The 72,089-nt window shown below is 45.4% G+C and overlaps 1 long non-coding RNA gene across 1 annotated transcript; it reads left to right on the top strand.

Annotated features, from left to right (window-relative positions):
- The first annotated feature begins 14,665 nt into the window (after nucleotides 1-14,665).
- Nucleotides 14,666-44,118, top strand: LOC139811067 (uncharacterized). Its single transcript, XR_011731539.1, has 4 exons — nucleotides 14,666-14,849; nucleotides 15,852-16,153; nucleotides 16,792-16,979; nucleotides 43,588-44,118. It is a non-coding gene; the product is annotated as an uncharacterized lncRNA (long non-coding RNA).
- The last annotated feature ends 27,971 nt before the right edge of the window (nucleotides 44,119-72,089 follow it).

Here is a 72,089-nt window from a genome sequence, read left to right as displayed (position 1 = left end):
CGATAAAAACAAGCGGCACGGAATACGTACGTCGATATAAAGAAAAAAGGAAAAAGGGCAGCGCGAGGGAATGGATCGGGGGACGGGAGACGGGAGACGGGCCGGGACGAGCGGGGGATGGAACGACGGCGGAACATCGGGCGAAGATCCAGCTACGATCGAACCGATCGTTCCGACGGTCCCGGCTTCCCACTAAATTCGCAATATATGATCCCGGGAAACCAAAACGAACCAGCTTTCACGACGTCGCGGGGAGGTACCTTCCTCCGACAACGATACGATCGAACCTCAGACGCGCGCGTCGTCCGAGGAAACGACGAAGGCATTGGTCGGGACGCTCGTTTTAACGAAGCTGAGAGATGCTGCCGCTATATATACGTATGTATATAGCGTACATACGTATATATGTGATGCGTGTACGTACGCACATTGTCAAAATGAGTTTGCGACGCGCTCGGTACCTGACGACGCGACTTTGAGAAATTCAACCGTTTCTCCTCGCGGCACTTCCGCAGTTTCCAACAAATCCATTTCCCCGTTCGCTGATCGATCTTCAGGATTGGATGAGCTCTACCGATAGCCGCGAGATTTCTATTCGCTATAAATCTTCGTCGGCCTAGCGCTTCGAATAATATTGCGATTTAAAACGAGTTTCTAAGATTTTTATCTTATTTATCTATGATATCCTCATAATGAAATCTAAATAAGCTATATAAGTCTATTTTATGATTTCAGAGTGAATCATTTCGCTTTGAAAAACAGATTCGAGGTTTTTAAAGATAAGGTATTGATTCGGACGTGTCGCATTGATTATCCAAATATGGACAATCGTGTATTTCCAGAGTGTGCACTGTGCACTTTTGCCTTTTTAGTATCCCGGCGTGTTCTGGCATCGTGACACCTTTGACAGGTTCACGCTGTGGGATACCCACAGTTAGTATGTTACTCGGCATCGGACAGTACCTTTCGGCCGTCCCGAACGTGCCGATCTCTTTGGGGCTGCGGTACACGTGGCCAATACCGCGAACGGCAGTGCGGTTTCGTCCGTCCGCGTGCAAACCGATGGCCATTCGGCGCGACAATTTATGTGACGATGGGCAAAACCGGAAATCATGGATTGGATGTCCTCCGTGGTCCGTCGTGCGGATCCCACGGCGGACTGCAATCTCTTTTCAGCGCGCTCGCTCGTGCGAAGGCTAACCGAGAGCCTCTCTATTCCCGCGAGGCGTGTATCGCGAGGCCTTCGAGAGGTTGCCGGTGACATTATTTACAGCTGGGAGCATGTTCACCGAAATCGGGAATAAATTATTTATCGCCCAGCTGCCCCGTCGTCGCGACTTTGTCATAAACGCCCGTGGAAACGAGCAGCCGGCACGGGCCGTATAACGTCAGCCGTATTTTAACACTAGAAACAGCCGAACCGGTTGTCTTGACGTATGCTGAAAAAAAAACTCCGTCCTTTAATGCACTAAAGAAACGGAGCCTTTAATATCTCCGTCTCTCACGGCCAAATAATAAATAAAAAAATAAATTACGCGAGGAGACGTAACTTCCTACGTCTCTGATCATCATTTTTTTTTCCTCCCTTTTTTTTAAACCTACCTGATACCTGAAATGCGTGCGTCAGAATAAATTAAAAATCGATTCTTATCTTATTACAACATCGGTATGCAAAAATACGGAGTCGAGTTCGCGTTCTCGAGGTTAAAAGCGTGCGGAGTAAGTTCGCAAAAGGCGCTCGAGTAATTGTAGAATCTGCCGGATGCAACTTGTCTGCGAGGGGACAAGTGACGGGCGCGTCGGTCTTGGCTCTCGATCGCGAGCGCGATCGTGGACCGATCTCGGCACACATCCACTGCTTCGTGCTCGAGAGACATCCGATCTCGTCCTTCGCTCAACTATGTCCTCTCATCATCGTCGTCGTCGTCGTCGTCGTCGTCGTCGTCTCCTTCGGATCTCTCGATCTCCGGGCGGATCTTCCCTCGCACACACATGCACATGATGCGCGGTTCTTCGTTTCGCGTCTTCGTTTCTTACCTTCCTCGGTAGCCCTACGGCGCTGTCAGCCGACGCAAGCGACAATGCCCGATGCGAGATAAAGGGCGAGACCTTAAGGGACTTCGCGGACGAAGTCCTCGGAAAGATACGTGCCCGGAGTTACGTTCCGTACGTATGTACGTAAGAGCGAATCGTGAGCGACCAGATCGAAGATCAAATTCATAGGATATACCACTGTCCTCGCCTCGTAAACACTTATTTCTGCGAGATATAATGCCTCGAGATATACCCTTTACGCAGCCCGAAAACGCAGAAGATGACCAAGAAGATCACCGCGCGCGAGAACGAGTACAATGCAAGTTGCTCGATCTCGTTATGGAAGCGGAATAATGCGATAGTGCGATGATACTTTTAGAGAACTCGATGCCAATCATACTTACTCCGATTGGACAATTTTTATATAATTTATATAACGTATAATATGTCGAGATGATAAAACTGATTATTAATTTGTAAACATTTATTAAGAAAGTTTCAGATAATAGAAGTGATTCATACAAATCTCACATGTATTGATTATTATTTATGCATAGAGAATAATTTTTTTTATGCAAATACTGTTATTGATTTATAGTATAAAAATTTTTACGCATTGATTATAATGTAGATATATGTCATTTCCTTTTCATTCAAAAATTTTATCTTTTTGAACGTTCAGAAATTAATGGCCAGATATATATTAATAGTATATGTATATTACTAGTATATAATATATATGTCTTGTCGTTCTACTTATAAATTTAATCAGTAACCGGCTATCGATCGGCGATAAAATACGACGTATATCTGGCAAGGTTCCGCACCGGGCCGTCTTTTACTTCGTTAACGTCAAAGTTACGAGGCGTTCTCCTTTCGAAAGTTGTCATCTACATCGCGCAACGTCCCGAGGTAGGGCAAGAGACATTTGGTCATTCGGAAAGCAGCAGGTACACATCGCGAACAAGGTAGCGCCATTCGAGGCGAAGGCCTCGTATTTTTTTTCTCGGTCGACGAGAAAAAAAGAAGAAGTAGGCGCTTAGAGACATCGAGGCGCGCGTGTAATGCCGCGCGTCGCGCACTTTCTCTAGGCTGTGTGCTTCTCACGAAAAGCCGATAGTTCGGAGGGCCGCCGAACTCAGAAAGCGGCAAGGTGGGCCTCTGTGACAAGACCCCGTCGATGTCACCAAACTCGTTCCGTCTAGACTGTAGCGGGCCCAGCCCACTTTACGACCTGCCTTCGTCGTCGTGTCACGACGACGCGCGGGTATCCTAATACAAGGCAACGATCTCTGATTTCTGGGACATTCTAAAACCACTTTATATAACGCCGGCCGATAGAATTTGAATTTTATTCGTCGTTATGCAATCGTTAAGCCACGCACGCCCGGTCTTCCGTGGGTCTCATTAAAATACGCGACGCGTTTACCATCCCTCCCCTCACCCCCTGTTCTTGATAGTATGCGATCAAATTATGTAAACCGGCTTGATAACATAGCAGTAATATCTGTATCATATTATATAAACCGAATGAACGGCTCGAAACGAACTTGCACCATTTACGCGCGAATCTGGAAATAATATTATAGGTACTACACATATTATGCTGTAAAATATTCACTATTCTGTACTTTTAAGTGACGTATCAATTTCTCTTTGCACCGGCCGCACACGCGATCGTACGAATGCGCGAATGCGCATTTCTCATGCCGCGTCATTGTCATGATTTTATTCGTATCAACGGGGCACAATTATTTCACTTAACTGTCAATTAATCGACATAGTAGATCATATATTAATTCTTACGTAAGACTAGTCGGTAGGTAAACAAGACTCGATGGAGATTCCGTATGTTAATGGTGTTTGCGAGATGCTTTTGCGATCTTACTTCGATCCCGCTTATATTTATGTGCGTGGTAACGCAATATGATTCTCGAGATAATTAGTGCGTCGAGGAATGCGCGATGCATAAACGCAACACCTACCTCTGCCTTTCTTCCTTTTCTCCGTCCGTTCGACTTCTTTATGGACACGAAAGCGCGCGAGCCTTCTTAATCGCGTATACATAATTAATTGCCGTGCTCTCGGTCTACGTCTCTCTTTCTGTTTCCCCGCTCTCCTTCCCACTGTCTTCATCGAGCGCGACGCTTCGGTTGATCTTTGCAATATCTTTTTTTTTCGAAGAAGAAGAAGAAACTACTACCTCGATTACAATTCGCCTCCGCTTTTTACCCCTCCCCCTTCATCATTGCCGTAATTAAAAATTCTCGCGTACAGCGAGACATCTTGTGAGATGAATTGATCACGATTGCGTAGTGAATTTGATTTCTTTGAATCAAACAACGATAAACAAACGTTTCATTTGCCATTTGACATATTGCTGTTAATTGCTTGTTTCTCGACCTTCCCAGCTAACAACTGCCGCCGGTTCGTGTGTTCTAGAAAGCCGAGAAAATCCGGAAAGATACTTGTCACTACGAATTCACGCGATCCTCCAGATGGCGGACGTCTCTCTGTGGAAACGAGCGAGACCGTCCGGATTTTAACGTTCTTTTTATGACCCTTTAAAATGCCATCGTCACGGTAGCTCTACCAGGCTCTCTTAATTATTTTACGAGAATTCCGACGACAATGCTCGGTGGCAAAAACAAGCGGTAACACCCTATCCACCGCTTGGCTTGCAAACCGTAGAAGATTACGAGTAAATGGCTTCGGATGATTCGGAGCCAGCTCCGACGATGTCTTCTCGAAAATTGTCGGCTATAAACGACGTCAAGTGACGCGTATCCCGTTGGAGAGAGAAGAGTGTATTTTGATAAAGTTATTTTTTACAGCGTTGAAAATGCGTGTAATGGCCGATGAAATATTGACGCGTTAATAATTACGTAAACGTTGATTATCGTAGTTTGCGCGAATGTCGTTATATTTTATTACTTACGTTGTGCCGTCGGACAGATAACGATCTGACTTAAATGGGAGGCAACCGCTAATACCGCTAATCCTAGACGCATATCGTAGACAACTTTGCCGAAAGTCGCCGACGATTTTACGACGAAACTTCCATATTCGTGTCACGCGAAAGAATGACGGGTGAATTCGCACATGAATAAAACATTGACCCGCACGATATCGAGATATAAACATCATCGGGCACGGCCGGGCCACGCCAGGTCATCGTACCTCAGGAAATTAATAATTTTCGACTTTCGTCTCGAAACGGTTAAAATACGCGTTCATTAATCACACCGACGTTCTAAAATAGGTTCTCCGACGAAATGCGAGACTTTTCGCTCGCTCAAAGAAAAATCGGGTCAAAAATTGTTTATTTTAATTTATGAACGCCCGAATTTTACGGCCGTTGATTATCTGTGGCGGTGGCTAATTTATCGGAGAAAGAAAAAATTGTCGCGTCTCAGCCGCGACCGACAATTTTTAATCGACCACGTCGTAACATTTCACGTCCGCGATGTGAAATTCCAAAATTTTTAGATTCTCTAAGGCGTGTCCATCATATTTATTATGTTCTGCCAAATCTACAACAAAAGTTATCTGTCAAAAGTTTGATCAGATTTCTTTTTCCTCCTGCATAACATTTATGCTATAATTCACTTTTTGATAATGCCGAAATTTTCACAATTACTATTTTTTATTTTATTTATGCATTTTAGGGATTTCTCGCGTTTATAATTTTTGATAATTTTTTGTTTATTTTTTTTTATCTTTTATAACATTTGTTACAATTTTAACTTCTGTTAATTGAATATTTCACGGTTTTGACCGAGAATTCCAACACCGTCGAGAATCAAAGAATCCGTAACGAAGCAGGCGAATTAGGAAACTCGCGCTAATTCCCAAAATTAGGTTCTTATCTTCGACGAACCGTGAACGGTGAAGGAGGAAGGGGACCGATGTGGCCGCGCGATGTAGAAGAGAAACAAATAGGACCTCGGTCCAATTAGGGATTTATTTATGTGCCGGCGGGCATATTAAACGAGTGAAAATATGAAGGCAAAAAAATGAGAGGAAAGCTGCGGGAACGTGTCCACTCAAGTCGCCCGATCTTAGATACACGTCGCGTTTATAAAGACCGTAGCAGGACCTCGTTAACGAACTGCCAGGGCAGTTAAACATAAATTGCAACTTTGAGTCGTCTCTCTCATGGCGTGTCCCGGGCATTCGCTGTCGTGCAGCCCCGCTTTCTCGCCTTAAATCCGCAACCATCCGACCGGCCGCCTCACAATTTCGACGCTGCGAAACGCAGCGAAACGATCTTCTTTCTCTCGTGTTTCGACGCCGCCACCGAAATGAAGCGGCTCAATTATTAACGCGCATGCCTCTCGATCGAAAACTGATCGGATCTGCTAAAGAGGCTAACTTCTGTTCGTTCGTAGAAGTGGAAAGTGTGGAAACGCGGTTGCTTTGATCAAACGAGTCGACCGAATACATATCTGATAAATTAATATCTCGAGGAACATCTCTGCAGTTTGATTGTCCGATCGGTTCAACCGAACATTCGATTGGCAAGAAAATTAGATGCCGTTTATGTAGCGTCAGATAAGTAAGTAGAAATATATTAAATCTTTTTCCAAGTACTTCTCTCCCTAATTTTTTGTGTTGATTATTGTTACATGGAAAATGGAAAGCAAGTGCCTCCGTTGCGCAAGATAATACCCTCCATTCACCGGGCAGCGGTTCTCCGATTCCTCGGCCTACTTACAGATCCAATTTTCGCTTTGTGAAAAAGCGGAGGAACCGTCGTAGCGTGACTGACGGGACCTCTCGTCCTCTCGCGCGTGAAGAATGGCAAGAGGAAGACTAGAAGGAGGAGAGAAAGAGAAAAAGAGAAAGAAAAAAGAAAAAGAGATGTACGGACGCGGACGGACAATGTCGCCTCGTTTATCAGAACGGCATTGTGGGGGCCATCGTTGCCCTTCTCGACACACCCTTTGTTGGTTACATCCAGGCTGCGCGAGCCCGAAGACTACTCAATCCTTTCTTTCATTCACTCTCCGAGACTCTTTTCATTTTTCTTCTCTCGCTCTTACACCGCCGCGTAACAAGAACCAGGCCGGAGGGGGCGACGCGGGCAGGGGGGTACAGAGGTGCCGCCGTGCCGTGTCCCCGTTTGCGCGCTCTCCACGGTTATCTCTTTAAAAAGCAATTGTACTCGAAAAAATGGTTTCCCGCTATCTGGAAAACGGATCGTTCGGCTCGTTCGGCTCGAAGGTGGCAGGTTGAGTCGTGCCCCCTCGTATACATACCAAGTTTCGGCAGCGATATACCTGCTTACCTCTCAGCTATGAAGCTTTTTATTTTTTTAGAAGCCAGCATTTTCATGAAACTCAACTACTTTATAAGCTTTATCGTACATGAAATATGCAGATATTTTAATTGCGGAATAAATATAACATATAAAACATATATTCGTTATCTATGTTATTTTATATATTATACCTTAGTTTCTTACGTGGAAAAAATTAGGCTATTAATCCATTACAAGATATAAAGCTCAGACACGAGTTACGTTGACGATATTGCCTTTATACAAGCGCTATTATGGTTAAATCATCGCATAAACGTTACGTTTTCTTCTCTTACGGTCCGTGTTGTTTGGACAACGAGATTCGCGAGCAAATTGCTCCGCTCGGAGGAGCGAGAGAGGTACGACCGCGCAAGTTTCAACGAGAAACCAAGAAGGATAAACATTGAAGCGCGGTTTAGCATCGGTGCGGCGGAACATACTGTACGAGCGGTGCGGTGCGATATTTACGCGGGGCGTTACATAATTTAACGGCCGATGCGTCGCATAAGTTAAAGGCCCGGTTAGCGCGGAGCGGCTATAATTTCATCGCGAGGCGGTTATATCTCAGGGACCTAACCGCGACGAAATGTTCAAAATAGTGGTACAGCCGATTGCTTTTAAGGGAGAACACCTCCTGGTACTAGTCTCGGTCGACTCCTTCCCCTCGTTCCTCCCCTCTTCCCCGTGCGAACAAGATTTATTTCCTCCTTTTTTCCGGAGAGAGAGGTTCTTATTCCTTCTCGCATTTCTCTCTCTCTTTCTCTCTTCGCGCCCGCTCTTCGTGTCGCCGTCGAGGAAGTAACGAAAGAGAGATTAGCCAGCGCGGCGAGTTATTCGTTGTAATTAGAGAAAATGTTAATTATAGCTACGAGTATGCTGTTTAATTCGTAGCTGGCGACGACTTAACAACAACTTATTCCACAATGTAATCCTTGCCGTAATATTGTAATAAAAACAGTCTAACTTTTTTATAAAAAAGTAAAGTAACAGTGCTCATAAATTTTTTCTCAATTATTTATTTAACTGTAAAATGATACTTAAAGTTCCAAATAAATCGTGAATCAAATACATTTTATTTTGCCGTTTCGTCGATAGGTGATTACTTTCGCAAAAAATAAATATTAAATAAAGCTCGCGTTCAGTTAAATGCAATCCGAAATCTTCGTGTTACAACGTAATATCTTAAACCTGTGAATATATACTCAACTCGTAAAGTAGTTCTTCGTGGTCGTTTAATGGTTTTGAGGCGTTCGATAGGCCCGATTTAGATTTTGAATGGTATGCCAACGAGAAAATTAGCAGTGTTGAATTAACATGAAATATTTTTCAATTCCCGTTATAAAACGAAAAATTATGTAGTACGAAATCGCGTCTGGTATCTCGTGAAAAAATTTACGCGACTACATCGATAATTATATTGCGCAAAAATGTAATTAAAGCAATATCATGAATTTATTTAAAATTAATCAACCTAATGATTAATAAGCTTATCTTTGATACTTGTAAATTTTAAAACGTTATAAATTTTAATGTGACATGGACATGAATTAATACGGGTTAATATTATTTTTCGTAAAAAATTTTCGAAATTAGACTCGTGCAAAGATAATTATTTGAAGCATACTGATTAAAAATAATCGTTCATGCAATATCGATGCAATACTTAATCAGAGACAGCTTGTGAGAAGAATAGGTTATTATTTAGAGGCATAAAAAAGAAACAGTAAGAAAAATAGTAATAAATTCCAGAATCCCGGACAATAAATACAAGCACTTCAATATTTGGTCGTCACATGTGATTGACACGTTGGCCCAAAAACGTTTCCAGTTTGATGCCCCTCTGGATATCCCTTTTATATTGTGGTAATTTGCAGATCTCATTTTTTCAACATGTAGGTTAGTACACAATCACCGTAACCCTAACACATTTTCGGAGAAAATGCGGAAGGAAAAACAAATACTGGAAGGAGAGTAGATTTTTATCTTATTGTTAAACTGTTTTGTATTGATAGGTTCCTGCAAATTAAAGGTGCAGGACTTTTTACATGTCACATCAGCAACCATCTTCTTTTTGTTCCTTCTTGACTGTGACACTTTTTTAATTACTTAGCTAGCGTACAATTTTTAAAATACGACATCTCAACATACTTTTACGTTGCTAAAATTGATTGAATTAGGACATAATTAAATCGATTAAAATTAGCAGGCTTACAATTTTAAGAAATACACGTGGAGAATATGTGTACACAGAATATATCAAATGACGAGAACTATATTTGTGATATATAATTTTATAAAATTATGAATTCTATAGCAATTAATAATGTAATATTAATAAACAGACTTTTGCACCGATTTGCGAATAACGAACCATTTCAATCACCAATAAAGATGGTATGATGACGATAGCGAAATTTAATTACAATAACAACTTATTAATTGCGATATTCTTGAAAGAATCGGTTTCGATCGACCATGTTGGTGCCTCATCGGCATGACTGTTTTTATTTAAAAAACAGGTGGAAGAAATTTAACTACGTGGATAAAAGTGACCACGTTAATAACGATAATAGTTTCGTAGCAGCATGTTGTCAGCAGCCTCATCAGCAACGGCATCAACGACGGAAGCGGATCTCGACGAACATGCGCGGGCGCGCGGGGTTCATTGTAACGGACGGGCGATGTAAACGGTTGGTCCCGGACCACGGACCACCCGCTGGTCCCGTGTAAATACAACCGCTAGTCAAAATAACCAACACGCAGGTCATCCAGCCGAGCGACCGGCTCGTAGACAATGGTGGTGTACGCGCCGTTTCGTTTACAATCCGCGCGGACGGGTAAACTTTTCCATGTACCTGCAACGTCGGATAATTCGCAGGAAGCAGCGGCGAATTTTCCCAATACCGGAACGCGAACGGCGGCAAACGGTTATAAACGGAAAACAAACTGCGAGCCGAAAGTCGCCGGAATTGTTGGCTGTTTTTGTCGTAACTCGAACGAGGGGGGGGGGGAATACTCTATATTTGCGCTCGCGCGACCGGCTGGCAAAATTTTGGCTACCAACATCGGAAGCGAAATTCAGTCATGGCTGTTTTATCAATCTGCATGGATCGCGTCGCGTCGGATTAAGCGATCCCGCTGTTTTCCTACGTTATTTTTCTGTCGCTTCTGTTTTTGCGGGCAAAAAACTGCATGTAGGTACAGGATGGTATGCCGATGTATTTTATTTCAAAGATCGAAAGAGAATGAAAGATCGAAAGATCGAAGCGCGACAATAAACCGTTAGGATAATAGTGGTTTTTATTATGTATTTATTAATAATAGTTATTTCATCATATTTTCTTCTTGCCTCGACCGAGTAACCTGAATTTATATCTAGGCAAAAGAAGCGACTCGTAAAACGGTAAAAGCTTAAACGATAATTGTTCGGACCGCTCGAGCAGTTAATGTCGCGCCGAAACTTGAAGACTACTCAGTCATTAGCCTTCTCTTCGTCTATTCTTCTACGACTTGGAGCAACAACCCTCCGATAGAGGCGAAGGAGAAGAAAACGGGGGAGAGCGGGTATAAACGCTGCGGGGGGGGGTGGATAATGCGGTTGTCCGCCGTTGAGACTCGCAGCTCTGATTGCGGATCTGCCGGGACGAGAGAAGTTCTGCCGGCTTTTATTAGTTTTAAACACGCGTTAAATAAAACTGGGCTAAGCTCCGAGGCCCGGAGATCAGCCGCGCGCGCGGTTTACGGACGTAAAGCGTTCGTAAAGAGGCGCAGCGAGAAACGGTACCGAAGGGGCGAGAGCGACCCTCGCGCGCCTCGCCCCCTTCTTGCCGTTCGTGCGTGCGGGGAGGGATTTGGTCCGAAGACGTAAGGTTCCTTGGGAGGCATTCGGAATCGGGGAAAGTCCGTGGTAAATTGCGGTAAATTGAGCCGCGCCGTTGATCCTAGCAATAATCTCTCTCGGCTGGGCGATGTTCCGTACTCCTGAGAGATCGGAAAAGACTCTCTCGCGCGCCGCTCTCTCGTCGTCGCTCTCGCTCCACTTTAACGAAGCGTATCGCTTTCCGGGCCGACCCAGAATTGCGAATTAGCGCGAGGTAGGAGCATTTTTACGAAGCGGGTTATATCGACCGGTCAATAAAGCGCCGCTGGGAATTTCCAACGGACGTTAATACCCCCATTCGAACGACTGCTGCGAGTCACGGGGGGAGGCGCGACGTTGTGTTTCTTTTTTTTCACCCTCGTCCCTCCCTTTTCTTTTCCTTTCTTTTGGCGAAGAGGAGGAATTCTTTTTCTGTCAGAAAGTGCCTCATTCGTGCCCATGGATCGACTCCCGTCTTTAATTAGACAACTTCCTCGCCGCCGTGTCGGTCCCCAAGAGAGCAGAAAGAATCACGAGGCGAGACCGTTCTCCATCTCGGAAGTCCTCCTCGCAATCAGCGCGCGGATTACACTTTTAATTCATTTTTTTTTAACTAACTCGACCGTGTCCTGTCTTACGGGATCGAGGAGCGGCGAGGAACAAAGCGCCCGCGAAGAAAGTGAAACGAGGGGTGAAAGAGCCTCGTAACTTCCGAACAGAGAAATTGTCCCGCATTATCCCTCGAGCGTTTTCGTCAAAATAAAAATGAAGCCTGTCTCCTCCGACGGAACTTACGTTAATTTCTCCATTTGGAAACAAAAGTTCTTTTTGCAGCAGCGAAATGCGATTAGTAATCGCCGTAATGATTTTGCGATATTTATCAAATAAATGGTCAGTGCAATTAAGTCAATTACAGAGTTTGTAATGATTATTAAGTTTCCCGATTGGAAAATATTCCCGTATTAATCTCTCGCATTATGATTGCCGTGTTTGACCGTATTGCCGTATTTGCTTTGCTCGCGTACTAGAACAAGTATTGGTTCGACAGGCCATCGCTATGCATTCGTTTCGGTACAAATTCAACGGCGAGAACTAAAATCGGCATCGGTTCCAGTAAATTCTGAATAGCGAACGTGGGAATATGCGCGACCCGTTCCGTCGATATTATAGCGCAATAACGCATGTACATATTCAATATCGCATTAAAGCAGCGTTCGCCGTATAATTAAACTCTATTTCTTACTCACGCACGCCTTCGCTCGCGGCGAGCCGCGGTCGCAAAAAGTTCAACCGGGAAAAATTCGCGGATCGCGCGCCAAGGAAATATATACCTACGATTACGAAACGCTCTCGTGGAAATCATACGTATCCACACGCTTGCCCCTCCACCTCGTCCCAAACCCAGCCGTTATTGCTTATCAGCTTGCGCACCCCCCGCCGGTACAAACGTTTTCGCCCTTCGTCCGAAATTGCGTGGAATTGTGTCGTTCGCTCTCTCACTCGCTCTATCTCTTTCTCGTCCCTTCATTCTCCCGTCGAATGAGTGGCTATAAACGTAAACCATGTTCTTTTAAGTGGGGCGCGTTTAAAAAGATCGCCTAGGCACGTATGATCGCTTGGGTTTCGAGGGAATCGTTCTTCCTCCCTCGTCTCCGGGCTTCCTCGTCTCATGTTCGCTCCGGGCTTCTGAAGGGAAAGAAACGAAACGCGCGAGCAGGGCGGTCGGGTGGAGGGTGAACGGCAGGAGGGGAGGATGGTTTAGATGAAAGCGTAGGGTAGACTCCGCGTGTACGCGCTCGCGCGCGCGCACGCCCGCGCGGATAGTAATATTCTTGAACCCCCAAGAGAAGACTTACTGCAATAACCCTCGCGGCTCAGACTCAAAACCCGCCGTTCGCTCTATGTATCTCTCTTACTTCTCCCCGCTCCCCCCCTCCCCGCCCCCGCTCTTCATTTCCAACCCTCCTGCGGGATCCTCCATCACCGGCTGCCACTCCACCTCTTACACGCTCCTGACTCGCTATAAATCTCACGCACCTCTAAATCGGACAAACGCGGCGCGCGCGTATATATGGGCCTCCGCGTGGAATCCGGAAGAAATGTCTCGGGCGCTCGAACTCGGTGGCTTTTCCACCGGCAGCGAGGAAAACGGGGAGAGGTTCGAAGGTGGAAAACCGCGTGGATCGCTGGTTCCGTATCGTCGAAAGAAGAGCTGGCGCTCCCGCGAAGATTTGCACAAATAGAATCCGGAAGGCAATTCCAGGATATCGTCGGGGTTTCTCATTCTACGTGCCTCACGACGATTCGCGGAACAACGATCGCTCGCGCGAATTTACCCATCCAAGTGCATTTTCATCGAAACACGTGGATTATTGTGATAACTATTTAATAATTCTATTCATATTAATCTCTTAATTTCTCGAGACGAAGTGTGTTCCATAAACGGCAGCGTTTACGCGCCGTAAACGGGCGTTTGATGAAAATTTCTGGGTTGCAGAATATTTCAAGCGCGGACATAACCCCGGGCTGGTCGCCCGGATGCCTCTCTCGCGCGATGCCCTCCTCCTCGGAATTAGTAGGAGCTGATCGAGGGGTAGAAAAAAAATTGGTGGCAATAAAAATAAATTACATGCATCGTAACGCCCGGTAGTACCGCCGGGAGAGCTCGCAGGCATCCATCCTACTTGCATACTTCGGGTCCTGATTAAAATTGGGGTGCGGTAGGAAAGGAGCGATCGGTTTTGCCCCCGGGCCTCGCGTCGCTTCGGGAAACCGTCTTTCCGCCTTCTTTTTTCTTCTCCTCGCGCGTTCTTCCCCGTCGTTTTGCATCCTCTTTTTTTCGCTGTCGCGCAACCGCACCGCTGCCTCCCCTACGTCGCGGTACGTACAGGTGCGCCCGCAAGTATCAATTATCAAAATTCAGCCTGTGACGAAGAACCCTGACGTCGTATAAAATGCCGGATAATAACGACCGAGCAAACACGCGCATGACGGGGCGAGCGCCGATTAACGAAACCCCTGTCGAACCCGGCAATCGAAAATTCACAGATTACTCGCGTTTCGCCGTTAATCAATCGCTGCGATGATTGGGCCAATTTATTAGCGTTGATAACGATACGTATCGGCTTTGCCATTACCAAATTTAATATTTACACGTCGAGACTACGAGAGCTTTTTCGTCAAAAAACAATTGGCACTATAAATGGCTGTTTGTTCTAATACAGTTTTTGCGCGGATTTCTGTGAAGACATGATCTCAGGATAAAACATTTCAATTATTATCGTTATGCCGTCTGGTAGCCGTTGCACAAAGACACTTGTAATACAATTCTAGACTGCATCGACAAGAGACGAAGCACGGGCGACAGATTCCAGGGCGGGGGAGAAACGAGAGGGACGTTTGATCGCCGGTCGTGCAGGCGTAGGCGGTAAAGAAACTCACCTCTCTCGAAGTAAGCGTAAGAGGAGCGCCGCGGTATCGGCGACGCGCCGCGCCGCGCCGCGCAGGCGGTGTTTTTCGCATTTATTTAAAGCGCAAGGACACCTAGTCGTCGAGTCCCCGACTTCGCAGTGCCGATCGCAAAGTGCCAAGATGTGTCCTCGTCCACGTAATCGTACCACTCGCGGATACACAAGGCGAGACGGAGAAAAAGCCGTGAGTAGAAGCGCGTAGAAAGAAGCGAAAAGAAACGAGGAACGCACGTAGAAGCTTAACCGCGTGCGAGCCGTCCCGCCTCCGCCGCGCCGCCGCTGCCACGAGCTCATTACGCGCCATTACCCGCAATAAATCGTCGCCGATAATTACTCTCTGCAACTATTAATGACTAAGAACCGAGCGATATAATCGCGTTAATTGCTATTATCGACGCGTCGAAGGCGGCTTCCCTCCCTTCTCGCCGCCACCGCTGCCGCGTTGTTTCGACATTTCACATTTCACTGAACTATCATTGGCTTTCTGACGAGGCATCCGTTATCGGTTAGCTAACGATGATTCCTTGTTCTTTTCACGCTGACGTCATTTTTCGTTCGCCGTTACCGGGGTAGGAACAACGGGGAGATGAGTCGTAGTTGTTCGTCGGAAAGTCAAGGTGACACGTGCACTTACGTAATAAGGTTCGGTTCCGAGAACTTTATTGGAAAGCAGGTTTTGCGTGGATCCGAGAGGGACGCCTCTTACCTAAATACCGCATCTCTAACAAGCGAAACTTACGCAGATATGCAAATACCGGGAAGAACAGCTATCGTGCAATATGATTATAACTCTATATTCTGACTTAGGCATGTGATTGCGCGTTCTAGAAGTTATTTCTGTCGACTTGCGCATTAAATTAAACCGCGAACAAATTAAACAGCCAATTATCCGTATCTTATTATTGGCATATTCGTCATTCCACTAAGAGAACGCTTCATTTATCTTTTTTTTAATCCTCTCGATTTATACGATTTTACTTCTTAATCAAATCTGCATATCAAGCGAGTGAGAGAATCAGGGTCTACCTCTGTTTCTCTTTATTCCTATCTTTGCCTCCAAAGTGTCACGAACTAGTCTTTTGTATAATCTCAGCAGGTCCTACCATCCTGTCTTTTCTTAAAATAACAAAATAACCTTAAGGTAGGTACTTGTTTAAATTTCATCTTTTAATATTTAACAATGTAGTACGAGAAATACCGGGCCCATTATTTCCGGCGAGGGGCTCAACGTCAGCTGGACGGGGACAACGGCCAAAGGCGAAAGTTTGCGATGGCCAATAACTTCCTGGAGAACGATGGTGTCAAGGTGGTAACCCACGGATTACAAAGCGTCGCTAGACGATCGCGTGCACCGTGCGCGTTTGGACGAACGCGTGGGCGTTAGCTTGAGCGCGGATGAGTCCGCGTGTCCCGATGAAACTCGTTTGCGAACCCGGGACTCGTATCCGCGATCCGACGTCAATCGACTTGTTGTCCGCTTCGATACCGGTATAAAAACTATTTTTTTTACAAGGTTGAGTATAGACAAGTCGATCTTTTATTTTGCTCGCAATCGGTTTTTTCCTAGTCTTCACTCATGGTGCTTTAACGAGATAAATACTGAAAAAACTAATATAAAAAATAAAAAAATAACGATTTATTACTTATTGAAAAAAAATTAGCAACAACTTTGGATCTACGCTCTTTTCATTAGGTTCTTACAAAAAGTGGATAATATTCCCCCTTAGATTATAAAGTGATTCGACGATTCAACTAATGAGACCGTTCTGTCGCGGATTATCGTGATTAACAGCGCGAGAGATTAGCGTTTACCAGCTTTACGCAAACCGGTTTTATTACTTATCGCATCCGTGATTCTGGAATATTGGATTCCTCAGCGATCACGTTTCAACTGAATCCTCGCACTTTTGCTCTCACACGAAGAAGTACATGGAAAACGAGGCGTGGGATATAATTCATAGAACGCGTTTTTCTTTAAATAAAAATCGCCAAGAGAATTAAAGCACGATTGTAAACCTATCGATTGTTCCATAAAAACGTTCGTGCTCCGTACAACGCGAATTCGTTTTGTTAATGCCCATTATGCTTGCGCAACGATGACATGAAAACTTTCAACGAGCTTGCAGAACACTTGAGTATCACAGCCAGCCGAAAAATGTCGGAATAACGACGTTGCCCGCGGATAGAATAGGAAGCGGTGGTGGAGGAAGAAGAGGAAGAAGTGTGCTGGAGAAAAAGAAGTATCGAAGAAAAGGAAGAAGGCAAAGCTATTCACCGAGGCAGTTATCGCGGATGAGGCAGCCCCATCGAAAAGGTACGGTAAACGGTTTTATTAATGGTGCGTCCGCGACATAAACACTTTACGTAAGGGTATTATCGATCGATAAATCGGGGCCTACAACGCGCACCGTCCACTTCTATCCCGTTCTATCTTCCAGACCGGACCTATCGTCGATCATTGCGCATCGTGCGAGGCAACCGACGCGACGTGACGTCCGTCTCTGTTTAACCGCCTCCGTAGGCTTCGTATGCATCGTCAACTCGCACCTCGTTTTTCCTCGAGCCAACTGCATTCCTGATAGCGCCGTGTCGTTCCTCGCGAACGTCCGTCTCCTAAGAGGAATGATAGACTCGCAATTAAGGAGAACAAAAAAATTAATAGATAGCTACCAAATTATTTAGTTCGTGGACAGATGAAAGGGACATGGGATAGAGGCGAAATTTGAAATACGATCTTGATTTACAAAAAGAGATGATAAATTTAAATACTCTTCGAGAAATATCAGTGTTCGTGCGTGAAACAAAGTATCGTCCTTGCTCCTTTTGAGATACCGTGTATTTTCTTTACTCAACGGCTTCGAAGACGATAAGCTCTCGAAGCGATAAGCCGCGTCTTTAATTTCTAAATCCACGGACCGATCGCCCGGCGATCTGGATTGTCCCGGGGGATGTGTAATTTCGCGCAGTCCCTCGCTCTCTCATTAAAGACCCGCATGGAATTCGCATCCGCCGCGGCAACGGAGTAAGATACTCGTGCCGATCGTAAATACCGCGCGGTATCTTTTAAATAGGGATGTCGAGATGCACGCGCGCGCGCGCGTGCGAAATTGTAATCGGACTTATCGCGTGTATAGTGTAATTAATTGAGTCGCATGTAAAGACGCACCGATAACCCGGAACACGGTCATATCGGAACGAAAAAGCAACACGTAGACAAAAAGGGATCGCTCCCAATCAGCATATCGCGCTCTTCGACGCGATACCGATCGATATTTTTAATGTGATACATTACGTACACTATACACGCGTAAATACGTGCGTGCGTGCTTGCGTGCGTGGCCGCACGAGCCGACGGTCATTATCGCGTTGCACCGTCGTAAAAGTGCGTTCAAATGCGAGCAGCGCGACGATGGACGCCTCGGAATCGTCGTTGCCTTCGATGTCGCGTCGGGGATCGTCGTGGACGATGTCGTAGGCGAAATCGATTCCTCCTCGCGAGGAAAAGGAAGAATAAAATTATCCTCTCCCCCTTCTTTCCCCCCTCCAGCCACGGGGACACACGCTTGTCCCGCGTGATGGTGCGTGCTTGCGGCGCATTCTCGTTATAATTGCACGTTGCGCGGCCTGAAACGCGATCTGGATCGCGTGACCGTTACGACGCGACGCGACGCCGACGACGATGATGGTGTTACGCCGGTAGCCAGGCGTCATTAGCGGGCACGATTAATAGGACGACAGGTCCTCGGCGATCGTCCACGTGACGCAAGGAATTCACTGATTAATAACTCACGCTGACAGCAGCAAGAATCTCTCGTGCGACTTCGACGGGTAATATTTGTTCGAGGATTTCTGCATTTTCATTTGCTCGTATGTGTGATCTCCTGGCGGCGTGTGTGAGTTGATAAATTAACAAAGCACAGTATTTAATATAACATCGGAACAATCAATGGTACATTTTCGTCCATCTTAAAAATTGACGCAAAAAAGATAAGTCAGCGAATATAAAAAAAAGTAATACTGAAGTAAATTACTAAAAAAGAGTTTTTTGCGCATCTTAAAATTAACCCTAGTTGATTTCGACAGATCTTCTCAAGGAAAAAAATTCTGACGATAGAATCGATGTAAAATAAGAAAAGACAACAATGGGACCAAATCGGAAACTGCTCTCTCGATAAATCGACGAGAGTCGAAGACGCGCGAAATACTGAAAGAACAGCGGCGGAGCTTTTTGCCGACCACGTGGTGAAAGTTTGGTAACCGGGAGGATGTTCGTAGCTATGTTCGTGCCGGCAGTTGGCGGTGCGAAAGCCAGCGGCGGCGGCGGCAGTCGTCCGGAAGCGTTCCACTTTCCACGCGGGGGGAATCCTCACGCTTTCGTCTCACGTGGCATCCTCGTGGCGCTTTTCAACGGCAACGTGAAAACGGCGCGTGCTCGGGATGCGCACCTTCGCGGCCTGATTAGCAACCCAGACCGAGCGAAGGCCAATGGCACCCTGTCTGCCTGCCTGCCTGCCTGGTCTTCCGCGAGGAGTATAAGGGGTAGCGAAAGCTCGTGCCGTGCGAAAGAGACAGAGAGAAGGAAAGAGAGAGAGAACAGCCGGGGAGGGGGTTGGTCTGATGGTGGAAGCGCCGCCGACACGGTGGTACTCTGGTTGCCGGTGGTGGTGGTGGTGGTGGTGGTACGCGGTGCGCGACATAAATATGTATGTATCATCCGCTGCGACCTGCCCCACTACCCCACTAGGTCAGACTCATGCTTCATCACAATGAGCACCTTGCCTTGCTGCTCGTCCTGCTCCTTTCCGCCTCTCGTCCCATTCAAGTGGATGGCTCGAAACCCCTTTCGATCATCACCAAAGACCTAAACTGGCTCTCGGAAGGACCGTCACATCATCGACGGACAATCGCTAGAACAGTTTAATCTCAGCGCCGATAACTCAGAGCCGTAATCAGAATTATTTACTATAGTTATGCAGTTACGATCAATGTTTAGTGTTTCATCGGGGTAACCAATTGCATATAACATATTCTTAGAAGCTTATGCATTTCCGGTCGATTACTTTTTTATCGATTCCCTCGTACTGAAGCCCTAGAGACCAAAAAGATGTCACGGACGTCGGTTACGGATACGAGTGCTAATCGACAGACGAATCGACGAAGATTCATACGCAAGCTCAAAAGTTTTCATTCCAGGCACCACGGCCGGTTCAGCTGACTTCGATCACTGACGTTGCACGCAGCCAGCCTGTGACGTGGACGTACTCTGACGTCATCATCGACGTCCCCATCTCTCTCGCGTACATGCACGGGAGTTGCGCAAGGTCTGGGTGGTAAGGAGAGGGGCGCCGCGGGAGGAGAGTGCCGCGTAGGATGGAGTACCGAGGGGGCCAACACAGCTCGTGGGACGGGGGGACGGGAGGAGAAAGGGGGGAAGGAGAGAGAGTAGCTCTTACATATTTATGCCGCGTTCTACACGCAACACCCATCCCGGGGGTGGTAGGAACCAACCCCCTCTGCGCTTACCACGCCGGCTGGTTCGAGATAGCTAGGTATGCCGACCTTGTGCGCACTTTCACGGGGGCGGTTATCTGCGGCCCCGGAGATGCTAATCAGTTTGGTTGATAGTGTGCGTCGCTTGAACGCGCGCGAAATTATGCCACCGTCGCGATGATCGTCTTCCGCGATGATCACGCGACTTTATCGGTGCTCCGTCGAGCGAGACGCGCTCGAGAGAGGTAGTTTGAAGACTCGTGTCAATGAGCCGGGAAAAGAATGGCCATATATGATAAGTGTGCGGTTATGCCAGGAACGTTTCACAGGAGTCATTGGCGCGCAACACATCGCCGACTTTGACGTTAATGAGACTGCCAACGAATAATTCTGATTCATTAGACTGGCATAATTGCGCGCGCTCATCCGTACGAAAGTCATGCCAGATGTACAGTACGAAGAAACAAAACGGCATCTTGTCGAAGAATATTAGTAGACCATCGATGATCCACTAATACCTCTTATAAAGATTTAAAAAGATATTTTACATTGATGAAGTAAGTTTATTTTTATATGATTTATTATATAATTTATTATTTAATAACCTATCAGTCATCTTAAAATGAAAATTATTGTTGTCCTTATAGTTCTAAATGACAATAGCTATATTATCTTTGAATACATTCGACCGGTAGCTTGTTTAGTTATTATATATCTCGTGATTTATAGTGTGTAAAATTTACACAACAAACCGTTTTGTCATCAAACTCGCTAAATCAGTTACCATCAATGAAAGACACCGATGTTCATTAAGGCATAATTACAATTAGCCTTTACGATGTAACCAATTACTTTTAGAGATTATCCTCGATTTTGTAGAATCGGACGGGGACTCTTCAGAGATCACCTAGTCGTCTGGGATTATTATTACCTGTATACCACGATGCAGCACGATAGATAACGTCAGTCACTATCTGCGATCCTCGCGGTCACGTGATGCGCATCACGAACATGAGGAGTCCGTGTTTTATACAAACTAACGGTCACGATGGCTATGATCCATCGCCGACAATGCTGGCTGGTCTTAAGGTGACGGACAAGCAGCTTCGTCATTTGCATACTTGACAACTCGCTCGTGCGCCATCGACAGGCACGAAGCGACGGAGTGCTGGACCGGCATGGCACGGCATCGCGTATAAGAAACAATTATTGCTTCCCCGCGACACCTCGCGCGACTGCTCGACTGCTCGACGAGAGCTTTAACGACGCGCATCATCGACGTGGTTTACGAGCATTTTCCTATTTATTGTATTCGTCGCGAATTTTCTTTTCCGTAAGATTACTGCTTTCTGTAATTCAATGAACAGCGGCTATCAAATAAATTTGATATCGAAATATTCCCCAGCGCATCTGGTCCCTCGAATTTCGCGAATCAAACAAGATTTATCTTAGCCTTTGAACGAAATGCAACCAAAGGTCTGATCTGGTTAAGGATTTGGTAAAGTGCCTAATTTATCACGTGTTAGTAATGTAAACGGGCTCCATGCGCAACTTACGTGTGTAAGTTACGCGCAATTTACTTCTACGGATATCGACGAAGGATCAAACTCACGTAGTGACGAAAGCGAAGGAGACGGAGGAAACCCCGGGGCTGCGAGTCGGGAGGGAAGTCGAGACAGACACGCGTGTCGTCACGGCTTACCCAGGATGCGCGTGTCTTCCCTTAACAGTCTGTTCGCCTTGATAGAAATCGTTCAGGAAAAAAACACGTAGCGTCGGTTACATAAAAGTGCGGGCGACTACTTCCGCCGGGGTGTGCCTGAGATTGTAAGGATCCAGCCGGAGATATGAATCACGGATGAAAGATCGTTTCCTCGATTACGGACTAGGATAATGTTCAAAGTTGAGGAAATTTTAAAGAGCCCACATTTTCCTTTTAAAAAATCACCTACACATTTTTTTTTCTTATTCTTATAACACTCCGTCGGGCGATAATATTATATCAAATTTCGTATTAAACATTTCAATAAAATTATAATCTTTTTCTAGTATTTTAAGATAATATCTTATTGCATATAATATGTGTGAAACAACTCAATCAGATTGATACTAATTCTCACGTGAACGGTAGGGATATGACCTTCCAACGTTAATTACAGTATTTTCTAACAAACGATTAGATGGATTATAACTTACGTGCATTTATCACTTCAAGGAAATCACGGAAACAATTTCCTGGTCAAGATCTTTCTCTTTTAATCATCGTATCGTAATAAACTACCGCGTCATCAATCTTTATCATTTTAACTTTATACATTTTTCATATAGTATAGTTTTTAGCGGTAAGTCAATCATTAACAAAGTAATTTTATTACACGTCTCTTTCTTGTATCACTTGACTGAAATGCGTCAAAAGTAATATCGTCAACTAGTAATAAATTACATCGTCAAATCAAGATTAATTAGATCGGTGGTAGAAGACAGCGAATCACTGATGTGAACTGAAGTTGACCTCGTTGCAATGGTGCAGTAATATCGTGATTGCATTATCGCAGAAGAGTGGCGTATCGTCGTGGGCCTTCGAGGAAAACTTGCCGTATATTATACGAGCAGCATCCAGATCGTCCGAGAGGTAATCACCAATTTCTACGTAGCTACTGACGATCCTCGTCGCCCTCCTGATATCATTATGCGAACTCGTTAGACACGATCGCGTGTCCTGGTGCTTAGAAATACGAGCAGTAGAATTAAATGGTTTCTTCGTTGAAAATATCGCTGTGACATTATCGAATTTTCTTGGCTACATTTAGAACTCTCTATAATTAACCCAATAATGTTATTACATTTAAATTTATAGATTGCTTCTAACATAATATGGTTTTCTCTGATCTTCTTTCCTTTGCGATTTATCATTATGTCGTTTTTATGTCTAAAAGAGAACGAGAGAGAGAGAAAGAAAACTATCATTCCATTGAAAATCTAGTTATAGAGCAGTCTAACTTAGTCTTCCTCGAATCCGTATGCATTTCAGAAACGCTGATATACGCGAAAATGACTCCTTTTCCTTACGTTCGCGGATATGCGTGCTGTCGAGTGCAATCGAGCATCGAACATTAGTTGAGTATAAAATCAAGGGAAGAACGTAGTGCGAGACAATGACATAAATTTTGTAAATTTTATTTCCTGAATTATCGAAAGCCATAAACTTTTAAAAAGGAAACGTTTCGTAAAATCTGTAACAACGATAAATCGAGAAAGATACAAATTTGGCAATCCAACAAAGATATCGGCGTAACTAACAATAAACTGGTATACTTGGCCGAGCAAAAAGGGCGTCTCTATCTAACAATAAGATTCATCACGCTGGCTCCAGGAGCGTATCCAGGCAGAGGAAGCGAAGAAAGAGTGAGACGAGGCGAGGGAGCCGAACGTGCAGAACCGAGTACCGGGCAAAGCGCTCGGCTGCAATTTTTCTCGCTACATACGTGACGGGAGTAGAAACGAGAAGAGAAAGGATCCAGGTAGGGAGAAAAGGGCGGCGGAAAGCGAGGGAAAAAAAAGCCAGTCGCGAATTTCCGTCCATCGCGAACGACGATCGTGCGCGCCTGATGGCGGGACGCTGGATTACTCGCAAGGGATTTTCCAACTTTCGAAATCCTTACGTCGTTTCCTCTTCCTAAAACGCCGTATTCGAAAGTACGATAGCAGTCGTTTACGCGATTCGCTACGGAAAGCGGCTGATAACAGTACCCGTTTCTTTAGCACAACCAACATAATTTTATTTACAGACCTCTTGTCTTTAATAAGCTCGCGTCAATAATTTTTTTTATGTATTGACGCGTATTAGTAATTGTTTTTTATACGTCGATATCATCAGTATGCAATCGAAGAATTTATTTAAGAATTGTTTATGAAAACGCCAGACAAGAGATATCGATCTGATTTTTTTTTTAAATCTGAAGCAGACGGCTGCAATCTGCACAGACGGAATAAGGGTGTATCTTGCCTGGAGAGAGAGAGAGAGAGAGAGAGACGTCGGAAGTAAATCAGACACTATCAGAATCCACATTAGATCACTAAGCCTGATTCGCATTGACACGTATCGTGCCTTTGGGGCGGAAAATATGATTGCTTCGTCTCCGTTGTCTAGATGGGTAAGCATCGGGGAGAGCGAGGGCGGATTAACGCCACCCTCGGGGATCCACGTGGCTTTTCCACCTTCGCTGTATCCACCCCGCTTTAGCCTTGTATTTGCTCGAGCGGTTTTATGCGCCTTATACTTTTAAGACCTCGCTCACCTTTTACGAAAATTAGTTGACATTTGCCGAAAATAGTCTTCGCCCGAATTATTGTTTATGCGCCCGACATTAATTGCAGTTAATAAGACGTTACGAATATTTTTTATTAAAAGTGCGAAGCTGCGGGCATGCGATAAATATTTCTAACTCCCTCTGGAGAAAGATTCCTCTAAATAAATAGAAATTCTTTATTTGCTTCTCTCCAATCGAGAGCTACCATATAAGATTCAATATTTTACTAGATTAAATTAAATCAAACTATCGTTAGTTGAATTGGAAATGAATGTTATCGATAATCTACTTCGTATTAATTAAAAGTGGTGTTTAAACTATGTAGCATCAATCAACTATTCCGAGATAAATAAATCAATGCGATATCCACCGCTATCGTCGGATGGATACGAACGACCCATCGATATTCTCGAAGATAGGTACTTGGGGACGCTTCCGGCTAATCTGCTGGCAAAACAAAGTCGGTCCCCGACAGGAGCGCGATTTATATAAAGTTCCGCATCGGCGTCGCTTCGGTGGAACAACAACCGGGGAGTTATCGGGATCGATAAAAAGTCTCGCAATAAGCTATCGATACGGCCGTGTGCTGTTTTATTGTGTCACGTGCGAAGGCACAGACAAACTCTCCCTTCCGCCACCCCCTTCCTCTCCCTGCCGCGCACTCCACATATATCAGTCGCGTCAGAGGGGAGACGTCGATATCCCTCGATCAATCATTAATAAGACCTGAAACCCCAAACACACATAAGGCGAAATTCGCCATTCTAACGCGCGCTCTTTTTTTTTTTGCTCTCGTGCATCATACATACTTCGACGGTGCCATTGCACCCCTCGCCGTGGCATACCCTCCAATGCCACAAGACGAGAGAGAAATTGTAAACGGCAACCGTCGAATTCGCGAATTGATGGAATTTTATATTTTCCTTTTCTGTCTGATTCCTTGTCCCCGTTTCCGCGCTCGGTCACGTTTCCGATTCGACTCCCTTCGTCCGCGAATAGCGATCCTCTCGGCCAAACGATTTATAGCGCCGAGTATCGACACGGTTTTGAACTTATCGGGGGACCGCGAGTGCGCCGCGTCGCCGATCTCTTCTCTCTTTCTCAGCCTCCAAGTAACTTCCTCGAGCGGAACGTCCTCTCGAGCTGAGTCGTCCTCTCACACGGAAATAATATCCTCTTACGAAAGAAATTACCGAGCAATTCTTATTGTTATTGATGCCGATGTTATCGCTGTGTAAAATATTCTAATTTATGTAACGCTTAACGTCATTCTTCAAACGATGATCTGCGCGACTTGCAAATTACTTTTTTAAATAATTCGCTTTTATTTTTCGAGGTGATTCGATTTCACGACGGTTAAATTGAACGTTTTAATTATCACACTGGTCGGCGCAACTGTAATAACAACGCGTTCAGCCGACCCTAAACCGAAATCGGGAGTGACGAGGGCATTTTTCCACCATCGTTAACCCGTGCGATCAGAAACGACTCTGAAAGTGTCAACGCCGCTCTGGTTTTCCCATTTTTGCACGGCTCGTACACATCCTGTCGGGCATCCCTCTGGCTTCCACCGAACTCCCTGGAGAGACTTACACGAAACAGGGGTTGGTATACGGCGCGGAAACGAGCAGATATCGAGTTGCGGTTTAAAACTCGCTACCATTCTCTCCCACGCACGGTCCTCTTTCTCTTCCTTCTGTCTCTATCTCTCTTTCTCGATCCGCCGGTGACGACTCCGTCAAGGAAACCGGGATTCAGTACGCTGATCAGCAGAAAAGCGCAGCCCTTGGCTTCACTTGCACTCGAAGGAGACACCCTTAAAGCGCTATCTTTACAGTATCGATAGCTACCCTCTCGTGGAACGAGGGAAAAGACGTTCGGTTTCTGACATTAGTCATCGAACATCCAACAATCATTCGATTATGTAAATTGTCTCTTTTCGAGATATTTTTAATTTTAAACGTTTTGTTATCGCTTTCGCGTCATAAGAAAAGATTAAGATTCCTCGTTCTATCCGTCCTTTCCGTTTAATCAATGATAAATTACACGACGCCTGTGGAATCCTCTTGAATTTCGAGGAAGTTTACGGAATACAGTGGGCGTATATGTGAGAAAGATAATATATAAGCGGAGTTGTATACGTGATAGGCGCGACTATAAACCTCCCGGTAAGGAAGACAAACGCGCGTTCGATGCCGCGCGCGATGCCGAACATTGCATCATTGATGCGCTCTATTCCCCAAACGGCGGTACATCCGGCGCTAAGGTCGTGGTTTATCTGGCCATAACTGTGAAATATCTGCGCCGGCGATGCGCCGCGTCGTGTCTGATTGGCGCGAACCGTTGCGCCGCGGTAAATCTTTCTTCCCTCCTTCGATCGCGCGCCCCCTCTCTCCGAGAGGCTCCATTCAGTACGGCCCGACAGATATCGCCGATCGTTTTTCTGAAAGCCATTACTAAGGGAGTATTGTTGTACACTTGACGAGATCTTTGCCGCGACGTCGGTGGACGCAAAATATTTCCACTGCTCTTCCATAGCTTGTGAAGATTTAAGAATGAGCCGCGACTATATCAAAATAATCCATTTTAAACTAAAATCGCGTTATTAATGTAATTTTTACATTCTTTTTATACGTTGTATATTCAATTTTATTCATTTCTATATTTAGATTATTTTGAAACGAACGTATTGTGATTTGTGGCGCGCTATAAGGCTATTATATAGTTTTTTTATCCTTTATCTCCCGAGCATTTCGACCCAATTACGCGAGTTTCTCGAGGGTCGACGTTCACGAAAGCGAGCGTTCGCGCGCACTAAATCCGATCAATCGGGATCGATACAGGGCCCCAAGTCCCCAGTATCTCTCCTTCGTCCGGTCGGCGTTCAGGGCTGGTCCCGCGACCCGTCCGGTCCATCCGAGAGGAAAGAGGGAGCGAGAGATATCGCGGCGGCCCTATAAGGCCCAGACGGCGGCTATAAGGCCCTTGAGCAGTAACAATGCGGCCTGGGCACGGCTTCGCGGTGTCTCGTAAATATAAATGATGCCGCGACGCAGTTATTGCCGTGCTACCGTGTGTGCAGGCCCCCTCGTCTCTCTCCGTGGCGCGCGGATGCGAGGGCATAAAACGCACGATGCGTAGACGAGTCTCTTTTCTTTCTCGGCTTCGGCCATCTCGCATCGCACGACGCACACGCGCGTACCTCATCTAGCTTGGTTCCCGCTTCCCGCTACGTCGCCGCCGACTCCGCGGTTGGATCATCTAAAGCCGCGATAGGTTTTTGCTTCCGAGCGGGCAATAACGGAGCCGCACACTGCCTACGACCGCCGCGACTCGCAGATACCGCGGTTTCAACGAACACCTGGAGACGCATCGGCGATCAATGAAATTCTTGACGACTTCCTATATTCTTTTCAAAGCTTTCTTTTGTTGTATACAAGTTGTCTCGCCGCAACTTTCTAGCTTGCGCATCTTAGGAAGCGTTAAAGGTAAAGAAGAGATATTATAGAGAAAAGGATCTTTAAATGCTCTTTGTGGAAAAAAATTATTTTTATCCTATAATGTTCTTGCAAGTAAGGAAAGTCTCGATCAGTTGTCCATGATGGAAATGTCATGGGGTCAGATCGAAAGGTAGGTTGTTATCGCTGAGGCGCTTAGCACGCGAAGCGACAGAAGGATTCGCTGATGCTCTGCTTCTTTTGCACTTCGTGGAAGTCCCGGTGGTACGAAGGATGTGGATGAGAAGAAAAGGGACCGTAGAGAGAGAGGAAGAGAAGAGCGAGGAGGGAAATCAAGAAGGTGGAAAGAGGAGGAGGAAGAGGAGGAGGCTGAAAGTGGCGGTAGGATGCTGGCAGCGAGACGGAGAGGAAGAAAGAGAGAGTGTGAAAGGTGCTGGAGGGCGGAGAAGAAGAATCGACGACGACGAGGGCGAAGGGAAAAGGGGGCGGGGACGGTCCATTAGGCGGTATCGGGACCATCGCACGGTAGCACCAACGCTCTCTGCATCTCAATGCCTTCGCCCTTAGCCGCGCGAGACGAGAGGGCCGAATGGAGCCGATTTCGGGGCCTCATACGCGCTTTCGCAGCCACCTCGAGCAGCCGCATCGCCTCGCCACAGAGATATCGATGGCCGGCGTAGGACGTGGAGGCGAACGGGCCGGCCCTGCGACGCACCAAGACCGGTAGCCCGCGGCGGTGTTTTCGCCTAATCGACCGCACCGTGATGCGCTCGCCATGATACCGTCGCAATAAGCGCGTTAAACATGGTCTACTATACGGCTCAAAAAGCGTCTGTTAGTGGATCGGCGAGTAAATGGCGAATAAACTCGAAGAGAAATGACAACCCGATGGAAGATGAAACGATTAAACTCCTCAAAAGATTTCTGCTCGTTATCTATATCGCTAGTTGAAAATGTAGGGCTTTCCATTTGACATAATATTATGCAACTTTTTTACATTTTCCATTTAATCTCGTTCCGTTTTTTAAATAATGGAAGACAATCTTCTAAACTAAGTTGTCAAATGCCGGAGTTAGTCTTTAACTGGTTTATAAATAATTAACTTAATTTAGTATTTGCACAGACAGTACGGTGAATCTCTGTTCCGCAACGCAATTATTCTCTTCTAAATTATTTCACGGTAACGCGGTTGCCTAATGAGACTCATCGAAATCGTTACACCTACGTGTTCGGCACACTCCTCGTCGCTTTTTCCTCCCCTTAGATGACAGACGGCTTGACGAGACAGCCTTCGGCCTGGGAGTGAATCTACGATGTGGCATGCCCGATCGGAATCTCTGGAACACAAACTTGCTCAGAGTCTCTCTCTCTCTCTCTGTCCCTCTCCCTCTCTCTCTCTCTTTCTCTTTCTCTTTCATCAGGCTAAACAAATCCGAACAGGTCTCCAGCGAGAGACAGGCTTTAACAGAGATAGAGAGAGAGAGAGAGAGAGAGAGAGAGAGAGAAGCATGGCATGATAAATATATCCGACACATATATTTATATACATATATCCACTTATCAGAAGTACATTGTGATGTTATTGAGCGATCGACCGATATTTCAAGGAAAAAAAGATTTCTAAAGAACACTTTACATCGGGTATCGGTAGCGGCAATTGGCAGGATGCAAACTAATTTAATATCATAAAGTTAACCGGTAATCTCGGTCCTGTCGCATAATAAACTTCGGCATTTCCATAAATGGAAGGTGTGGCGATGCGAAATCGCACGCTCGCACGAAGTTTATGGCAGTATTTCTTTCGCAGATTCGATCATCTTTTACCTCATTATATTCAAGACCGACAGCTTTCGGTCTTTACCTTTGACTTATTCGCAGTATTTTTTTTTGTAAATATCTTTTCGTGAATGCTAGAACGTCTGATTCGGTAATGCTAATCAAAGGTTAGCCACATGGGTCTTGAGAACACGTGGATGACACGATTCGCGTCAGCACGGAAGTGGCAATTAAATTCCATTCGAGTTTGCGAGAATTTCTTTCATATGCATCGTCGTCAACACAACACATATAACGGCGCGCCGAAATCGCATGCAAAATTCTTGAAAAACCAGCCGGTCGAACATAAATCTGTATCTCGAAGCAATTAAATTAAGAGAATCGTCTGTGACACTCGACATCGGACACACGTGCAGTTACTTTACACTTTCAAGTTTACGCATACATTGCGAGAGATTGAAGTATAAGATGTCGAGCATGCATGTCATCGACCTACAAAATTAGACGCTTAATCTGGAAGTCCAGTGATACATATACGATATACATGAACTATTATACATTCAGAATTTTTATATTTTGAATTATGGACCATCGTATCTGATTATCATAATCAAAATTTTTATATCTTTTCGCAGAGGAATAAAGATTGCATTTTGATCGTGAGAGTTCTCGCATTTCGTGTAAATCCACAGAAAGTAGAGTGCGAACAGATGTGGTTTCAACTTATAACCGATCGACCGAGTTAGGCGTGTTCTATTTCGACAACGCATCGGCGAAATCTTTTTCTCAAGGATTCCCGGCAAGCACGAAACAGCTACCGGTGTTCGTTCCCTCTCTGTTTCTTTCTCCTCTACACGTCTCTCTTTTTTTCTGTTCCAGTGGACCGAAGGACACTGGCCGTAGGCGCGCAGAAGGCGGTGAGGTAAGCCGAACCAACCGCGACTCAACGGCGACGACGACGACTGCGACGACTTCGACGACGACTGCGACTAGATTTTCCCGTCAATAAATCAAGCCGGTCCGCGGGCCGGCCTCGGCATTTCTGCCACCGTTGCCGCCGCTCGCGACTGTCGACGACTTCGTCTTCTTCGCTCTGCCGCTGCTGCCGCCGCCGCCGCGCGCTGCTTCCTTATTCATACCGTCTCGTCGACAGTCGCGTTCAGAAAAACATTATCCTGGATGTTGTCAACGCGTCTCGCTGCTACGAGCGTTTCCAGCATCCGGTAGTTAGTTGGGAAAAGCGCGAGCTACCATATACACATACATTACATACACATACATCTTTGTTTCGTCCGCCGGTTATGCTTGTTCGTCGCTTCTCAAACAAGAAACTCGTCGACGCGTAAGAAACACGAAGAGCGGAGAGTACCAAACGAAAGCGCGGATATTTTGATTTCTTGCGTTATTAGAAGTAGAATATTCTTTCACAAGGCCGTTCTCAGAGACGTTATTTAAATGAATTTAATTAAATAAATTGGAAAGTTGAGGCTCTCTGTTGGACATCCACACGCAAAGCAAAACAGGCTAATTAAGAGCCAATCGCTGTTGACCGTGCGAAAAACGTTTATTTTTTTTTAGAATTAAATAAATTAAAAATTACTAAAGGTGTTGTAATCGACCCAACTGGCCAAATTTATTGATCGAAAAACGCTACGTTTCGACCGAGGATCTGGTTCTTTTCAAGCGTGTATACAAGACTCACAAATATCGATTAGTCAGGCATAATGCCCTAACTACGCCGAATCTAAAAACTAAACGACAAATTACGCACTCCGCAATTAAGTGAAATTATATCCATATTATACAAAAAATAGAAATTTACATATTTGTGCGTCGGAATCAAAGTAATAATATATTTGTTGAACGGCACACTTCGTGAGATGTTTATCGTAAATAAATTAAAATAATTAATTAAATAAATTTCACCTTATATTCAAAATCTTATATAAAATATATCTTAAATATGATCGTCGTAACTGTTCAGGATATTTCTCTCTTAAAAAAAGCTTTATAAGCAAATTTTCCTTCTAGTGCAATATACTGATTAACATTTCTATCTCTGTATATCATAAGTGCGATAAATTTTATTGAGGCCGAATCGAACTAAATTACTCTAGGGAAAGAAAAGACGGCACTTTGGGGCCCACGATTAGTAATCCAATTATTTGGGTTGCTCGTAATCCTAATTTTACGTAACCGTTTTTTTTCTCTTAAGCGATATCTCTAATTAACCCCACGTAACTAAAAATCGTAATTAGCTATTCTATCTATTTCAAAGATTTTTAAGTTATACTAATAAATTCTCTCAATTAGTTCTGTCGATATTCGCAGTTACGCAAAGATAATTTTCACTTGAAGGGCACTAACCAAAATGTTGCTTAACTAAAAAAAACCGGTCTAAATTTCTCCCAGAGTATAAGAAATATCGTCTTTGAGGAGAGCTACGTCGATGTGAATATTTATTCCTAACTCCGGTTCGGTGTGAATCTGCGAATGATCCTATCGATGGGGCATCCGTTCGGCGATATTAATTCGTACGACGTTAAACGCGTGAGAGACAAAGTTTTCCCTCGGTGAATTGATAACGACACGCGATCGCACGGACGGAAGATACCTACATGTATAAATCCTATACGGCAGCGAGTCGCGACCGTACGCGCCGCACATGCGGAGCATTTCTTCGAGAAATTTCGAGGGAGGAGTAATCGATGGCTACCTCGGCGACGATCGGTCCGGCAATCAGGACGAATGTGCAGGGAGATAAAGTGAAATGGCGTCGCCGTTTAATTGGAGTTTCTGACGCGTTTCTGGCATTAAGTATGATGTTGCGTTGAGTTCAATTAAAATGGAAATCGGGGATGGCCGTTGCTTCGCCACGTCTCTTTCTCGCTCTCTGTCTCTCTTTCCCCCTCCGTCTCTGTGTCCTCTCTCCCTGTCTTCCTCCTCTCCATGTATTCGCCCATCGTTCTCATCGTACTCTTCGTCCTTCCTCTTGCACTGAATCCGTCCCACACACAACTTACGCTCATGTATACATATACACCCACACATACATACAGTTGTACACACTTGCACGTACATGCACACACATATACACATACATGTGCGAAGTGCATCCCATGTTTTCGCTCACTATGTGTATACCATCCTTCGATCCTTCCTCCTCCTGCTCTTCATCGTCCTGTTCCTTCTTCCCTGCTGTTCGTTCCTCTCACGAGAGCTTCGAGCTACCACATACGTGTCCCGATCTGAAAATAGTTCGGTTGGTCCCGGGTAGGAGTCCTTAATGAACCCGAGATTAGAAGTCAGCCCCGGACTCGAGAGCGGTAGATACTGGGTACAATTAACACTGAAATATCATCGGTGTGGGTCCGTTAGGGTGGTACACGATGTGTCTCAGGTGGGATTTTGCCGCCGTCGCTGCTGCGAAAGGGAAAGGGGAATCGGATCCTCCAGACAAGGGACTAAAGGACTGGCCAACTTTATGGACTCTTAAATTAGCCGATTGCCGCGAGTCGATTCGAGCTTCGCGGGAGATCGGGCGGTACCGAATTCCCGTCGCGGAAGTAATATATTTTATATTAACAGGCTCTCTTTTGAAACCATCGGATTTTTTTTTGCCACCAATACTTGAAAAAGTGAATTGATAGCGATGAAGTCTTCTTACAACAAATCTGTATAGGTGTGCGCGTTGTGTTTAATATAATTTAAGAGATCATATAATTTATTTTTAATTGTTATGACGTACATAAATTCCCATTGACTATGTGCGGGCAAATAATAATTGCAATAATTTTTCAGCCCCGGAAGATGAGAGCTAAAAACGAGAGAGTGAAAAGCGCTAGAATGTGCATCGTGTGTTTTTCTCTCTTTATCGTTTACAATAATTACAAGATAATTGCTCAACGGAATGAGCGCCTCGGGCATGCGTCATCTCCGTGCGATGCGCAGCTGCAGGATTTATTTATCTTCATTTTTTTTATTTCTTTTTTTTCCATTCGTATCAGTGGCTACTTTGTGAGCGTTTAACATACAGGAACAAAACGACGGACGCGGTGGTACCGCAGAGAATTCATTGCCCTTATCGCGATTTGTACTTAACGCCCGAACATCTTGCGATGCGCATATAATTACCATACTCGCCATAAATACAAGATCCTCGTGGAAGGCATGACGTACCGATTGCTTCTTTCCCATTACAGTAAATCAACGGCTCCGCGATAATTCTCGCGGATTACGGATACGTTTATGCGCGAAATAGCAAATCGGTGCGGTAGCAATCATTAAATCGACGGCAGCCAGCCCAGGCCGAGGCTAAATAGTAGTGGCCTGGCCCGATTTAAGACCGCTTTTGATGCTCTCAGAGAGAGACCGCCTGCCACCGTGCTCTCGGCCGACCGGTGCCGGTGCTCGGTAGAGACTTAATAAGACATCGTGACTCAGCGCAATGTCAGGCCTCTAAGTGATCGGTTAATTGTACATTAAACCGTACATAATAGAATTATCAGCGGTAGAGAGAGCGAGAGAGAGAGAGAGAGAGAGAGAGAGAGCACGGGCTTCGGCTCGTGCGGAGAATAGCCCCATGCTCCTTTTGTAAAATCTGACCCACTACTTAGCCCGCGTGTCGAACCTGAAATTGAAATGTCTTGACATTTTTGCGCATGTTGTGAGCATTATAATGACGGCACATTGTAATTAACTGATAAACGCGCGATATTGAGATTGGGTAGAAATTTAAATCACCTAGATGTGTGTGTGTGCGATTTGGATTCTCTTTAGAAAGATATTAAGGGTGTGCTATTAATTAATTAATTAATTATGTAAATTTCATTTAATTAATTTTATGAAAATTCAAATATAACTATAACGGAACCAAACATGATTCATATATAGATTGTATTCATAGAACTAATTGGATGCAGTTATGCAATAAGGAACCAAGCGCCTGCACTTTCGTGATTTTTAGTTCTGTAAGGAGATATTCTAAAAACGTACGTAACAAATAGAATTGTATTTGAGGAAAATTATATAGTTCGGTCATTATATTTGAGATAACGTTAGCACAGCATTTTATTTTTTATTTCTAACGTTTCGAGAAATTTACTTTAGCGGAAAAGTAAAGTTTTGGAATTGGTTCCGCATTGCAGAATCAATTGCAGAACTGCGTCCAATTTAATTTTCTGGGGATGTAATATTTTTCTCTATTTTTATGATTCAAAAATATATGTTTGTCTTATCTTTAATATCCTCATAGAAACCTTAATTCATTTTTGTGACAGATTGGGACAAAATGTCTCGTAAAGTAGATCAGTTTTCCGCTGATCAGTTTATCGTGGACGTTGTTGTCTATCGATGTAATTAATGTGCTCGGCATATTATAGGTGTAAGTATATAGGGTTTCATAGCGCTGGCCGCGAGAATCGTGAGCAAGCAGTATTAATCTTGCATTCCTTCGGTCGTGGTGCCTTCAACTGAGAAGGCTTGATACACGGTAACCTTAACGCAATCAGTCACGGCGCATTACGATGATTTCATTCCGCGTCTGGCGCTATTAATTATCGCCGCGAGCAGCCCGCGAAGTAACTACAAACATGGACCCGGCGCGTCAAAATAATAATTAATACGAGTTACATACGAAGAAACTCGGGTAGTCACGAGGTGCACGACAACGACAACGACGACAACGACGACGATGACGACAACGATACTATTCCAGAGAAACGGGTACGACTGGTTCTACATAACGCATTTCTGCCACGCATCGGTATAGTTACGATCTATGGTAAACAGAATCGTCTGAGAAACTAGATGCATAATAAAAAGAAGTTTAATATGTTACATCATGTGATAATAAATATGAGAAACTGTACAAGAGTCCCGAATAATATTTAATAATTGAAAGTGACAATGAAGAAATAAGATTATTTCGTTTACATTAAAAAATAATTAAAGATATAGTGATACACCATACGTGTAATATTCTTGTGATAAAATACGAAGGAGCATATTCTTATCGGAAGCGCATCCGGAATTAGTCCTCCACCTCGTCGCCTATCGAGAAACGATTTATCACGCGTGGAATTCGCGATCCCGGTCCAGGGCTTTTTCAAATTAATTAGGAGTTAGCTAGTGACTGCCCTAACCGCATACCGGGCCTATCTTATCGGGCTTACTTAAGGTCGCGAGAATTCTCGCGATTACCGGGACGTCAAATGTCCCCCGTGCGCGGGTTAATTGGCGCCATCGCCGAGGACATGCCGGGACCGGCAAAAATGTTCAGCCACGGCAGGCAAGCAGGTAGATCGCACGATCGGTACCACACGCCGATCCCTACGTCGCGGCCGTGTATTCCGAGAGCACGCGCATCTTTCCCCGTGTTGGTTCGTTTATTAACCGCGGGTTAATTCGCCGTTTAGAGGCCGGCCGCGTGGTCGCGCGCTCGCATTATAAAAGCGAAGTGATCCCGCGATAGGGATTCATTAAACGCCGTTAATTAAGACATTATCACGTCATAATGATCTCTCTCGCGGAGGCCTCGGGGAACTTTAATGAATGAATGAAACACGCCTCATAAATAATTAATCTGCCGATTAAGCCAGAGCTCTGGCCAGCGGCCGTGGCCGATTGCCGGAGCGAAGTACGGCGGAGAATCGCTCGCGTTTTCGAAATGAGAGTCGTACGCGTGTTGTCACGCTCGCGGGAGACGACGCTGTTGGCGATGATCTCGACCGCCCTGGCAGATCCTCGACGATCGCGTTTGCCTCTCTCTCCCGCCGGCTCGCTTTTAAACGGGAAGTTGTAAGTAGAACGTGGACGATACCGCTCGCGGAAGCGCTTATTATTTTCGCGAGTATACAACGGCGCTAATTGCACGAGGAAACAAATAGGTAAGCCCGTGATTTAGGCTGCAAACGAGGGATCTGCCTGACCTGAAAAGGAAGAAAGCATGAGGCGTCGTCCGAGCGGAAATCGCAGCTGACCCGCGAAATTCAGGTTCCCTGGAAATCGCGATCCACCATCGTTTCCCTCGCACAATCTATATATCTTCCGTGCGCAGAAAACTGGAATTTCGTTTCGAGGGACTCGCTGTTCGCGGAGGCATTATGTCCGCGTGTCGCAAACGACCTTACCACATGTACAATCCCGAGAAACGTACAGTTCGTAGAACCGAGTGGCCGCGACTGTTTCATGTCCGTTGACACTTGACCTTCGCCGGAACGGCGCGAAATCGCGCGGCTCCGTTCGAGAGAGCCGCTCGATTCAAGATCGCGAAAAATCAGCGATGACACACGTATGTCACACGTGTAACGTATCTGTCGTAGCTCGCGATTGCGTCTAGATATACTGGAAAATCCGGTATACAAGTCCGGCCTGTCTGCCTGCCCTTCCTGTTTCGTGAAATACCTCTTTTCGTCATCCTTCTTCCTTTCTCTCTGTGTTTCGACGAAGAGCTGAAGCGACGCCGGCGTACGTAAATAAACCAGTTTGACGACACGTAACATATCGCGACGTTACGTATAGGAATTGCACCGGGCATGTACCGGTGTTTCGCCGGCATAACGCGGGCTCCGACCGCGTAATAATGGCCCACTAAATATTATTAAGTAGCGACACCCGCAAACTCGTAAAAGAGGCGATGACACGCGCTACGATCGGTTCCGTACCGCTCCGTCCTCTCGAGTTATTGCGCTCTAACTTATCGCCGCTTATTACCGCGGCGGGCTCGCCACTAAGTAGGTACCTAATCATTAGCTTACGGTGCGCACGCGGAGAAAGACGTGGAAATAATTTTGCGTACCGCTCGCGCGCGGGCCGTAACGTTAATGCTACATTCGATTACGTTAGGCAGATCTTCATCACGTTGGTAACGTGGGATAATTCTGGAGACTGCCACGTAATCAAAGGTGACATGCCAAAATATCAAGGAAATTAAATCGTTATTTTTAAGGCATTTTTAAATAATTAAAATTAAACTGTGATAAAAAGGCTCGCTCTGAATCAAATTCAAAGGAAAATATAAAGTTATTGAGCCATGGAATCTAATGTATTAATTTCGTAATTAAGTTTTAAATACTATATTGTCAAGATAAATATGTATAATCTATACTATATATAAAAACTTCCTTGTCATATTAGATAAAAGTAGTTATTCGGTTTTATTCCTAAGATGGTAATCTACTATAACCCAAACGTTGCGATGATTGATCATTCTCATACAGTAGCACATAACATTTACTGTAATACATTTTAGATCCAACGATTTAGTGTTCGGCCGCAGTTTCTTTGACGCCGGTTCTCGCTTTGGCTATGACTATGATGTAAGATACACATAGATTCTTTCGTCCTTTAAATCGAAGAACAGCCCAGTCGAAGCACGCATAATCATATTGTAACGCGCAAGACACGACCATTTATGCTTCGGACGATTTATGCGGCGATCACAGTGACAGGACACATACATTAAGGCCGATCGAAATTTATGAATATGTACTTTTTCCGTCGGACAATTGTTTTCGCGGCCTTCTCCGGCTTGCATATGTAGAAGCTTCTACGTCAGAGAGCGTGGACATTAACTAAAAATCCACGTTGTCAATTCTTTCCGTCATTCGATTTTTTTCTCCGCCTCTTCTTTTACTCAAGGTGCAACGCGACACACACGTGCGCCTGTCTTACGACACGATTACCATACGATCTGCATATCTCTCCGATGACTACTTTCCGCGACTCGTAAATAAACACATCTCGTGGCCGACGAGAAGATAGATATACTGAAAAATTATTGCGATAAATAATTTCTTATTTAATATTTCTCTAGAAATTTTAATAAAATTATCACTATAATGAGTTTGAAAAAATTCGCGCTGGAGCCGCTACTAAACATCGTGGTGTCCTGCTTTATTGACAGATGCAGATCACGTTAATTACAATTGACGTGATAACGTTTCGTAATGCTTTCTGCTCGTAATTCAAACGAATTGTTGGCATTTATCACGTTGAAACGCACTGTTACCCGCTAATTAATATTAAAAGCTATTTTCTTTAGAAATATCAGTTATATTTAAATACACGAACCTTGAGATCCGTAGATAGATATCGCTATAATAATACCAGTAACAACATAGACGTGACTTTATAGATATCTCTCGGCGGTTAAACGTTGCTGCACGCATGTTCGTCGCGCACAGTAATGTTTCTCAACCTTTTCCTGCGTATGCCAAGGCCAAATCGTTGACATAATATGAAAGTGAGCACGTTCGTTCCTATCGTATTCATCATAACGGATACTGAAAAATATTTATCAAAAGATTACCTCACAGATACAAAACAGGAAAAGCTTAATCTTTCTCCGAAAATTTACTTTTTATAAAGTATTAGTATTGTTTCATAAAAGTGTGTAAAAATAAAAATAACAAAGACAGTAATGAAATAATAGCGTTGAATAAAAATTAAAATAATATAATAATCTTTCAAATTTGGTTTTTTATTTCGAGAACTCTGAATAAGAAAGAATAGAAAATGTTTTATTTTTTTATTGAGATCTTCAGATGTCCGACTTGAAGATTGAAGACAGATTCTGTGGCTTTTGTCAATGTGATCTATCGGCGACACTTACGCGTGTTTCGCGAGCGTGCAGAGGTTGCTCGCAGAAGCTACGTAGTTATCGAGAGATACCAGACACGAGAAGAAACGAAGCGTACCAAAGTGAGCGGTTAGATCGTCGCCGACGGCGCGGCGTGTGCGTGCGCTGATACGTGAATTACTCGCGGTAAAACACAGGTGGACCGGTAACCGGTGAGTGCGTGCGTGTGCGTTTTACGGATTGCGGCGCACCCAACGCTCACTTTGTCGCGAGAGGCCTCGGCATGTTCGCGACGTTGATTCTAATCGACGGCGCGAGAGAGGAAAGGGATAAGAGGGAAGTAAAAGAGAGAGAGCAAAACTATGTCTTCGTTCTTTTCTTCGTTCGCCGAGAGAGACGCGCCAGTTTGATCCATTTCGCGCGAACCAATTTATTGAAATCTCCCGAGAGAGAGATGAGAGATAGAGCTTTTAGTCACGCAAGGTGTCATCGCTTACGGCGATGATGTCGAGGTTGTTTTCTACATCGATATAGTCAGGCGATATACTCGAATTCGCGAAAAAAAGGATGTATGATCCAACGACGAGCGCGTTAAGGTGGGTATCCACCAGAAAAGCATTTTTAACAAACGTTTGCAAACGTTGCTTTTCTGGTGGATACCCACCTTTATGTCCGCTGGACCACAGTTACCTGACAGACACCCTTGCCTCGAAGAATCCTCGAGGCTGACTCACCTCGTCGTTATTCTCTTGTTTACACCGTGACGAGTGCCTGCGATTTCCGAGGCGGCGAGAATCGGTGTTTGAATAGTAAATTGAGGATCGCGCGCGCGCTAAGCATAGCACCTAAGTGGACTCGATCGAAAGATCTGTGACACGAAGGTAAACGTGACACTGAAATACCTCGCGCGACGGTGCGTGGAGTTAATAATTCACACAAAAGATCATAAATATAATAATTATCAAATTAAATGTGATAACCACGCTTATTTAACCGGTTATTGTGAAATCTATAAAAAAACTGCGGCTATTAATAACATTATTAAAAAATATCGCGGCGTTATATTATTCAGCTAGACCCGGTCCTAATTGACCTGTTCTAACCGATCGTACGCCGTTATACATAATTTTTCTCTGCCGCAAAAGGGGATTTATCTCGTATATTTATCTTGTAGCTCGATAACCTTGAGCGATCGTCTCAAGATAACGTTGCGCGATCCAAGTTTTGGATGTTTGGTAGATACACGATAACCGGCTAAATAATTTCTATACCGCCGTTACACGCTCCTAGAGAATTGAGGAAGCAGAGATAGATATTCTCGCTATATTCCTTCGTCTCTGTCACTGGTCCAATCAGGGTCAACAAGATCGGCTTTCGTGCGAGATTTACAACCTCCGGTAAGATTCCACTAATTTTACGCTCCCGCTGGTCGAAAAGTTTAGCTCGTTCTGACGATCGCCGAAGAACGTGAATCCGAATGGGGGTGACCTCCGGAGACCCGTGAAGAATCCCAATCGCATAGGAAGGAATTAAAATAGCTCTCTGGAGCACGACTCTGAGCTCTACTTTCGCGAGCTCCATTTCCGCTCCAGATTCAAATGGCGCTCCAAGATCTCTCGGATCGAATAAGATTCCGAACTCCGGGACGGAATCGTGAGAAATTTCGCCATTGCGTAGCGCGCAAAAGGACGATGCGATTCTATTAGCGAATCTTGAAACTTGGAGGTAAAAACCTAGCCGTGATTATGTTTCTTCTATCGCAACTTAGAACAAATGACTTATTCGACGGGCGCCATTGGCGGTCGGACGATCCGGTCGCGGCGATGCAATAAAGTCGAGTGTCATGCCGCCGCGACACCGCGGGCGTGTGCGCTCTCATATGGAAACCGTTTTACCGTGGCTGGAATGAGCCACGAGCACTCAAGGATGGCCGCCATCCGCGCGAGCCTGCCCGCTTCGTGTCGCAACTTCCATCCGACCACGTCATCAGTGCGCATGTCGGACTTCAAGAAGCTCTTGCTATCGTCGTATTCAGGGTCAGTTGCAACGACATAAATTAGCTGTCTAATCTGAGACTAATTAATTTTCTTTCTCCGCTCATCTCACGCAGAATTGTAAAGAGAGAGAAGGATTAATCGCTCGTGCCAATCGATTTGACGTCAACTAATCCGGAATTAATAAACTTTAAAGGCGTATATGTGTGCGTATGTATGAATGAAAAAGTATACAGGAGACTGAGCAACAATATTTATTTGAGAGATATTTATTCGACACCATTTCCCCGCGGAGAATTACAACTTCGAGATCGGACATCTCGCACAGAATGACGCGATTTCGCGAAGCGGTGGTTTTCTGGCCGCGCCATAAACGCCGGCGATAAGCAATAAAAACGACTGCCGCGGTGCGGACGGATACGCGTAGCGTTTTAAACGACGCAAGTTTTGTCACGGTGTAAACGGGCAGTCAAGGATGTCTACCGCACGGTGCAAGCTGTAGCGGCGGCTGTTACGTGTCGCAACGTTTATCGAACGACGTCATCGGTGTCCACGAGAGACCTTAACGAGCGTCCACTCGGTCACGCTTGATTCCGTCGCGAAACAATCGTCGCGTCGTCGGTCAAAATCTCATGAACCATATAACACTGCCAGTGTCAATGATGCACCGAATATCCGACAATCGAATGCCACGGTTATCATGACGCACAGTCACGATGACTGGATCAAACGTTGCATCTGTAATCGAGAGGGTACTAAAGTACTGTAATTTTAGAAATATCACTTGTCGCCAAGTAAAATTTGACAGTAAAATCCGCTCTAACAGAGATAAATAACGATTGTTTGAATATTTAATTAATTTTAAACAGCGCTTTTTATCCGAGATTTATAGTTATTCGGTGTTAAAGATCAAATCATTGCGCTAACTTATGGGAATGCTTGATGAAATAAGTCGATTCCGGAGAACTGATTCTCCAGTAGCCCATCCATATCGGGGTGATTTGGAGATGCGCGAAACGCGAAGAAAAGGACACGGCACAATCCGAACTTACGAAACGTTGATGAGGAAACGTGCCAGGGACGCAGGAGCGAAGGGAAAGACTCGATCTTCGGATTCCGCAGGAGACTGGAGGGAACGAATGCCTGGAAGGCCGACGACATTTCGAGCTGTCGTTACATCATCGACAGAACCAGATCGCCGTAGATACCCGAGAAAATTACCCAGGCAGACCGATGTCACGGCGTTCTAGCCGTGCAATTTCGTAAAGTCTCTGTTATTCTCGTCTTTTTGAACGACCTGCTCGTGTCCTCGAAATTCTCGATCAACACGATTTTAAATAACACAGATAACTATCCGATTGAAACTTATCAATTAGAATATCTTGCAATTACTAATCTAAATACTGATCGAAATAAAAATTAAATGTGGTTAACGTTTCAATATTTTTTTTTACGAAGTTGAACATGACGAAGATTAAACGGACATCTCTAGACGCGCCTCTAATGGTTAAGGGTGAGACAAATTTATCGCAACGAAAGAACTATTTCTTACCGCTCGCGTATAATGCGTGCCTAATACGCTAGAGAGTCAAGTAGACGGAGATAGAGAGATAGAAAGAAGGCTGGTAGGGATGACTAGAGAAGCCTTATGCGTTTCTACGCGTCTCATGAATGTCTCGTGCTCTCGCCGAGCCATTCATTAGAGACCTGGCTGGCGAGAGCAAAGAGCGAGAGCGTGCCCATTACGAATGCATTGGATAATAACGCGGTGTGGCACGAGCCGTAGAGGATCCCGAAGACATTGGGCTTAATCGCAACCGCATTGACGAGACGGTGCGAGCGGAGATGAAGACGCTTCCTGAAGGCAGCTTCCTGAATATCCGATGCATCGCAACAATACGATGCCTTAGATCAACGCAATCCAAGAGAGATTCTTATAATATATATGTAAATTGCTAGGTGAAAAAGTGTGGAATCTTTTTGGGCGAAATAGAAGTTCATTAGAAGTTCAATTAGTAATTGATATTGTTTTAGAGTTCTCTACAATTTTGTAAAGAAGAATATAAAATATATTATCTTAAAATAATAAAGATAATATAGATATATATTAATTTTTTATTTTTATTGATTTATATGCTACGAATCTCTCTCTACTCAATTATAGTTTAATGTAATAAAAATTTTTTCTCTTCATTGTATTTGAAAAATTATTATTATTATTATTATTATCCTTGTATTTTTTTCAGTTGACATTTGTATTTTTTTCAGTTGACAGTTGTATTTTTTTCAATTCTTCTTTATAATTTTATTACAGAATATCCAGATGGAAGCATTGCTATCTGGAACGGCGTTAAAATCTGCGTTACTATCGACCCTATCGTGAAACGATCTCTGAGAGATTGAACTGCACGAAAATCCATTGTGAAACGACAACGTGTCTGAGAGGAGGGAGCCGAGGAAGCCGGAGAGATAGAGATACCGAAGCGACTTACTCGGTGTCCATTGGGCTCCGAGATAGTACCTGTCGATCGTACGTGGAAACCATCGCCTCGGGGACGGACAGCCTACTTGTATGCAGAATTGCGTCGTACATTGTGTTTGTTTTATTAATGCGGCCCGACCTTGCGGCTTTCGTGCGGCACAAGCAACCGCCGCACATAAATACCTCCGGCACCCTCCGTTCGGACAAGTTCATTTAGAGACCGGGACCGCGAATATACCGTTTGTATATCTCGACCTGGGAATTATTAGTTCACGCCAAATATATCCGCTGCGAGTTACTTTCTATTAATATAATTTCTTTGTATCTCTCTCCCCCGAGAATTAAAATCCATTTTTTAGTTCTGTCTCCTTATTTTTGTCTTTTCAGTTGCGTATAATTCAATGTGATATAAATTACAATTTAAAAAAGCCGTATCTTTTACATATATATCTCTTCTCTTGCGCATAATTATTTCAACAGGATATAAAATTTTAGATCCTACTTTTTCAGAATGAAAAAAAAAATAATTACAGCAGGAGAACTAGCTGAAGTTTAAAGTAAATACTTGTATAAATTTTTTCTTACGAAGTAAGAAAAAATGTCGTGTATCAGCTGTATTATTCAATATCTCTCAAACGATACTAGGCCACAACGATGTCAGAGAGGTTCCAAAAGATAGCAGAACAAGTGGCCTCTACGACCAGTTTCATCACAGAGCCGCTCCCAACTCTTAAGGTCTCCGACCAAAAGGTCGACCACGATGCCTCGTTGTCTGGCTTCCGTTTATCCCGAACGGACGATCACGATCTACGATGACTTATACCCGAAATTCATTTCGCCGATATTATCATTATCTCTAAGAGGGAAAGAGAAAGAGAGAGAGAGAGAAAGAGAGAGAAACCGATTCCGTATAGGCGTAGGCGGGCAGTGTAGTCTTCGCACCTATTTCGAAGAAATGCGCTTTACAAAATGCAAATTGGACACGCAAGTTAACACATGTTATAATTTTCTCAACCGACCTAACAGATCAATGGCTAACGAGATCGTGCGGTTTAACGAGATAATGTATACGGATGGGCTGGCGGCGGCGCGCGGGTAAATGTACGCAAATGTATCGTGTAATTAGCGTATCGCTTCTCCGGCTACGACTGTTCGCTGTCCGATCGATCGGATTACCATCTTTTCCCGCTAAAAAGTGACTCTAATCTCTCGGACGGGCTAACGTTCGAGCGAGCTGAAGAAGGGATCTAATCGGCATTGGTATCGAAATCCGACGTGGTAGAGAGAGCGAGCCCTTATATAGACAGCCCGTCCTTGAGCTCCACTTTGAGCGCGTCGTGTTAGACGAAACGCCTTTGGTACGTTTAAGCCCCGTTATCTCGATCGAGCCTCGATCGTCCCGGCTACTGCCTACTCTCATCCGTGCGAGCCTTGACGATAATTTACCCGTATTCGCCGCAAATCGTCCCAATGATATCGTTGCTCCAACGCGATTGGAAAATTGCGATTCCTTAGCGAGTATAACTTTTAATCTTAACAGCGACTACGATCAAAATCGATCCTTACTACGCCTACGGAGCGATATATCGGTTTATTACTTCTTTATCATGTATACATAGAACCTGACCACTTCTACACAAGTCGCACTTGACCATCTCAAGACTCATTTATATGTATTATGTAGGATTAACACTTATCTCATTCTTCAATCGTATTCAAATACAAACGATATCTGCTTCCGCGTCGGGACAGTTCATATTTTGCTGTTTATTGCAATTATCTCACTTCCGCCGTAATTACGGAGTCCGATACGGAGCCATTCTTCATAAAAGCGCTCTCGGTCAGCCGCTACCGCGTTTAGCTATCTTATGCGCTCCTTCGACACCCTGCATGACGAGTCTCGTAGGAAATTTCCAGGCGCGCAAAATGTCTCGTTTATTAATCCGCGAAACCTGCGGAAAAACCTGTCGATAGCCGCCGTTCGAGATAACTCCGATACGAAACGATTAAATAGCGAAATGAAAGGAGCTACACGGTGAGAAAAGGAAAAGGGCGGCTGTGCAACGCGGATGTGTGTAGGTGTATGTTACGGCGCGTTATATGTATTTTGCAAGGTTTAAAACCGGTATAATCTCAGTGAGTTCATTTTTCGATGCTATAAATATGGAGATAGTCGCTTACGTCAATTATCCCGTTTTCATTGTCACGAATATCTAAACGTACCGATTGTTATTTAACATCTAGCGTCACATAATACCAATTCATTATATACGTATATATATTTTTTATCAATTGCATATATATATATATATATATATATATATATATATATAAATGCAATTGATAAAAGATCATTTGTATGTATATATAGAAATAGTCTAGACCTGCGATCCCGCTCGCCTTCGTCGCCAAGGAATTACGCAATAGGTAGAAGTCGTTTGGTTGGCTTACGGCCGCTCGTCGAACATTTCCACAGAGCTCTTGGCAAATCTGCGAATAGATACAATATTATATGTGTAAAGGCGTTAATTCTTTTTTTTCACGTGCATACATACGTTTCTCGATGGTGACTTCTAAATGTAAAAACAATTTCCGCGCTAATTAAGCATAAACGTGACCTGACATGATTTTATTGCGAGTTTTCATCGTATTGCATATAATCTTATTCGCTCGCTATGAAGTGAAATAATTCAGTCGGAAATTATATCGCGATTGATCAGTTATACCTGCGGGGCGTAGCGGGTCAATTAAATGAAAAGGAACGAAATTGCGTGGACTGGATGCGAAATTCCTCGATGGTGGCTCGACGAATTCCCGGTTACGTGACGCAGGAATGTAAAGCCGACTGGATAAAATTGGCGATTCGATGCAAGTAGGCCCGAGGATTCTCTCCTCGGCCTTTCCATCCATGCTAATAACGATTATCGCGGACTCGCTTGAATTTAGAAACAGGCGGTCTCTTCCTAAACCGAGCCATAAATTGAACTTTCCCCCGGACCTCGCGCCGCGGTTCGACCTCGTTCGAGCGTCGTGCCCCCGTCGCCGTCGACGTGCCTCTCGTTGTCCCAGTCAGGACGACGACGACGAGCAGAGGCGTTAAGCCAGCGTGGCACACATGTCCCGAGGCACCTTAGAGCGCGATTATCGTCGGCGTTCCTTTGTTTTTAGCACGACGGGTGACATTTCGAGCGTTCCGCGGTTTCTAAGTTCAGGCCTTGATGCAAGCGTTGAAATTCCGCGAGTGTCCTGCCGGGGAGATATTTATTGCTTGGCTGGGATGTGAGGTGTATGCGTATCAAAATAAAAAAAATTTTGATATATATATATATATATATATATACAGGGTGACCGAAAAATCGCCTACTCCACTTTGGGAAGTGATTCGGGACCCAAAAACAAGCAAAAAAGTTCATACAAACATAGGTCCGGAAATGAGCTGTTTCCGAGTTATAGCCACTTTTATGTTCAAAAATCGTAAATTTTTATTTTCAATTTTTTAAAATTACAATTACCAAATTCTCTCAAGTTTCTGTCTACATTTCGAAAAGACGCTATTCCCGGTACATCTCGATTTGGAAAAGACTGGATGTATAATCTTCTTGCCTCGGCAGCATTACTTTGAGCAATAAGACCATACATAAGATGTATATCAGCTAATTCATTAAAACTTAAACGATCCATTGATGAATACGGAAAGATTAGATACAACCTAAAAGTAAGGTGTTGTTAAATAATAATTTGAAACTTATTAAAAAGCCGTGATTTACTTACTGATTTTGAATAGGCGTGAAAACAACTGATTTCAAGTAGCCGTGAAAACAACTGATTTTGAATAGCCGTGAAAACAACTGATTTTAAGTAGCTGTGAAAACAACTGATTTCAAGTAGCCGTGAAAACAACTGATTTCTTTTAAAAATAATGTAATCGTATTTACAAATATTGAAAAATTGAAAAAAAATAAAAAAATTAAAATTAAAAAAATTAAAAATATTTAAAAATAAAAAATTTTAATTTAAGAAATAATTAAGAAAGAGGGATGCCAAGCAGATTCTAAATTACGATTTTTGAATATAAAAGTGGCTATTACTCGGAAACGGCTCATTTCCGGACCTATGTTTGTATGAACTTTTTTGCTTGTTTTTGGGTCCCAAATCACCTCCCGAAGTAGAGTAGGCGATTTTTCGGACACCTTGTATATATATATATACACATATATAAAAGTATTCCCGCAGGGAACCACAAGGTCTAAATGTCTAAAGTTTATCAATGACTCAGAAGTGAGATGACTCAGAAATGTCGGAGCTCGAAAGCATCGTGGATAGAAATTAATTTAAATCAATCTAGACATAAAAGAATTATACGCGCCAAAAGGATTGTGCGCACACAATTGATAAAATGTCTCGATTTTTCTTTCTTCCTTTCTTTTTAATAAATATGAGTCTCATTGTCAGATACAAAGGAATTAATCTTCTCATAAATTGACTGCCACGTCATCATAATAATATATCGACGATTAGCCGTGGCTAATCGTCCGCAAGTCATGCGCGCATCTCGAGAGGAACGACAACGGTCTTTTTCTTCTTCTTCTTCTTCTTCTTCTTCTCCTTATCAGCGCCGCCAGCGCGTCGTGACCGATGTGAACTTGAGGCAAGGACGTGCGAATCGCGGCTAACGAGACGCAACACTCACGCGTTGCGGTTTCGCAACGCGTAACCTCTAAGGTGGAATGCGTTTAACGCTCGACGCCTACGGGACGCCTTTATAGCGCGTTCGCGCGGCGCGAAAAACCTTGAGGAAGAACGTTGCAACACGATCCTTTGAATCTCGGCTGGCTGCCAAGTTTTAAACGGCGTGCACGTACGTTACGTGTGTATGGCGTATGCGCGCGCTTTAACCCAACCTGTCCGCAAAGTAAGACTCTAGCCGAGAAAAATTCTTTCTCCGCCCGTGACGAGAGAGTAGTTACTCCGTTCCTAACGCGCGAGTCCTCCTAACGCTGTGCATCGTGCGCATATAATAGACACCGATATCGCCGAAGGCGCGCAAGCTTGCTCAAGCTTACGCAACTTTTACCCATCCGCGCCGGTTCCTGTTTTCAAAAGTGTCATATAATTGTCTTTTCGTCCGAAATGAAAAAACCAATCAATTGAAAATCTTCAAATAATATTAAAAATTAACAAACATTAATTTAATAGAAAGTTATTCGATTAGAAAATTGTTTTTCTGTTTAAGTAAAATGCCAACTAGTCCTTAAATACATAATTCATATTATTCCCAAATTATTCTCTAAATTACACCATTTTCATCATCATTGTTATAAAGTTTTGCTGGGTCCACCTAAAAATCGCAAGGCAGCTAAACATTTCAGATTTCTGTATCTTCGATCCCGATCAAAGGACGATCCCCATTGATCTTGGACGAGGAACGCGTTTACCCTCGCGCAGACGAAAGCCGGCGGAATCGTGGAAAGAGATAGTCTCGCGCTGAGAATCTCGATAAAGGGTGAATGGCGGATATAATAGATGACGGCGGCCGGTCTCTCTCTCCGAAGCATCGAAACATCGATGGGTTCAGCGCGGGGCCCTCGCCTTATCCGAAGGTATCAGCCCTAGTTAAGCGGCCGGTGGAGCACTAGATCAACGACAACTTTCGGCTTTTTGGCTTTCATGTGTCCGATTGGGGGCCCCCATCGGACGCTTATAAGAGAGACCGCAGTTAGGGGGGCCCCACCGAGGGGCCCCACCCTTTCCAACAAATAGAAGATGCACACGCGCCCTTCGTCTCTCCCTCGCCACATAATCTCTTCTTCCTCGTCCTTCTTTCCCGTTCATTCTTGCCTTATCTCTTTCTTTCTTTCTTCCCCTCTCTTTCTTTCTTTCATTCTCTTCTCATTCTCCGGTCCTTTTGCTCAGCACGTCTATTTCCTTCTTTCCCTCGAGCCACAACTCAGACCAGAGACGAGAAAATCAAGCAAAGGCGATCGCTGGGCCCCGATGGAACCATCCGCCGAAGGAGGAGGAATGGGTGAGGGAGGCAAACGGCACCGGCCGCCTCCTCTTCTCCAGTCAGCGAAATAAAACGGCGCGGAAGGAATTTGGCGGAGGGCTGTAAATATTATAAAGTGACGCTACGCAGAATTCGGGAGCTCAAAGGCTTGCCACGGGTGGGGAGGGGAGCGCGGGCCCCGGAGGACAATGCGAGCGAGTGAGCAAACGTGGGGCCCCTCCCTCCCTCGGACGTGAATTATGTCCGAAAGGGATAACTTGCGCCACCGTTCGCGATGGGGAGTCCTTGGAGCACCCTCATGCCATCCACCTTCTTCCCTGTTCTTCTGTCACTTCACTAACAATCACCGCTCCGAAGAAAATATGCTATACTTGTTTAATCAGCTTCACACATATTGTACAAGATTACTACGTACCTGTACCAGTATAATCGGTTGTCGTGTCTGTATCTTTTTTATTTATGCGAATGTAAAATTTAGAAGAGATAAAATTTGATTAACTACGCAATTTTTCAATAAAAAAGTTTCCGTCATTTTCGTTGCCTTGTTACACGCAAGATGAATGGGACGGACACGATGTATTCACTCGCGTTTAATCATTTCGCGCGAGCTCGTTAAATATTCATCTCTTCGGCGATCGGCCGTTTTACCCGTAACGAAATGGACAGCATCACAAAAATAACGGTAAATAAATGTAATAACCGTACGTTATATGGTGACGATGCCCATGGTGAAACGTATAGCGGTTTTCAACGTCTCTCGGATGCTAGAAACCGTGCGACTTCTCCCGAGAGAAGAAGAGGAGCGTGGCACCGTGCTTGATGCACGCGTGCTGCCTCGTGGAATGGCAGACCGACCATAACTTATTCACGCGTACAGCTATGGTACCTGACACGTAACAGTGTTCCGAGGTCGAGGGCCTCTCTCTCTCTCTCTCTCTCTCTCTCTCTCTCTCTCTCTCTCCCTCCCCCTCTCTCTTTTTCTCTCCTCGAGCCGACCATACGGGCATAAGTGTGGAAACGCACCGCCGTCCGTGGATCTGTTCGGAACAGAAAGTTACGGGATGCCGGCGCTAGAGTCGAAACGCACGAGCCGCTCGAATGAGCCGACGTCCCTCACGGAAGAGTGCACAACGTCGAGCGTGAATCTCCTCTCTTTTTTTTTTTACGTGTTGTAATATGCGGGTTACAAGAGAGTACGCAGAATACAAGGTGGAATAACGAAATACTTTATGAAGCTTGTATCCCGAATTTGTATCGGATTTAAAATGCATATTTCGGAGTAAGAGTACTTGTAAAGCACTTGTAAAGCACATTTTTTCATATTGACGGAACAAAAATGAAGATGAGGCAGTCCCGACACTGTCTATAAAGATGCGTCAGAAGAGAGATTGGTGAAGGGTAAAAGTGGAGAATCCACCGGCCCCTCCTCCTCCCCCTCGGAGATCCCCGGAGCACGTTTAGCGCGTAGCTCACTTTGAGAGCCCCGAAGAGGTAGGCGCGGACCGTGGAGTGGATGAGCGCGACGTGTGCAGTCGGAAAAAAGAGCAAATTAAACGAGAGGATCTTGGACGATATTTATTGAGATCCGCGATGCGGAAAGTATTCCTTACGTATTAATTACGATCGACAGTGAAGCGTCATTGCAAAAAATTACATTGAAGCTGAAAAGCGAACTCGCACGGTAGAATTTGATATGATTCACTCGACATTGTATCGGCTGTAATTATGGTGCAATTACATTGCGTATAATAACGATGATCCGACTTCTTGCCGCCGAGCATCGCAAGATTACATCGACGTACAATCGACGTATTCGTATACATCTGGTCATCTATTTTTCATATCGACACATCCCGAACGATTGGACGATCTCGGCGCATTTTTTGCGCGGCGTAAATAGTATATTGTACAACTAGTGGGAAAAGTGGTCGATTCTGAATGAGTGTGAAGTTGGAGGATCGCTTCGCTCGTGCGACCATCACACTCATTTGGGCTCGACCACTCTTCCCACGAGTTGTTCATACTATTTTTCCTAACAAGAGCGTGAAACAGGCCGCTTTTCGCGCTTGTTTTACAATTTCATTTTTCCACTAGTTGAGAAATGGCTCCATTTTTCAACTAGTGGAGAAATGGATCGTTTTGCTCACTCAAAACAAGCGCGAAAAGCGGCCCATTTCACGCTCGCGTTAGGAAAAAGACTTGTTCACACAGATAAGAGGCCCGAACGGGAATATCCATGATATAAGAAAGTGGGGACGTAAGGCGAACCCGAGACGCGTAGTCACCGCAGCTGCAATGATAGCTTCGAGTGCGTCCGTACGCTATAACGTAACCCTTGCCCACTCGCAACCCTTGCCACTTCGAGGTGATCTCGGAGTCGCGGATTCGTATCTGCGGAGGAGGCGGGCGACCCACGCGCGCGCGACCACAAATATCGTCCCTATTACAAATTGTTTCCGTGCTTTCCAACGTCACGCGCCGACCGCTAACAATCTCCGCATGCAGGTGCGCCCGCCGTCGCCGCGTCCGCCTGTATGTACGGCGCGCGTCTCGCTTTCCCGCGTGTATGTAGCGCGAAAGATATCGCAACGCGACCGCGCACGGTAGGCAAGAACGGAACGAGCAGCCGGAGAAACGATCAGGCTCCGGCGTGCAAAACCGCAAAACCGCAACGGCCGTAAACGCAAGCACGCGCCTGCCGTTTTGCCACGTGGAAATCTCGGCGAGCGAGCGACAATCCATTTTGTTCACCATGACCATGAAAATCCTCACGATGATCGTCAATTGGGAGGAACAATGCTGCTTTATTACATACACAATCTTCGCAAACAGGAATATATTTTTTGCAATAAAAAAAATAGTAAGTAGGGCAAAGTGCTTCTATTTGAAACGTATGCCGATACGGGAAAAAAGTGAAGGGACAAGTGAGTTAAGGTATAAGCCGTGGTATCGTCTGCGCTCGAAAGTTGTTCGACCGAAACTATCGGAGGAAGAGGAGAGACGTCGCGCGAGGATCAGAAGCCTTCACTGAGGGACTCGGGATTTAAAGGCTAGTCCTCTAGGAGATCCGTGTGTCGTACAAGGATATATTTTCGATCTTTCTCTTTTTTTTTACGTTGTCGGGGGGGACCGAGGAAAGAAGTTGAGAATGAAAGACACGAGAGAAGGGAAGAGCGAGAAAGAACGAAGTCCCAGAGGTCCAGGGGGATAAGGAGGAGGAGGGGCGAGGGGGAGATGGGACCCGAGGAGAGATGGGAGAGGAAAGACAGGTGATGCTGGGCCCGAGGCACACACGCAGTGAGAGAAGGAAAGAAAGAAAGAGAGAGAGAGAGAGAGAGAGAGAGAGAGAGAGAGAGAGAGATGGAAGGAAGGAAGAAACGAGAAAGACGGAGCGCAGACGCACGTTTTACACATCCTACGTCGCGCACGCACACACACGCGCGCGCGCGCGAACACACGATTTGAGCACACAGGCACAGAAGCATTTTAACACACGGCATTCCTGTTGTCGGGCTCCGGGATGGTTCAGCTGGCAACGTGGCTGGTGTTAAGCCCGCTTCACAAGAGCCGGTGCCACGGCAAGTCGGTCCTCGCGTGGCGCGGTAAAGAGGCGGATATCGTCTCGCAGGGAATTCGATCCATCGCGATATTTGCATCGGTTTACACGGGTAACAGAATATTTGGTAAGCGATCGCCGCTCCATTTCTCGCTCCACCGTATTTTTGATGTCGAGCGATCACCACTTCCCTCTCGTTTTCTTTCTCTCTCTCTCTCTCTCTCTCTCTCTCTCTCTCTCTCTCTCTTATTCTCTCACTCTCGCGCGATCTGCGGCGAATTCTTCTCTTTGGTGTTATAACTCCGAGCAGTTTCTGGGTGAATAACAGAATTTACAAGTTGCTTTAAAAGACTCAACAACTATTGCCTCATTTATTGTTTTAAAGCGCCGTATCGGCGCCGTTATCGGCACATTAAGTATTGCCAGAGTGCGTCAATTACTTTATAACCAACTTAGAGGCTAAACTTTTTTTTTTACATCAGTAAAAGTGACAATTTTATATATGATACTGTTTTGTAGTTAACAATAGATAATCTCAACCGAGCGCGATTAAACGATGTAGAGACGATGCGCATCTAACAGATCGCATCGCGACATCTTGAATCGGAACATCGTGCAGCATCTCTCCTACGGTGCTGTGACATCAGCAAACACAATACCCGTGCATTTACATGCGCATACAAACAGTGCGCCGGGAATTATACTTACGGGAATGTGCGTTGTGTCTGGTACGACGACGCGGACGGCGAGAATGCGGAGGAGACGGAGGAGGATCGAGAACTCGGTATGGGAGGCGCTCGTAGATGCGAACTGACAAATGCAGGATAACATACATCCCTATATATACTTATATCGAATTTTTAAAAATAAAAGTAAATTTACCAAGATCAATTATTAACGGATTAACATATCTCATCGCATCAACATCAACCAAATTTTCCCCAAAAAAGACATTTTCAAAGTTTGAAAAAATGAGCATACCTATTTCTGATTGCCCCCTAGAGTTCTAGAGTTCTCTATTGATATTAAAAAGAATTTTGTCGATTAAAGTGGTCAATAAACACAAATGAAAGTATAGGGGGGGGGGGGCAACTTCACGCCTGTGTAATTTCAAAGTGTAACTTTTTTATCTTAAACTTTAACGTTTGATTCTTAATCGATAAATAAACGATAGAACTCTCGACGAAATTCCGAAAAAAATTTCATCCTGTAAGACTCAGAAAATCTAGAAATACTTTTGGTGAAAGTGCGACGATTGGAATATTCTATACCAATTATTGACTACTCATTATTGATTCATACCAACATGCCGCTTCCATATCTGTCGCACTCGAGATGTGCTGTGTCCAAATAAAGCGAGGGACCACTCGAAGTCCACAATTGACTCGCTTGACAAAAAAAAGTCGAGTTTCTTCTCTCGAAGCGAGAGAGCGGCATTTATCGATCAAGATATTGGTTCGGGGAGATCGCTATCGCTCTCCGGCTGGTTCAACCGCGCGGCGCGGCTTCGCGAGCGCGCCGAGACATCGCGTGAATAATGAAGATTACACGGAGGGACGTGCCTACCTCCCATATCAAAGTCATTAAACGATACTTTCCCTCTCCATCTCGCTCCCTGGCGAATACTTTCGCGCGCGTTTCCGCCACGGACAAGCGGAGCCGGAGCCGGAGCCGCGGCCGTTTGCACGCGCCTGTTTCGCAGACGCAGCGTATACATGTACGTCCGCACACGCGAAAGCCGCGCGAGATCAATTACTCTATCGCTATTGAATAATAACACAATGAGAGACCACGCTCGCGTGTGCATGTGCATACATTTTATCTGCATCCCCGCCTCCTTCCCTTCCCGCGTTCCTCTCTTCCTCTTTCTTCTTCGCTCGCTTACCTTCCTGCCCGCGCTCTCGCGTCTCTTTCTCCGTCTTTCGCTCGCCCGGCCAGCCTGCTTACTTCAACGTTGCAACGCGCCGCGTATAAAGTCGCCGTCGTGCGTTCGTCCCTGTTCATTCATAGGGATCCGGTGAATGGCGGCGTCGAGAAGAGTATAGTAAGCGTACGGTTACGCGTCGCACCATCGGTTCTCCATTTCTTCCTCGTTCATTTGATAGATGAGTAATATTTGCCATCGAACGATTTATAGGTCGTACGAAAGTGAACAACATTCAATCGTTAATACGATGACTAAATGATTACCGTAGGAGCGGAATATGGATTTTCCGCATCGGAGACGATCGGTCGGTCGCGACCTCACCTCGGAATGCGGTTTCGCCGTTTCCTTTCTCGATACCGAAGATAATAGCAATTCGGATAATTGCTTATATCGAGAAGCGAATGGGAACGCCATTCGCCATCTCGATCGCTATTCTAAAACTGATCCGTGGATACGTGCGCCTTATTATTTCCGCGTATCTCTCAAGCTCCGAGCGTGACTCAGGACGCGCGTACGTGAAGGTGCTTGAGAAAACGATAGAAACTTCGCGCGATTGCGTACGAAGCATTTAAAGTTAAACGTGCAGTTTAACTCACTCAAGGATATTTTTACTGCCGCCGCTGCGGCGAAAATTGCCGTGATTTGAGAGTGCCACTATAACCAGTCAATTCACGCAAGCGATTATTGTAAAAGACAGCTTACTTCGATTAATAACCATGTGAACAGATGATAATTTTCTTTTATTCAATAGTATACTCATACAACCGTGCACAATAATTCGATTAGTATATAAAAAAATGTATTACACAGATTAACTAAATGAATAAATTAAACCTAATTAATAATAAAGAATAATTTCTTTATTAAAATTCTAAATTACGAAGAGAGAGATAATCCTATTTCATAACATATTTAAGATAGAACGTGTTACACAGATTACCAAAAGAATAAGCTAAACCTAATTGATAATAAAGAATAATTTCTTTATTAAGATTCTAAATTACGAAGACAGATAATCCTATTTCGCGTCGTATTTAAGATATAGAAAAACATCGTGACGTGTGCTGGACGATAGATTATCCATCGTAAACATATTTCTATCGTGATTAAAAATTGCAGGTGTTTCGGGAACACGGGAACGCAGGATCATCCCGCAGGACTTGCCATAAGAAAATTTAAGTGTCAAAATGAAAAGCCGAAGAGAAGCGTAACGCAAGTTGTCCGGTTTCTTCTGTGGGATTTTCCTTCTATCTTGACTTCTTTTTTTTTACGTACGACCTCTTTGTAAGTAGGCGCACGTATCGCTGTAACGTTGCTTGTTACGCAGCGCCTTTTTTGCACGCCTTCGCTCGGCATCGAGCGAATCCGCCACAGGATGCTCGACAGACCTGTGTCTTCGCTGACGTCATCGCCAACAAGGCCGTTCTGCGTGCAAAAAGTGAATCGGCGATCAAACAACGAAGGTGTTTTCCATTAATTATTTGTCTTCTTAAATGCGTCGATTTTTCTCAAATATGCCCACATAAATCTCAGATAACAATTAGATGGTTGCAATTAGTGCTAAATGTAAAATAAATTTAAGTAATATATAGCTTTCTACAGAGATCTCTATCATGATAAATATTTCTAATGAATTGATAAATATTCTAATAAAATATTTGACACACTTGTATTACTATACACATTCATCTCTATTATACTACACGGCATCTCTAAAAGATCCTATTAATATTAAGCAAAAACGTTCTATTTATAATCGTTTGTAATTACCACGCTTGTCTTCATCGACGCTCTCATTTTCTTGTCTTGGGTCCCGGGATCCCAATCAGAACCCACTCCAACGGCAATTACGAGACGAGAATCAGTTGACCGGTTGGATTCTCGCCGGCCCGGACCTGGGGCCCGAATCGTTTCGTGAGACGAAATTTTAATGACATGTAATTACCCGCGGCGAAATATCATCATTTTGGGGAACTAATGCCCCCGGTTAACCGCGATGGGACTCGCTTTTTGTCCGAGCGGATCTCGTCGTTAATCGTCCTCTATCGTCGCGTGATCGGGCACGCGCCGCGCCGCCACGAGGACGAACAACGCTTATCCAAAGGCTAACAATAAGATCGACATTGTTCTTCGTTCCTTTCTAGCGCAAACTCTTATATATATATATATATGTGTGTGTGTGTGTGTGTATGTGTGTCAGAGAAAAAAAGATAAAAACAAGAAACATTCTCTAATAAACCAGTCGAGGCCGCGGGTCAAACGCGGCTTTATAATCCCCTTAAAATCCATGAGCCGGTGCACACTGGACTGCTTCCACCGGCGTCGAGCTAACGGGTAGCGAAAACCCGTCTGACCTTTCGGAAAGTCGACCAGCGCACCGTTCGATGACTTTTCGATAACTTTGATCGGTACACGAAATCGCCGACGACCGCATCTACTTGTACTGTTTCTCTATTATCTTATCGATTTTCAGTAAATGTGAATTCTATAAAATTCTAAATTTGCATTAATAATTTATATGCACGTCCCTACCATTGAACTCGGCACTTGATCAAATTAAGTGCTTTGAGCAGCTCAATTAGGAACTTGTCATTTCCGATGGCAAAAGTTAATCACGTAAACTTACACACACACACAACACATACTAATTTTACAACATTTACTAGCTTAAATATTATTAATAATAATATCGATCCGTGTAAAAGGGAGTGAATACAGTCGGTAACGAAAAAGATCGCGACGGGGACCTTCCGATCCATCCAAGGTTCGCATAGGACCCATTTGACGATGGGTCCCTTTTATTATCGACAGAGTCTAAGGGAGGTAAAAAGGATCCGCGGGGATGAAGCCGTCTTCTCTGTCGCCCTTTTTTTTTACCCCCTTACACGAAGTTACCGATCCCGTGAAATACGGCCTAAGGGGGCCCGTCGTGAATACGAGTAGCGAGATGTCGCTACAAATATACGCGATTCATAGCGAAGCAACCGCGATGTGCCAATAGTAGGTCAAGGACTCGAGTTGTTGAACGGCAGAAATTCCCAAGTTCGCCCTTGTACATCGCTCATAGTCGCCCATCGGCGTAGGGTAGCCGGGACCCCTCCTCTATTCTCTGATGCAACCGCGAGCCTGACCCAGTCTCGTTTTCAGGCCTCGGCATGGCACAAGCGGCGACGCATGTATACGCCGCGCGCCGCGTCGTCTCGCTGACCTCGCTCTTGCCGCGCGAGTAAAGGAGCGCCATAATAAAATTCACCGTAAGACAGTGGGACCTCTCTCCTACTCAGATTACTCAGATAACTTTAGCGTGGTCGTGGCTGACCGCCCGTCATTCATCAACCCCCACGAATGAAGCCGCGACGCGAAGATCATCCTGTCTCCGTCGCTCCGGCATGCGTCTCTCTTTCCGTCCTCCTCCCCTCCCGTTCTCCTTCTCTCTCGCTTGCAGGTCTCTTGTCCGAGATTGCGGTATCTCTTTCGAGAGGTGCGTGACTACCTTTAGGCTCGATGCACACGCACGTACGCCGTCGCAGATAACGGAGCGACCGAGATAATTCTTCTTCTTCTGCGGTACCGGCATGAATGAACCCGCCCGCCTTTCGTCCCCGGCGTACCCCCCTTTTGTAGCTTCGTGCGCGTCGGACAAGGTGGACAAGGGTCGATAAGGACTAGACAGGTATGCGGGATGATCTCTCGCGATTAATTCCTACGTAGACTCTAGAAGCACCAGCTGTGACATGCAATTTGTTAACATTACTTATACATCGAATAGAATTGAACTTGAACAATATAATGGATCGATATCGAAAACCCGATCTTGAAAATTATCGCGTGCATTATAAACTTTGAAAATTGCAAAGGTAACGATTAAGTTACAGTTATGTTAATTGATCCCTAAAAACTGAAACATCATACTTTCTCTTGATCGCACAGCTATATAGCCTTCATAAATTTTTATAGATTCTTATATTTATAAATTTTCTTATCCGTAAAATGCTGAATCCATAATTTTATTTTCGGATCAGACTTAGGTGTAACTTTCTGTTTCCGGCAGACAGAAAGTTTCGTTTTTATTACACAGTTGATGTGAGTGAAAAATCGCATGAACCTGTTTTATCTCTTTCATAAATATGCATGTTCAGAAAGACAAAATCATTGCGAAGCGTTCGGTTTCATGACCTCTTCTAAGATGAATTTCCGGGCATTCGGATTGTCGTAGGTTTCACAAGCGGCGGAAAAAGAAAGCTAGAAAGAGAGATGAAAAGAAAGAGGATGGGAGAGGGGAGAGAGAGAGAGAGAGAGAGAGAGAGAGAGAGAGACTGCGACAGCGCTGCCGGCCAATTACCTCCAATATTGTGACGCGGATTAGCGTCACGGCGTGCCGGGATTTGCATCGTATTTGCATAATTTTGGTTGCATCTTGCACCTCGTAATCTGTCGGCCAACGGTGACGTCACCGAAATCACCTGACTACGCGTAAAATGCGCGTAGTCATATCCGCTCGCTCCCGTAAGTATACGCGCACTTTCATTTCGTTGCACATCACGGTGTTACCACGTTTCTGATTCACTCTCTCGGCGAGAGGTTCTTGTCGAGTAGCGCAGCTCTACTGCAATTTGCATAAATTTTACTGAATATAAAGTATCGGAACGCATAGAATAGACACGCTACCTGCAGTATCGCCGTAATATCGCAGCATTAAAAAAAAAAAGAAAAAAAAGAAATGCAAAATCTCCGGATTGTGTGCGATGGGAAGCGCTCGGAATCGTGCTTGAGGAATCGATCGAAGATTTACTTTCCACTCCTATCTCTGTAATGGTATTGTGCCGCTTTCCTACGAAGATTCGTAAAATCATCGCGAGAGTATAGCGTCGAATTGGGTTGAGCCGAGAGAGTGTCTGTCGAGACGACCGACCGAGCCGAGCATCACCGTGGAGAGAAGGGCCCGAAAGCGCGCGGGGCCCGTGTAGGACCCGGTGCGGCCCACGCGCTCCTTCTCGCCGGTTTTCTTGGTGCCCCAACGAGTGCCGTCGCTGTCGGCTCGGCTCGCTCAACTGGTTTTTTAAACGCAGCCAACGACGATGCCTATACACCGCTCCTATCCGTCTCGTTCCCTCCGCGGCGCGTCCGCCTCGCCCGTTCCTGTTCCCTCCGTGTCTCCTCTCGTTTCTTTTTTACTGTTCTTTATAATCGCCAGTCGCCAGTACTCCGGGGGACCGGGCCCCGAAAAAGCCCCGGCTCTTCTCTATCTTCCTCTCCTTCTTTCGCCCCGCTCGCATCTATCCTTCTCTCTCGCCTCTAGCCGCGAGCATTCCCGGGCGCTATTTCGGCTTCGCCAACGTGCACGTTAGCGCCAAAATCCTGCTAAACCCGATCCCGATGTGGCTTCAGACTGGTTTCCGACTGACTCTCCGAAACCGTGCGCGCGGGAAGAGGACGCACGGATCGCTGCGCGCGACGTCGTACGGCACGAGCCTCGCGTTTTTATATTTCGTCGTGATCCTTGGAGTTCGGGCGATAAGGCGTAAACGAGGATAAACGCCGGATCTCTCCGGAACGACGTCGATGTACGAAGCGACGCGAGAGAGTGTTGAAGCGCGATCGTGTCATGCAACACGCCCGACGCAATTCCACTCGGCGTGGCCGATTTTACGAGAGGGACGTGCCGCATCGCGAACGCAACGATCCGAGAAAGAAAGGAGGATCTAAGATCACCGGAGAATTCCGAACGCGCTTTCCCGCGATATTTTTAGCATGGAGTTAAAGTAAAAGACAAGTGTGTGAGAGAACGGTATCGAGAAAAATCGATTGAGAAACGTACACGTTGAAACGTTTTTTGTTTTAGTTTCTTTACTCGGTCTAGATCCTTCCTACATCAAGAAGAAATGGTATGAATTTTCCAGCGAATTAATTAATAACGCCATTATCGTTCGTACGAATGCACTGCGTCGGAAAGTGGTTGCGACTTCTTTTTAACGTGCGTAAAAACGTGGCATCATCGGGGTGTCGGCCTTGATCGGGCCTGCAAAACACGCAGCCGCTGATCCGCTCGTCCCGGAGAGACTACCGAACGATTCTCTCACCCGCGCCCACGGGTCGTCTAGTAGGTAACGTCGAAATTCCTGGTATTCAGACTGAGGTGGACCGAGCGAGTCGGAGGTGGACGCGGCAGCGCGCCCGCTAAAATAGACGAGCGGACTCGAGTCCGGCAGAGAAGCAAACAAATAACGAATACTTGGAAGTTGGAACGGAATCGTGCGGAGTAATGGCGGCCATCGGCTGTTCTGTGTGCTGAGTATCGCGCGTTGGAGAACCTCAGCTTCTCTTCTCATCGAACTTCCTCTCCCTCTTCGTTTCTCGCTCTATCAACCTGCACCTCCTCGTTCTTCCGTCTCGTTCTGACACGATCTATCTATCTGGACCTCACTTCGATTCTACATTCTACAAATATGTCTCTCTACTCGCCTTCACCTGAACAACTGCGAGATGTGTACAATATACGAAAATGTTTTAAAACTATGCGCGAATATGAACCGGCATTGTTGGAATGTCGAGATGGAGCAGCAGCGATGACTGATACCATCTAAAAAGCATGCATTCTTTTATATATACATAATATTTATTACTATGTGTATATTATATATGTTGCGTATATAAAAATGTCAGTATTTCTAGTTGCGTCATCAAGATTTTTTAAAAACTTTTTTTTTAATGGATATAAAATATAAAATGTGTAATATAACAATCGTCAGATAAATTTTCCACACGCACAAGTTTTAACTCGATTAACTTCAATTATTAAATATCTTAAAATCGCTGCGGAAAAGGAAATTGTTCTGCCGTGACATTATGATGCTTTGCGGCGAATCCTTGGCATTATTGTCAACAGCGGGATAATCGACAATTTAATCGCGCGATCTGTTTATCGCAAGAGTGCTTCGATTCCGATCACTTCCCTTCATTCTACCTACGTGCTCGCTTCTTGAAAATGGGGTTACCACGTAGCCCGTCGCACGCTAAGTTGCGGATCGAGGCCATAAATCAAAGTGATAAAAGCCGTTTCCCAAGACGAAATTTTTTGCCACCGAGATAATATCCTGTTTTGCTTTCGTGGCTGTGTAAGGTGCGCTGTGTTCTATCCGCAGCCGGCGCTGTGAGATAATGTTAACACTTGCACAAACAGGTGACATTCCTGATTCTAGTTTTTTTTTTTACGGCGTTATACCTCGTATATCTGATATCGTGCCTTTACGTCCGGTTGTAACGCAGCCAATCGTCTTGCTTCAGCGAATTCCGCTGATTCCAGAGAATATCTAAAAATAATTTAACCCAATAACATTTAAGTGTTACGGTCATTGCGGATTAAGAGTAAGGCGGTAAGCGTCGTACAATCGTAATTTATACACGTATAGCGTAGGATTTGCGTGATTTAAATTGATCGAGCTTAAATAAACGTACATTAAAAATGGAATTATTATAATTCAAGTGTCCATATATATTGAAAAAAAATTGTATGCGCTTATATGCAGTAATCTCTATTTCAACGCGATGTGACAAGATAAATTATAAAACCGAGAGACTTAACAACAGCTTCTTACACGTGTCGTATTTTATGCGCGTGGAAATGTCAAGAACTAATTCACGCCGCGAACAAAAGAAATGCATATATCGCGTGACATCTTGATCGTCGGGTGACAGACTCGGATTCGTCGTCGGTGTCATGTCGTCGAAAGGTCAGGTACGCTGTACCACACCGCCTCAGCAACGCGAAACGATGCATGACAATAAAAACGCCGCGCGACGGCGGCCGGCTGAACGGCGAGCGAGCGAGAGAAGCAAAAAAGGAGGAACTTTAGCGTTCCACCCACGCGCGCGCGCGAGAAAGAGAGAAGAGAGAAAGAGAGAGAAAGCAACCGGCAAATGAAATTAATCGTACGACACGCGCCCCCTTTGCCAGCGGTGTACCAGCACCGGCGCAACACGCGTGGATCGGTGCCCGGGTAACGCACCGCGTGCCCGCCGCGCCGTAGAGAGACAGTGGCTGCGGCTGGTGGTTAACCTTCGCAGGTCCCAGCCTCGCCTGGCTTCGTGCGAGCGACGAAGACGGAGAAAACGGCGGGAAAGAGCGTGAGAGGCGAGTGCGAGAGGAACGCGCCGCGGCAGAAAGCCGAGGGGGAATTAGTGGTCTATTCAATTATTGTAATTTACTTCTCAAACACAAACAGCACCTCCGCTCCGCGTCTCTGGATTCCGCCTTCTGCGTTCGCGACGGGGGTGGCGAGAACGCACATACGCACATCTGTGTGTATCGGCGAGGGATGGGAGGAGGGGGAATTCGTGAAACGCAGGAAACGCTAGCGTGGAACGCGGCTGCTGGAATCGTTCCGGTCAGCCATCCCGGACCCGCGTACCCCCCTCGTACTCTCCCCCTCCCCCCTCGTGTGTTTGCACGCGACGAAATGAACGAACGCCCGATGAATAGCCCTCGTTTAACGCCACCAGAACCAGAAGCCGAGGCTAAATGAGTTTAGGCCGATAAAAGACAATGTCGCTCTTGCCGCGTGCGCGACGGCATTCGGCGCCCGTTGCCTTTTCATCCGCAGACGCGCGCGAGGCGAGTCCGAGAGAATCTCCGGAATATTTCTTCCAGCTTACAGAGAGAAACCTTGTGAAACCTTGTAAGAGCCCGCATTCAGGCTCCGTCTAAGCGCGGCTGATTAAAAACGCACGCACGTCAAGTCGCGGTCCGTTGAAACGTGCGCATTTTAGATAGCGAGAGACGCTTCAAAAGCCGGTATATCTCGAAACCCTGCGCATTAATTTCAGCCTGAAGATTCCCAATACCCGCTTCGTGTATATCACCTACGGAAAAATAACGTAAAAAAAAACCGTTTAACAATTTCACAGTGGTACTACAGCTCCAGCGATATCCTACTTACGTACGAGCGTACCAGAAATTCCATCGACGAGAGGCAGCGCCCGAAAGAAAAAAAAACCGTTGGCGCCTTCGAGGCGAGTAACGAGAAAGGTAGGGTCTGCTGTTAACGTCGTTGGTTCCGCGGCATTCATCCGATCGAAGAATGATCGATATGCATAAGTTTACCTCGCGCGGCAAAGGGACAGCGGCTGAGTACGGGACGGTACTTTTTCGACGCGCGCGACCCTCGTTTGAATAACAGTAGCGGGAAATTTCCCTAAACGGTTCCGGCCTGCCACAGTACTCTCCGGCTGCACGCTCTGCCGCTGGTAGGCTCGAGTTGCGACGAGTTGCATAATAAAAGAAACGCATTAACTCGAGCCGTGGCTATTGGTTGATTGACGGTCTCTCTCTCTCTCTCTCTCTTCTCTCTCTCTCTCTCTCTCACCGCGTCCTGATATCTTCGCTGCCGTTTCCTTCGTCGCCGTCGTCAGTGGCGCGACCCTTGGCAGAGAACGCAGGGTGCAGCCGGGACGCACACGGTCCTACCTGCTCTACCTGCTACATCAGCGGGGCAACGCCCCCCAGAGGGGTTTAGACGCAATTTGAGCGAGGGGTGTGGGCATCTGGCCCACATGCTATCGGGGGATAAAAATGATCGGATGTCTCCGTCTCTGAGGATTCGAGTGTCATCTATTCAGACGAGCGTTGTCTGATCTACGGATATTCCGTTTGAACAGGTACCGCGAGCAAAGTACGTTCCACCTCTATGAAGGAGGAAGTCGTTGAAATAGTGTGTCGCAATCTTTTTCCTACGTAAAAAATTGCCACGAACGAGAAGCGCTCGTCGCTTCTTTTGTGAATGTGAGTAAACTCGGTGAGCAACTGCTAAATCGCGTCTATACACAGCGTAAATTACATTATAATAAAAATGTATGCTGCTCTCACCTTGAAAGACTTATATTAATTTTCCGAGCACCAAGTTACTTGCTTACAAAATGTGATTAATTTTTTTGTACAAACTTTGCCAGCGCAAAGTCGAACAATGAATTTCAAAACATTTCGTAGTCGGTGTGAAATAAGGAGGTATACGCAAGTGCCACGCGAACGTCTCGCAGCGAGCAGCCAAGACGGAGAGTGCTCTAACCGTGAACGCACACACGCACTCACGCCCTTTCGCGAACAATTTATTAGATAGTCCCGGATAACTGCCAATGCTAATAATGCTCGTCGCTCGGAGGATGGTAGAACGCGATAAGAGAGAGACCGCGACGGGATATCCAACGGTTTCCGGGTTTTCGCGTACCACACATCGACCGAGGCGTTTTAAAAGTGCGCTATACACGAACCGTATCCTCTCTCACTAAGCAGCAGGACGACGATCCTCCCACGCGTGGGATCGCTCGCTCCTCGTGGGAGCGACGGAAAGGGATTCCGGCTCTTTCCGGCTGCTTGCTGCTTGGCGAGAAAGAGGAGATCGCTGACCGTCGACGCGCCATAGTCGTCATTGTCGTTGTCTCGTCGTCTTCGTAGCTGCTTTACGACGACGAGTCTAATCCAGCTGGGAATCGAGCGATCCCGGAGGCTGTAAAGCGAAACGCCATCGTCCTTCCACTACACCCGTAGATACTTACGTTTCATCGCGGCGTTCGATATCATGGCGCATTCCACGCGTAGCGTTTCTACGTTATTACCGTGACATCGTATAGCGGTCCCCGGGCAGAGCGTGCTGTCGGCAGTTAATAAGTTATCCGTCCAGTCGATAAGATATACTCGTAAGTGTTACGTTCTTACGTTCGGACCATCGTCCAAACGGTAGGTTGCCGCAAACCTGAGTCTCCATGGTGGGATATCTTCCAGCTTGCGAGTCTGGTAGTCGAGTTCTCAGATATTATAAATAGAAATCAATCGTACTTTAAATACAAACGACGTGCGTTATTCTAATGCGTCTGAGAATATTCATCGCGTGAGTGAAGATTATAAACAGGATTATTAATTTCGAGTGTATAGTAACGGACTATTCTGGAGAGAAGTGTGTGAACACGGTCAGTTCAGTTTCACTTCGGACGCCGCTATTCCAGCGTAAAAATAAAAAAAAATATAGAGGCGAAGAGGAAAAACTGGCTTGCCTAAACGCGCATTTTATTCGGGCGTTTATTTATAGGGGGACACCTTCTCTCCGATATCCTCCACGACAGCTTCCTCGGTGTGGCGCAATCTTAATGGACCGAGAAGGAACTTTGTGAAAGAGAAAGAGCGGTCATTGTGTCAAGGGCGAAAGGGTCCACACGGCATGCCGAGAGAGAAAGAGTGGGTCATCGGTTTTCCACATTTCTCAAGAAAGCGTCTATAGCGGCACCTGTTTCCCTTTGCTGACCCTAACTCCCCCCCCCCCTCCCGTTTTCCCAAATCCGTCAAGAAATCTGTCGAGAGTTGAAGAGTGGTTCGCAAGGTGTACTTCTGTCGGGAACGCGTGCGCCAGGATCGCCTACAATTCCTTCGTCCTGCGGCCGTCCATTCAGACCGTGCGTGCGCGCGTGCGAGCGCGAGCGGTGGTAACAGGTTCACGGATTAGCATAATCGTCATAAAGCATGCAGCCTCGATGAATTATTTATTTGTCGGAACGGCCGAGTGCGCGAGAAGGATGGAGAGTAAAAGGAGGAAAAAGGGAAAAGGAAGGAAGAACTTGCGTTGGAGGAGGAGAAGGAGAAGGAGAAGAAATACGTATCGGAGAATATTACAAAGGTTGTTAGATTCCTTCGTCCTGCTCCAGCTGGATGGTGGGTCCAGTTTGCAAAGGAGAGAAAGAAAGACAGAGAAAGAGAGAGAGAGAGAGAGAGAGAGAGAGAGAGAGAGAAGAGAAAAGCGAGAAAGGCAGAGGAAGAGGATGGGGAAGTTCTTCTCTCTTCCTCGTTGAACGCGAGTCAGCCTCGACATTTGCATATTACGCCGAGCATTAGGTAGCCAATCCTCGCGATGCGTTGCATTAATTTCCGATTCCGCGACGAGGGAGATGACCTTAACCCACCGTAGGACCAGACGTGTATGATTATCGTGTTGGGCGAAAACATTGGCACGTGGTGACTCCTACTTCTAGGATAGCACTGGAGAACAAAAATTTTCTTAAATTGTGTATAAAGATGCAGACATGCGTGCATCTGAAAGTCATACTTATCCGAAAATGTGAGAACATAGCAGCAATTTCTTGTAATTTTAATTCTATAATACAAATATTTTATTATTACTATTACTGTTCTAATCTAAAAATTATTTTAATGTAATATTGCCCGTAAAATACAATAGTTGTCGCGAATATCTGCCTTTAGATAAATAATTCAACCGTCACAGCAACGGGGTGACGTCGTATTTAAATGCGCGATTCGCGTTTGTCAGCTGATCGACAGAATACTACGTTAAAAGTTTAGTTAGAAGCCAATAACGAATCCGTGCAACGGTTTTCTGTGGGAGAAACGGAACGAATAGATCGAACCCTTTAAACAGATCGGCGGAAGATCGCAAACATCACGTAGATCCCAAGATGCGTGTCGCATCGGGTCCCCCTCCCCCCCTCCTCTTCGACTCTTCTGATAGGCAAAGCAGCAGTCACGGATACCGTGAGAATCTTCAGCAGCGGTCTTCGCTGGTGGCGCACGGTGATGCTTTTATTATAAATCTCCGATGATCGGAAGGAAGCAGAAAGGGGGGAACGGGGGGGGGGAGACAGAGGATGTTTGAATAGGAAGAGCCCAGGTAATATGCCCATTTGAATATACCTGGTCTGTGCGCGACGCTGGCCCGGTCGTTGCATAATTTAAAATTCAAGGGTGACTACTGGGGAGAAAGGGTGAGCGCGAGAGGCGCTACACCAAGGGGGTAGGGGCGGTGGGGCTAGTGCCCCGCACTCGCGCGCTTCAACCCTTCTTCCTTCGATCTGGAACAATAAGCACCGTGGAGAAAGGGTGACCCCCGGTTAGGATCGGAGACGCGCGAGCGGGCTATATCCTTCCTCAGGTACCTCAGGCCGCGATTTTGCATAGATCTCCATATGTTATGTATCCTCCTCTTCTCTTCCCTGTTTTTTTTTTATATACGCTGCCTCTGCCGCGCGTTTAAAGGTCCAGGTATACGTCCGCGATGTCGGAAGAGCGCGGTGTCATCCCTATGGGAAAGTGTATGCAAACCATTGTGACCCCCGCCGTCCGTTCTCGCCCGTGGAAGAAGAGGAGGAGGGGAAGGGGGAGAGTAGGAAGATCACACCCCTGAGATAGATGGTCCTAACGCGGCATCGCCGAACCGTGAGGAAACGTCGAAACCCTTTACTCAACCCTCTCTTTTTCTCTCGCTCGCTCACTTGCCGCACGGTGCACCTTCGCTTCCCCTCCCCCTCCCCTGTTCAGCTTCCTCGTGGTTTTCCACATCGTCCTTTCTACCTCCTCGCTTCCTTCCTTCCCTCTAGGAGACAATGTGCATACGTAAAAAGCATTCGTCCGACTACGACGTGGTATGTTCTCATGCCAACATTGCCAACCTTAGCACCGCGCGAGTTCAGGACCAACAGTGACGGAGCGAAATGAAGAACGAGGGATAAAACGAGACGGCGAGAGGAGGAGAGCATAGAGTTCTTTTGTTAGGCAAAAGAAGTAACCGCCGAGCGTGCGCCAATGTGTCGAGAGAGCTTTTTCCTCAACCGTTTTTTTCTCGGCTTCCTTCGCTTCCTCGTCATTCGCTCGTCATCGCTTGCGCGTCTCCTTGAGTTTTAACGGATATGGATTTGCATTTTCGTTCGACATTCGTTTGAAATTCGATTTCTCTGCGATACATGTATTTCGAGTGGTAGATATATACATAGAATGAGTGCCAGAAGTTACGGGAGTGTTTCGAAATTTTAAAAGTGATCAGTGTGTTATTATAACACTCATGTATTATTATAACAATTATTATTTATTATACATGATGTAAAAAATCTGTAGAATTTACAATTATTTGCATTTTTTACCAAAAGCATTAAACTCGCCTAAAACATTCGACCTTTTGAAATAAACACGCGAATCACAATTTCATCCCATTTGTGAAAACTTGTTGATATTTAAGTTGTTTTAATTAACGACTCTGAACGAGTAACGGCGTATTTGCATAGCCTGAGAAAGTCTGTTTCTCCAAAATAAATCGTTATTTCGTGAAGACTGGAAGACGCATTTATTATAAAAGTAAACGAGCACACTTCGTTTTTTAGAGTTATAAATTTCTAAGCCGGAAACTGGTCGAAGATGTCATCCCACTGAATGACGGAAAAGTGAAACGTGACAGGAAGTACGCGAGTCAACAACGAGTCGGATATATACACGCGTCTGGGCACTTGCATCCAGCAGGTGTAGTCCGCGCCGCGGCCGACGTCCTTTGCACCTGATGAAATTAAAATAAACGCAGTCATCTCATTTTCATCCTCATTAGTATACGACGAACAAGTGGGCTAACGGCTTCCTACGAGCGGCAGAGACTCGGGCCCAGACCTTCTCTCTTTCTGTCTCACTGCCTCTTTCTCTTTCTCTCTCTCTCTCTTTCTCTCTCTCTCTCTCTCTCTCTCTCTCTCTCTCTCTCTCTCTCTCTTTCTTTTCCTCTCTTGCTTTCTCACTCTCCGCTTCATTCACGGGGTAAGGGAATCCCGCATAACATTAAAACCTTTAAGGCCGACCAGGAGAAACGTTCTCCTCTTTTTCCCTTCGCGCGACTACCGGCAGTGTATCGCTTGGTTTTCTTCGGGGTCCACGACACACTTTTCCCGCTCGCGAACTATGCGAGCTACAGTGCCGAGTGATGTATGCAAGGGGCTTTGTTTAGATAACTGCAAAAAACATTGCCTGTGCTCCAAATCTCTCTCTCTCTTTCTCTCTCTCTCTCTACGTGCCCCTCCCCCTTTGTCTCGTGGCCTTCGCTCATGCTCTCGTCCATGCTGAACCTCTCACGGTCGCGTGCCAGCTAACCACCTATGAAACAGCCCGTGCCGAGCAAAGCTATGCTAATATATGCCGCGTATGCACCATTCGTATGTGCATATGCACGTGCGGTGCATTCCCGCGCGAATACTCAAGGGGGAAATTGACTTTTTCCACTTTTCCGCGTATGCTTCACTCTCGTCTTCAGCGTGTACCGCGATCGACAATATCCAAATCAGCCGTTCGTTTTGTATGTCGGCGGAAGGTAAAGGCGATTGATCCGAGATATCTCGTGCGTGTGAGAATCGATAGTCAAAGACCGGCGAACCGTGCTATTAGCTGTTTTAAGACAGGTCTGGGAACCGATTCGGCCTACACCTGTCCCGAGGAATCTATTAAAATGATATGAAAATGATAAAGCGGTGATTAATGGTGGCGCGGTAAGGTGAAGGATTAAACGGCGGCGGCTCTACTGGCCGGCGCGGCTGCTACCAGATCGGTGAATGTGTAATGCTAATGTGAACTGACCGCTGAATATGAAAGCCTGTTACACACTGTGTTATTCAAGGAGCTGCTAACTTTATTAAGCGTGACAAAACGGGACGCGCGCGCGCGCGCGCGTTTTATAGAAGAATGCAACTTGACATCTTACTGAACTTGCAAAACCGCATAAGTGAAACGTTTACCTACGCATTAAGAGAATTATAGCCGTAATAAAGCGTGCCGCGCAGCGTGTTATCAAAATTGTTCCTTTTCGCGAGAGGAACGTGCACCGGCCGTTAATTAAAAAGTGCGCCGTTTCGACGGCAATCAATATAAAGCATTGCAAATGGAACGGGAAACTCCGACGAACGTCTTTCATAATACACGTATGCGTGCATTACATTTGCAGACTTGGGAACGTAACCAGTTTCCAGCCATCGATTAAGCCGTCACAACATTCAATTATTTGCGTTATCTCGGCTAGTCGCAAACCCTTGTTATTATTAAAATTACAAAATTCATATTATTTCGAATAACGCTTGATTTCAAACGTGCATGTCGGTCATCGTATAGGAACGCATACAGAGTCGTGTCAATGAACGTCTTTCACGTGTCACTTTACACCTTGTATCTCGAGAGACAGCCTTTTGTGTTGCGCTTACTTTACCTCAATCTTCCTTCTCTGGTCATCATCTGCCGAGAAGCGTCTTGCGGTTTTAAAAAAGGAAGCCGCGGCCAAAACTATCACCGACGCCAAATATACCGCCATAAAAAGATTTTCGGAGTATCTGCAATAAATTTACGCGAAATTAGTCTCCACCAACGGTTCTCACCGTCTTATCCGCGACCCGTTATGTCCGCCAAAACCAGACGACTCGCGGATACTCGCGTGGGCGCGCCGCTTCTTCAGGTTGACGTGTATGTAGCGACGTCTGCGTGCGTATGTGTGTGTTTGCGCGAGTATGTGTATGAGTGTCGCGGTGAAGTCGGGTCAGCTAGGTAGAATTCTCACGTGTGTGGGTCAGACGGGGATCGCCGTTTGTAGCCCGAGGCCCCAAACGCTGAAACGCGCGACGGCCCCGCTCCCTCCTCCCTCCGGGAGGGAGTCGGACTACTCGGCACCGAAAAGCGGCGAGGATCTACCGCGACGGTGTCTGGCAGATACTTCTCTTGGCGTATACGTCCACATATATGAGCTCGCTTATTTCAAGGACACGTTAAAAATTCGGCGACGATTAAACGAGATGGCAGGACAAATATAGGTGGGACGAAACTGCAAACCAAATCGTACAAAATAATGCGGATGCAGTTTATGAGCTGACTCATAAATAAACAAGCTGGGCTCTTTAGTAACTCGCACGTTGCGTATAATGAAAATTACAACAACGTAATAATGAAAAGCATAAAAAGTAATTGTACACTCGTTAACAATTTTATGTTTAAGGTGTGTGTGTGTGTGTGTGTGTGTGTGTGTGTGTGTGTGTGTGTGTGTGTGTGTGTGTGTGTGTGTGTG

This window comes from Temnothorax longispinosus, chromosome 1, assembly GCF_030848805.1.
Source record: "Temnothorax longispinosus isolate EJ_2023e chromosome 1, Tlon_JGU_v1, whole genome shotgun sequence".
Classification (NCBI taxonomy): Eukaryota; Metazoa; Arthropoda; class Insecta; order Hymenoptera; family Formicidae; genus Temnothorax; species Temnothorax longispinosus.
The sequence above is the reverse complement of the archived record's forward strand: the minus strand, read 5'-3'. Positions and strand labels throughout refer to the sequence as shown.